Source organism: Cibotium barometz, chromosome 5, assembly GCF_041138505.1.
Source record: "Cibotium barometz isolate CiBa-2024 chromosome 5, ASM4113850v1, whole genome shotgun sequence".
Lineage (NCBI taxonomy): Eukaryota > Viridiplantae > Streptophyta > Polypodiopsida > Cyatheales > Cibotiaceae > Cibotium > Cibotium barometz.
In genome coordinates, this window is record NC_141050.1 from 22,992,696 (window position 1) to 23,064,784 (window position 72,089).

At 42.1% G+C, this 72,089-nt stretch overlaps 1 protein-coding gene and 1 pseudogene across 2 annotated transcripts; both read left to right on the forward strand.

Moving 5' to 3' along the window:
* Positions 1–6,176: 6,176 nt before the first annotated feature.
* LOC147638221 (tetraspanin-8-like) lies at positions 6,177–7,456 on the forward strand. Its single transcript, XM_086795207.1, has 2 exons — positions 6,177–6,886; positions 7,035–7,456. The coding sequence occupies exons 1-2, from the start codon at positions 6,389–6,391 to the stop codon at positions 7,335–7,337; spliced, it is 801 nt and encodes a 266-aa protein (XP_086651333.1). The 5' UTR covers positions 6,177–6,388; the 3' UTR covers positions 7,338–7,456.
* A 19,045-nt stretch (positions 7,457–26,501) lies between these two features.
* On the forward strand, positions 26,502–27,725 carry LOC147638222 (tetraspanin-8-like; annotated as a pseudogene). Its single transcript, XR_015265404.1, has 2 exons — positions 26,502–27,192; positions 27,341–27,725. The product of XR_015265404.1 is annotated as a tetraspanin-8-like (transcript).
* The last annotated feature ends 44,364 nt before the right edge of the window (positions 27,726–72,089 follow it).

Consider the following 72,089-nt stretch of genomic DNA (forward strand, 5'->3'; position numbering starts at 1 on the left):
ATACATGTATTCTGCCTTCCGTGGTCTGCAGCGAAGCCGCCATAGAAGGAATAGAGAAAAATCAATGAAAATCTCACCTTGCTCTACTTACAGTTAAGTGGGTTTTTTTTATTTTGAATATTAAAATCAACGATTTAGAAAATCGTATGTTTTATAAACCTTTAAAGGTTTTGGAGAATGGGAAGTTCTTGGGACTTGGAGAATTGTGGAAATAAAGCATCAAAAACACATTAAGGCTCCGGAAAGTTGGTTTTACTTTCTACTCGATCGGATTTTGGAATTCAAGCCATGGAGTTTTCTAAATCTCATGAGCATGTTATAGTTATGCCGTATGCCATCTTTTGTTTGTGAGATGTTAGAATTTAAAAGCAGGTTCTCAGGTGATAAAGAACATCTTGAAATGATGGAATTGATGACACTGGATGTATGGAATGTAAATGATCACATGTATGTGGGAAATATTTGAAGGTTATGTTATGCCTACATGTGATTGGTTTGAAGGATTTGGAAAAAGGAGCCAGTAAATCTATGCTTGGAAAGGGATAGTCACTTGATACACAATTTATGTGCAATCATCAGGCTGAATTCATGGATGTATTAAGGTGAATTTCTACATGTTTATGATATCAAAAATGGAGGTGCCTTGTGATCCATGAAGAGTTATGAGTTTGAGTTTCCTTGTGGGAATCAGAAGCTACTCTCACAGCTAGAAGTCTCGTACTTTCCCAGCGACATCGTCCACGTCACGACAACGTAATCTGCCTCCAGTTGATAATATTACACCTTACACTAACAATAATGTTTTGGATTCCATGACAGCTGCAGAATATGAAGAATTCATACAACAAGGCAATCCAATGTTAAAGCCAGAGCTTATGTTCAATGCCCTGATGCATATTACCCCGTTCAGTCCTACAAGCAAGATTCTCCCAGAGGCATGTTCTGCGGTCACCCCCACTTGGCAACATTATGTGCCGTAGCCTCTCCGAGCCACTCGTCCATAATTACAAGAATTACTGCCATTGACTGGAGAAGGAACATTATGGTCCAATGTGGCAAAACACACGAAGCTGGCAAACCCCCATCTCTCAAACTTGTTGGAAATTTGCTTGGTCACTTTTATGGTCAGTTATTACAAAAGATGGAGGAGGAAACATCGAGTGCACACCAGAGGTGGATACACTACCATACGCACAAATGAAGAGGCACCACAACTGTAGGATTTTGGAGTGTAACCTTCATGGAGAAAGGAATTTCTAACGGTCACTAAATACATTAGCATTTACATGAGTGTGCCGGCAACATTACGAGTGGATCCACTATACATGCCTATCAAGAGGAGGTGGACACCGCTGGAGTTTCAAGCAGCAAAAGAGAGGGATTCTCATATCTACTACAATTTTTCAATATTTAACCCAGCAACATTTGCCAATATTGAGGCACAAAGACAACAACTACTCAGTTCGATCAGAACTTGGCAAAATATACCAGATCTTGCAATTGTAGCCAGCGTCGTCTGGTTCATGAAGTTATTAGTGGTTCTTATAGACCAACCTAGAGAACCTTATGATGGCTACAAGGCTTAGCATCTACAGCTCGACATGAACTCAAGGCCAAGAGACAGAGGTATAATGATATATTACCATCGTCTAAGATGTCTTCCAGGTTATATGCACATAACATTTGAAGACATGATCGACACCGGGTTTTGGAAGTCCCATTCGGCATTCTGGCACACACTCAGGAAACTCTAGTCTCGCCACAAATTCTATCGCCCATGAATTTAGTGACCAGGTCTTCAGACCTCGGTAACAAGTTCTGAGGTCAGAACCTACTTCATGAAAGGGGGAATGCTAATGTTCACCATGATCCTCAATCGAGGACATTAATAAGTGTTATATAAAGGCACTATAGAGGTTGTACATTATGAGACATTGGCCACCCAAGGCCTAGTTAGTAAGTTTTGGTCGCCCAAATGTGAATAAGGGCTAAGAGTATATAAGGTATTTTCTCAAAATGAAAGGACACAATCCCCTTTGTGCTATTGACAGCTCTTCGTTTGTACTTGTGCGAGAGTGAGAAGTGAGAGCATTCTAGCATTGTGGCTCTCTCATGTTTGTGTGTTTATGCTTGTATGAGAGAGTGTGATTGGCCTATGTGATGGTGTGAGCAACTCCATGGTGACAATGAGGAGGTGGAGCTTGGATTTTGGAGCATATATGTGAGCTTGGAGGCTTCAAGAGACACGAGCTCGAAGCATTGGTAAGTACCCCATGACTGTTGTGTTTCATTGCTCATCCATTAGGTGAATGTGTAGAGTTCCCTCTTGGAGATGTGGTTTAGCATAACAAGGAGAAATTCCGTTGCCTCTAGTATATATATATATCACACTGTGATTCTAATGAGACCAGTAGTAGGCTGATGTAGGTGAAGACCAATAGGATTGCAATCAAAGGGGTCCTGGTGGTAGTTTGAAGAGCAATAGGAGAGTGACCAAACTGGTCCTCGTGGTAGTTTGAAGACCAATAGTAGAGCTGGTGTAGGTGCAAAGAATAAAAGAGAGAGCAAACAAGTCGGTGCGCTTTGTCTTTCCACATACGGGTAAAGGTTCTTTAATAATCCCCACCTATTTATAGAACTAGGAGAATAAGACATGTGGCATATGGAAAACCGAATTGTATGATGCCACGTGCATCCACACGTGGGAGCGTAAATGTACACGTGTATTCACACGTGCGACGGCCACACACATGTCACTCACACATGTGATCGCACATCAACATGTGGGTTCCCACGTGTGGGCTATTTCACACGTGCAAATCGCAGGGTGCAAGTACATGGCGTGGGAATGGTGTGTCCGTACCATTGCCATGCGGCCTCACAACAACGCTATAAATATCTGGTAAATTTGGGAGAAATAATTTCACCTCCACGCTGCCCATTGGCATTGACCTGCCCGTTGCCTTTGCCCCCATCCCCCTGACGTGCACTTTTCCCCCAGCCCCGTGAGCTGTGCCCAGCCCCCTCAGCTATATCCACGAGCAGCATTCTTGTGTCCCAGTATTTTTCTCAATCAATTACAAAAAAACCACGCAAATAGGTGGATCTTGGTGGTTTGGATTGTAATATTCGTGCCGTGTTTCCAACTCTCCTTGCCGCCACGGTGCCCTTTGCCCTTTGCCCTTTGCCCCCCCTAAGCTTCCCTTTGCCCCCAACAACCCACTGAGATTCCCCTAGCCCCCTGAGCTACATCCAACAACATTCTTGTGTCTGGTATTTTTCTCCATTAACTGTAGAAAAAAGGCGTGAATAAGTGGATCTTGGTCATTCAAATTGCAGTATTCACGCCGTGTTTCCAACTCTCCATAGCAACTGAAATCCTATCTTCTCTTGTGCTACACCCTGCGAGGATTATTGAGAGGTATTGTTGACAAACAATTTCTACTTGGTTGTCCCACCTACCCCCATAGTTGCACCCATGAGCATTTTTGTGCCCCCACAACTACTCCATCAAGGGTAGAAAAACAATGCGAATAGGGGGATCCTGATCAATTGAATTGTGGTAATCACACCATTTTTCCAACTCTCCTTAGCTATTGAAATCTTAGCTTCTATTGTGTGCTCGTAAGCTACAACCTTGTAGGGTTCTTTACAGGTGCTCTTGGCCAGATTTAAGGTTTACTACTACGTAGAGATAGGTCAAGTGATGAAGGTGTTCTTGTGATAGGGGAAACACCAATAGAGATACTTTTTGACTTCATACAGTTTGCAGATGCACAATTCTTCTTAGCACCCCCATGTGTGGCTAGGCATGTAACACTTTTAAATTATCTAGATCTCAATCCTAACCCAAAAGGAGTGTTTTTTAGTTGGGTTTTTTTGGAGTGCATGTTCCTCTAATTTTTGGTTAGTTTCTCTAAGCGTTGTTACCTCTTCTTGAGATGACTCAAGTAGCGTTTTTAACACACTTACATGTTGAATTTGTGAGATCACGATGTCTTCTAGTCCCTTAATGGATTGCTTGTACACAGCAAGCATAGTTTCAGCCATGTTTATGTGTTGATAATGGAAAATAGTAGCTTGATTATTCAATCTTGAGCAATATCTAAATAAGCCTTCTCTACCATCCCCAACAAATCAAACAAGATCATGCAAGGTGCTAAATGATGGAGGCTTACCAGTTGATGGTCAAGTGGGTATAGAACTCCTTGAACCCACAAATCTACATGCTTCTTTCCTTTTTCACATAGCCTTTGAGCTTCAGCCTCATCATGTAGATCTTTGTCATTGATGAATACTTCTCCTTGTGAAATATTCTTTGTCAAGTACCAAGTTGATATGGTGTCTTTTTTTTAAGTGTGGATAAACCCTTGGAGTCACCATAGCAACAACAAAAATGATCCAAAGAGAAAGCAAGAGATGGCGGGAAGATTAAAAAAACAGTAAAAAGAAAAGAGAGGAAAAAACTCACGTCATGCCCTATGAAAGAGAGAAGTATGTTATGTATTCAAATATTTGAAATTAGCTAATTTTGGAAAACGTATACTAAAGTAGGTAAGAGGGCTGCCAAAAGGATAGGTGATGGATGGCATATTAAAGTAGGTAAGAGGGCCGCCAAAAGGATAGGTGAATTAAAGACTATAGATATGTGATGGATGGCATATTAAAGACACTCTCCTCTAAATAATATAGGTAAAAGAGATGCATTTAATATAGCTATTTGTCTCTACTATTTTAAATAAATCACTTTGATTAAGAAATTTAATCCTTACACGGCCCTTTTTTTCATTTTTGTCCCTAATGGATGGAAAATTTGTAACATGCCATGTCATCAACCAATTTGAGAACTTCTTGCTCAGAGGGTTCACCTGAAAATATGTAAGTATACCACGTGAGTTGAAATAAAGGAGTTTTTTAGTTCAAACATTATAGAAGGGGTTTTTTAAATCTATTTTTAAAAAAAACTTGTAAGTCCATAAAGAAAAAGGGGTTATTTTATTCATAAAAAAATCATAGGAGGTAATGATACATAGGGTTTCTTAGTAGTACACCCCCTGAGACTTCTTGAATAAGGAAAATTATCTAGCATGCTATATATCATTGAAAAGATTGCGACAAACTGTAGATTCCTTTTTTGGTTTGATTTGCAAAAAATTAACCATTAGCCCATTTTTTAAAGAAAAAGCTAACATGGCATTTCTTAGAGGGTTATTTTTTAGTCCAAAATTTGCTTATAGCTAGTTGGGTTGATGATGAAGAAGGGACATATTATGCAATTCATTATGTCTACTCTCTACAAAAGGCTTGCTATATCATTGAGATACTAGTGAGTTACAAAAGAGCATCGATATCTCCGTCATAATAATCCTCTGAAATTTCAAGGGTCAATCACACAAGGCTCAACATTTGGCTCTGGTATAGCCAAGTGGTGTTTTCCCTCATAATACAAGGGAAGTGTTGTACAGTGTGAGAAGAGCTGAGAAAGTGCTTATTATAACTTTTGTAAGCAAGCAGTCATAGCATTGCTAAGGCAGCATTGCTAATGCATCACAAAAGAGTTGGGGGCTGATTCGTTACCTTGCGACTCTAGTGCCACAATATTTGAAGCCTAGCTAAAGTGTCGCTATTAGCAAAACTTCAACAAGAATCGAGGCTTTAGTGAGGTGGCCCATCAAATTTTCCTTCAAAGCACGCTACCTTTTGCAAAGTGTCTCATAAAAAGCCTTGGTATGCTGTGATAGTGATACTATTGTAGTGAGATTAATAGAGCACAAAGCTTTTCAAAAATTACTTAAGAAATTGGGTCAAGTATCATTTTCTACCTCAATGGCATAGACTACCCATTCCTTATTCTTGTTCTTAGTGCTTCACTATAGGAAAACCCATTTCCTTGGGGCAAGCGAGAGAATGCCTAACCTTCATCCGTTAAAAAATTGAGGCGTGTAGGAAAGCACAACTCGAATTTTGAAATTTTGAAAGTGTGAGAATTGGAATTGACATCGTCAACGATACAAGGTCCTACATTGTACAGACATTAGGCGCGTTGGCACACGCGGACGTTGGACTCCGTCTCGATAGGCTGATAGCCACGTGCTCATGAACGTAGGCCAAGATCTCTCTCTCTCTCTCTATATATATATCGCTGAAGGTTTCTCACATAAAACTCATCAGCCTTTTAAGTGTGGTTGTTTGACTAGCCCTCCACCCCCGCACCCACACCCACACACGCATCACATACAATCTCTGCTTGAACTCTACGTACGTTACAGCTCCTCTAGCTCTTGGAGATCACCTCTGCAAATTCAGCTCCATCTGTGATCGATCCGGCGCACTTAGCTAGCTTATAGCAGGTGGAGTGATCAGTTTGATTGAATCAAAGCAGATTAATATGGGCGTGAGCAACCATCTGATAGGGATCCTCAATTTCCTCACCGCCCTTCTCTCCATCCCCATATTAGGTGCCGGCATATGGCTTGCAACCAAGCACAGCACAGACTGCATGCGCTTCCTGCAATGGCCGGTCATCATCATCGGCCTGTTCTTACTGCTGGTATCTCTGGCGGGGCTGGTGGGCTCCTGCTGCCGCGTCACGTGGGTGATGTGGGTTTATTCCGCGGTGATGCTGCTCCTCATTGTGTTGTTGCTGTGCTTCACGGTGTTCGCCTTCGTGGTGACCAACGAGGGCGCCGGCGACGCCGTCTCCGGCAAAGGATTCAAAGAATTCCACCTGGGCAGCTACTCTAGCTGGCTGCAGAAGCAGGTGAACAAGGCCAGCAACTGGGACAAGATCAAGAGCTGCCTGGCCGACTCCAAGCTCTGCAGCCGCCTCGACGACGACTACACCACCAGCGCCGCCTTCTCTAGCGCCGACCTCTCCGCCATCCAGGTATGCAAGAAGGCCATCGGATTCATGGATATTGCTCTCAAATTAAGGGGCGCATTTGATCATAGTTCATAATATAGTTTTCTATTGACAGCTTGCTTTGCTCAGAATTAAAGCGTATACTTAATTTTCAATGTTGATGATCATGCAGTCCGGATGCTGCAAACCTCCCACCGCTTGCAATTTCACCTTCGTAACCTCTACCAACTGGACCATAATCGCAACCAATGAGGGCGCAGACGCAGATTGCCAAGCTTGGAGTGATGATGCCTCCCAGCTGTGCTACGCCTGCAACTCTTGCAAGGCGGGGGTTCTTCAAAACGTGAAGCAAGACTGGCGCAAGGTCGCCATCGTCAACGTCGTCGTGCTGGTGTTCCTCATCATCGTCTACAGTGTAGCTTGCTGCGCTCTCAGAAACGTGAGGAGAGACAAATCCTACGGTTATAATGCCTAAGCACGGAGTCTCTCAAGGTCATGTTCACAGTCCCACCATCTCTCGAGCCCATGCGTTAATTTTGTTTCTTAACATTTTTTCAGAAAACGATATACTTTTCCACATCCTCTTTCATAAAACGTGTGGTCATCATTAAGTCTCCATACTCCTGATTTAATTTTAATGATAAAATATGTGCTCCCATGATCGTTTATTATGTACCGATAGGTCTCCATGTTCCTGATTTGATCGATATAAAGTTGCGACCTACATCCAATTTTTGAATCATTTCATGATAGTACATGATAGTACATGGTGTGCCTCATGGATTGGTATGGCATCATCCAAAAATACGATAGTACATGGTGTGCCTCAGGGATTGGTACGGCATCATCCAAAAAAACGGCCCTGTGTTACAGAGATTCATAATTCCTCCTTATGGCTAGTTGGATTGATGAACAAGCGACATGCTATGCAATTTTTAACTCCTTGCAATGCCACTCCTTGGCATTGCAATAGGATTAAAAAGAGAATTGAATTTGGTTATATCACAGACATGCTGTGCAATATTTTACTCCTTGACATTGCAATAGGATTAAAAAAAGAATTGGATTTGCTTATATCACAGCCTCAGCCTACACAGACACACATAGTACATATAATTCTTAACTCCAAGTCCACATATAGCACATAAAAAGGATTCTAAACATGATTTCAAGTGTGATTTGGATGAAACTTGCAGGCTTAAGTGCTATTGTAGTTAGTTAGATATTCACAAGAATGGTCATGGCATATTTAAAAAGGAGATGCATGCATGCGTAAAAGATAAGACAAAGGAGCATATATAGTAGGCTAGTATCTATGGCAATATATGATAGAGGGAGAGGGTAGCAAACTACCTAGAGGGTGGAGGATCATCTTTATGTCAACAACTATAGAGTCATGTGTGCATGCATGTGTAATATGGAATTGAAGAAAGCTAGAGAGAGGCTGCTGAATAGGCTCTCTACCAAAAAAAATAGTCCCTAAGAAGAATTTCTATAAGCTTTTAATAAATGTGGACATGGGATTAGATATGAGGCTTTTATGAAGGTTCATTGCAAGGGGGAAAGAAGGGTGTCTCACAATGAATTGCTTAGAAGCCTCACAAATTCTTAATTTTTGTATTAGCCTTTTCACCCTTTGCAAATATTCAATCTACTCCTGAGCAACTGTTTTTAGCCCCATGCACATTTTAATTTGGTAGAAAGTTGTTGCCTTATGAAAGGAAAATTTCATAATATTTTGAGAGGATGGAGAGTGATGAGATCAAAATCGGCTTCTCTATTAAGCTCTAAGGCCCTCTTGTAGGCTCTAAAAGGTTTTATAAGGACTCCAAGTTGGGCTTTAAAGCTTAGTACCATGATGTAGCAAAATATCCAATGGCCACGAGACTTTTAAAAGATATGTATCTATGTCTTCTTCATGATATTAGAAAGTTTCATGGCCTCCATCACATCAAAATAAGACTCTCTTCTATGCTCCAAGACCCAACTTTAAGGCCTAATGCGTAGGAAGGCTCCTAGGATTCGATGGAGACATTATAGGTCCTTTCTTTTTCGATTGCTTCTTTGCCATTATAGGTGGGATTGATGGTTGTGTTGAATCAGGATCTGCGGGAAGATCCACACTATTGTTGAGCATTAATATGATTGCCTTTGCTCTCACCCACCAAATGTATGTTGCTAAATAACATGAAGTTGTGAACAACTCTTTTTGATGTGTCTATCGAAAATACTCATAGGCTACTCTTTTTAATATGTCTACTATAAATTTTGATTGCATGTATCTCCATGTGTTTTGCGACCACTCTCCATTCACATGAGCTTCCATTAGTTTGTAATGGAACCTATGGTAATGAGAGTCCTTGTTTAGACTTTTAGCTAAAGCTTTATTACAAACTTAAAAGTTATCATTAATTATGTTATTATAACTTACAGGCAAAATGAAAAAATGATGTGGAGTTTTATTGTTAAGGAGTGGAGGATGGAGTGTTTCTAATGTGCTTATTATGCATTTAGATGCCCTGCAAAATAACAAACCACATAAATTATTCAATCTAATACAAATTGAATCTTAAACAAAATCTCTATTAAAATTAAAAACTTACAATTTGGCTTCTCCATGCATACCGAGCATGGAATTCAAGACACATGTCTTTCTTTTCTTGATATCAATTATAATTACACTCAATGGCTCCTAGAAAATAGAGAAAAGAAAAAAACTATCGTTAGACACTACTACATGATAGCCTAATACCGGTGCTTATACCGCCGTTATTAAACGGGGACTAAAAATGCCCCGTCATCGATATAAATCTCGAGATCTGCGGCGGAACCACGACGTCGATATTTGCATCGGGCCCTCATACCGGCGCGTATACCGACGCCCATACCAGCAGTCATACCAGCGTGTATACCGGCACACATACCGGCATGCATACCGATGAATATACTGGCCCTTATACCGGCAAATATATCGACACATATACCGACATATATACCGGCAAATACACCGGCGGGTATACCGGCATTTATACTGGCGCATATACCGACGACAAAGCAGTAATTTTTTTTGGACAGAATGGTGTTGCCAGGCTGCCTGCAGTAAACAGGACTCACAGCAGTAAACAGACAGCATCATTCTGTCCAAAATAGAGCACAAAAGACAACCGCGCTCGTTTTTTTATTTTTCAGATAAACAAGAAAATAAACATTACTCATGAATATTTTGATCATATACCAATAGTTTAAAGGACTTACATTATGGTAATGCCTCCCAATTGATGGTCTCTCCTTCTACTTCAAGCATCTCAAATAAGGCCACAAGGCCATATTTTTTAGCGTACTTCTCTTCTCCCCTACTTGGTGGGCGATTCATGGCCAACTCCTACATAAACGATTAACAATTACAACTTTTAGAAATCAACATTTAGACCACATATATACATTTAGATAAAAAAAATTGCTACTAATACTTACGAATTCATGGCGCATGGTTTCGTAACCACCACTCCCAAGATGAGAAGCCCCTACTGTTTAGAGTCTCGTCCTTGCCGCCTCTCTTTGTTGTTGAAACCTCTCTGGTGTCTCTGTGAGCTCCTGAGCTATGGCTTCCCACTCCCTATCATCTAGCCAAACATGTTTCTCTTTCCCCTCTCTAAATGCATCCCTCGCCTCTGACCTACGATGACCCATCAAAATGCGAGCTGTATATTGTATCCACTCATTAGAGACGACATTCATAGGATCATATGGCTGAAATTCCATCCCTAATTGTGTATATCTTGCTGTTGTCATGGTCATGTGCACCCCAGGGAGTGGAAGGTGAACCTATGGGTGTGCTATCAACAGATGAGAGCGAAGGACGACGCTCAAGTGGTGGTGGTGTCACAGCATCTATGGCACTACCACCACAACAACCTCCCCCTGAAGACCTACTACGTGAGCAACGTATATGTGAAGAGGTGGTAGATCGAGCTGTAAGAGGAGTGGAAGGCTATGTGGTATGAGGTGTGGGAGCTGCTGTCGTACCTACGGGTGTGGGAACTGCCGTCATGAAGCCAGATGGTGAGGCAGATGTCCCTGCTCCAGAACCCCAATAAGTCTGAGCCATGGCTCTCTGCTTTGGAGTCATGGACGAGAAAAAACCATATAACTTCTCGGGACTCATGCCCTGAGGTGTAGGGTTAAATGAGAAATCACGACTGTAGTTGAGCGGTGGTGAGTCATCACACATGGCCTGTTGGACAAAAAACCATATGACAAACTTGTGCGAAATGAAAATTACATGGTAAACAATGAAAGAACCATATGACAAACATTAACAATGATAAACAACAATGGTAAACCATATCACTTTGCACCTGCACTAGTGATTATGACGGTAAACATTAACAATGGTAAACAATGAAAGGACCATATGACAAACATTAACTTCCCTAAACAACAATGGTAAACCATATCACTTTGCACCTTCAATGTCATAAAATCATTACAAATATGTCATAACTATTTGCATAATCATTAAGATACATCATTTTAAAAATCATTATCTATTCTATCATCCTCATTAAGATCAGTAGCCCTAAAGAGATCTATTTCTATGTACATCTCAGCATCCTCATCATTAAAAGCCCCTTGATGAAGGATGTCCTCATCAACTATGTCTTCTTCCTCAAAAGGTTTTCCAGCTTCATTGGTTTGCACCTCTTCATTTGGATCTTGCTCTAGTTACTCCTCTTCATTTACTTGCTCCTCTTCATTGTTGATATCGGCTTGTTCTTGTTGCTCCCCACCACCCTGTGAATCCACATCACCCTGCTGTAGCTCTAATTCTTCAAAAATTTGCTTACTGCGGCGGGGGGCGACTTGAACCACAAATAGCCAGCGTGGATCTTTTGGATCCGCTTTAAAGACAACCTGCTCACAATGCTCTGGGCGCACAAAAGTATCTTGCTGATCGGTCCATACCTTTGTGGAGTCCACTTGGATGAGGCCACTCTTGTCTCTACGTACAGTTGCATGTGGCCCATTTGTGATTACCTTGAACCACTTCAAATCAAAGATAAACAACTCAAAACTTCTAAAGCCAACCTTTAATATGTCTTGAATGGTTCCAAAGTAATCAAGCATTCCACTAATTGTGTTATCATCACTTGCACTTGCTCGACTTTCTTGAACAAATTGTGCTGTGACACCACAATCAAAGGTTGCTCTTCTTTGGTCTATTCGTTCTACTCGAAAATGACGTCCATGTGACCAAAACGCCCCATATTTGTGATACTACAAATAGCACATAAAGATTGTCGATGGACAAACAATAACTGAGACATGTAGAGAAAAAAAAGAGAGACATGTAGAACTTAAACGCTTACATGCCAATCGCATCCTTTTGTAAGCTCCTCCTCCTCCTCTGTTATAGTTAAACCAGCAAGTTTGGCTTCTAAAATTGAAGCTTCTAGCCATCTACCTATGGGAAAGTCCGGAAGAGCTTGCAAACCTTCTGGATATGGGAGATTTCTTGTAGTGCGATTCCTTCTCAAACTTAAACGATCTTGTACTCGCTGTCGCTTGAGAGCTTTATATGTCTCAATCCACTTCTCCATTACATGCGAGTTCAAGATGCAAAATTTGTTGATTTTTTCCCGCAAATTGTTATCCATCTTTCTCTTTATGCCTTGGCCTTGAGGTTCCTCACCAATGACTTGCCTGTTAGACTCTTGAGACCATATTCGAGGTATCTCTGGATCTGATGAACTTAAATATTCAGTGATGTAAACAAGGGACTCTTGTATCAGCCACCCTTCTGACATACTTCCCTCCGGGCGAGCCATTTGGCGAATAAATCCCTTTAATGTCTTCATAAACCTCTCCAAAAAGAACATCCATCTTGAATGGACTGTTCCAGCAACTGCAACCTCATCTACAACATGAACTAGCAGATGCATCTGGATTGTTAATAAACTTGTAGGGAAAAACTTCTCTACCATGCAGAGTGCCTCTATGGAGTTTAAACGCGCTGTCTCCAAAGTGTCTCTCTTTATCTCTTTTGAAGAAATCCAATGCACCAATGTGCTAATCTTATAGATAGTAGCTTTAATGCCTTTAGTGAGGCAATCCTTTATTGCTATGGGGAGCACAAATTGTAAAAACTTGTGCCAATCATGACTCTTGAGGCCACTAAGATCATCATCCTTTGTAAATGCACTTTTCAAGCAATGCATACAACCTATAGGAGTCCGAAACTCTGAAATTGTCCTCTTCACTTGTTGTTCCTCCATCTTACTAAAAACCCATGGGGCTCTTGGAAGTAGCACCTTTCCATTGGGTCTAGTGCGAGCCCACAACTCTTGAATGCAACCTATCTCTTCTAAGTCGTCCCTTTGGCCTTTAGGCTCCTTTTTTCCTGTCATGGTCTTCCACAGAATGTCAGCTACATTCTTGAAAATATGCATCGGGTCAAGCAAATGGTTTATTAAGAAGATCACCCCAATAGGGGAGTTGGTGAAAGATAGAGAGCCTCTTCATCCCAGGACATGCCAAGTTGCCACATTCCTTCCATTTGAGCTTCCAATCGCTTGCCTTCAGTGCACTTGGAGGAGGTCCTCCTAGATTACCATCCCGCAATTCATGATTTTCTGGAAGATACCTAACATGTCCTTGGTAGACATTCTTTCGTAATGCTTTTGAGTATCTTGAATCAAGTCGAGGACCACATAGAGGACATGCATTATAACCCGATATAGACAAACCTGAGCATTCTCCATAGCTAGGCCAATCATGCATTGTCCACATGAGAATACCTTGCACAATTGCAAGTCTTTGGCCACTCTGCTACTTTGACATGTCCTTCACTTCAATTCCGTTCCACAAGGTGTGTAACTCATCAATAAGTGGTGCCAAATATACATCCATGTTCTTCACCTTATACTTTCAAATGACCTTTCTTTATCGCTAACCATGGCGGAAGATTATAATTCACAAGGCAAATAGGCCATGTGCTCCATGAAGAGCTTCGTAAACCAAAAGGGTTTACACCATCCATTGCTAGGCCAAGACGGAGGTTACGAGGATCTTCCCTAAAAGCCGGCCATTTCTCTTCAATGTGTCTCCATGCGGGTGAATCTGCAGGCACACGCATCACTTCATCTGTGGATCGAGTTGTGGCATGCCATGTCATCAAGCTTGCTATAGATTTGCACCTGAACATGCTTTTTATTCTTGGGATGATTGGAAAGTGCCTAAGAACCTTTACTGGGACAGCTTCCCCTTGAACATCTTCTCTATATCTGTTAGAGCCACAATGGGGACATTCTTGCAAATGCTCGTATTCATGGCGGAAGAGAATATAATCATTGCAACAAACATGAATATTATTGTAATCCATGCCTATGGATTTCAATAACTTCTTGGCATCTGCACGAGATGGAGGCATCTCGTTGTCGTATGGCAATATCTGGTCTTTCAAAAGCCTGCAAGTATGGCAATATCTGATTGTTACTATTAAGATTTAGTCAAATACAAGTTGAAAATCTATCATTTTAACATTAGGTGTAATCTCCATAAATCTCTTACTTGAAGAGTTCAGTGACACTTGTATTAGACCATCCAAAAATTGACTGTAAATTTAGCATCAGAAAGAGATGCATGCAATACAGATATCTTGGCACCATTGTATAGTGGAAGGCGTGCAAGTTTATGCATGGCCTCTTCCTCTGGTTCATAATTTGACCCTTGAGAATGCCGTGGTTGATGATCTTCATGTTCATGCTCCTCGAGGACACCTTCTTGTTGCTCGAGAAAGGCATCCAACATTTGCTCAAGAAAGGCATCCAACATTTCCTCCATTGGACCTTCTTCCATTCCCTGACCTTCTTCCATTCCCTCGGGTGCTGATAATTGAGCTCCATCTGTCACTCCCTCCTTCGATATTCTCATCCTTTGTTGGGGACGAGAATTCATAGACGCAATGTTATCAAGATGTGGTTGCACACTTGCTTGGTTGTACGATTGAGACCGTAAATTTTGTAAGCGCTCCATTGGAAATATGCTAGCCTCATGAATATGCTGGTTGCAAATCCTTCTTTTGTGAAATATTTGGTACTTACATCGCATGTATGGACACGCTATTCTCTCTTCAAGATTGAGAGGCTCCATCTAGTAGGATAACATGTATATGTAGCTCATTAAATGCAAATCATTATGTATTACACAAAGCATTATGTAAACCATAAAACAGGGCTTCTTTTCCCCAGCCATGAGAGAGATTTTAAATATAACATTTAAAGCGTCAAACGGGCTTCTTTTCCCCAGCCGTTGAGGGAGATTTTAAAAATAACATTTAAAGCGTCAAACGAGCTTCTTTTCCCCAATCGTTGAGGGAGATTTTAACAATAACATATAAAGCGTCAAACGGGCTTCTTTTCCCCAGCCGTTGAGGGAGATCAAGTATACATTAGCGATGTTTAGGCATATACATTAGCTTATGGATATGTGCTTTAGGCAATTACATTAGAGTATATACATATAGACATAACGTTGACATGCATGTCTTAGACATTAGATTTCAAGTCGAAAAAGAGACCGAAACGCCTTGGGTATGCGCCAAAAAGAAAATCTCTCTCTCTCTCTCTCTCTCTCTCTCTCTCTCTCTCTCTTGCAAAGTGTGTGTGTGTGTGTAAAGACAAATAAGCACATACATTAATTTCTTATGCACTCACATATATGCTAATATTAGCTTATATGTGTATAAAACAACAAGCTCGCATACTCAATTTCAATTAATAATTACAAATTGAGAACAAATTAAAACATAACAAAAAAAGAAGTAATAAAACAACATAATTGGTAATGTGCTTACCTCTCAAATGTGGATTGGATAGTGTGTGTTCGAAGCAGATCTGCAATCTAGGACACACGTGGGAGAAACAAACCTACACACACATTGCATACATTAGTAATAGATGCACATACACAAGCTCTCTTACTCTCTACATCTCTCACAACACACACATACAAATCTTCTCTTCATACATAATTAAGAAGGTAAGAAGAAGGATGGAGAGAGGGGAATGAGATATACACACACATCACACATTTACCCTAATCTCTCCACACACACACATAAGAAGATGAGGAGAGAGGGAGAGGCAAAATGCCATAAGAAGATGAGGAGATGGGGAGAGGCAAAACACCCAAGGAGAGAGAGAGAGAGAGGGAGATCTACACACACACTTCACTAATTCTCTCCACACACACACACACACACACACACACACACTTCACTAATTCTCTCCACACACACACACACACAACAAACAAGAGGGTTGAATGGAAGAAGGCGAACACTTGAGGAAGATGCACGCATACCTTGTCTGGATATTCGACGCCGTGCAAAACAGAGAATAATAGGTTCTCGACTCGAAAAAAGTTACGGGCATCGGTATATGCGTCGGTATAGGCATCGGTATATCCGTCGATATCTGTGTCGGTATATCCGTCGGTATACGCGTCGGTATACACATCGGCATACAAACTTTTGAAAATTACCCGCCCGACTTTTCACCTCCACGTTTAGGACGTAAATACCGACGTTCGACATTTGCGTCGGTGTTCTAACGTCGGTATGCCCTAAACCTCTAGTAGTGAGAGATGTAGAAAAGGACATAAAACAAAGTAAAACATATTTAAAATAAAATACTTACATTTCATTATAAGGTACAATTACATATTGCATCTTTTCAAAGTCGCATCTCCTCAACCATTCTTCCAGTCTACTAAAATTGGTGCTTGTTTCTCTTACATAAAAAGAGAGACTATAATTTACCTAAGGAAGAGATTCTGTCCTCCCGGCTAAAAGGATAAATTAGGCATTTATCTTGAAAAAACAGTAGATAAATTTTTAAAAAAGATAGCTTACATACTTGGGAGATATCAAGATCACAACATCATTTATTTCTCGATTTCTCTTTGATAACATCTCTGTATTTGAAGGTGCTATATCAAAATACTCTGCACCATCAACAAAATATTTCACTTGAAGAACAACAAGTTATTTAGGTACATTCTTTAAATCTTGAAGATTCTTCTCTTCAAGGTCCATCAACTCATCTCCCATCAATATTTCTTCATCAATTGCCCTTTCTTCCTCAAAAGCCATATGTTATTTGCCCTTCTCAGTCTTTAATTGATATGCAGTCCTAGTATCCCTATCATGCGTAAAATCCTCAATCTTAATACTTGCATCCTTAGGTTTGCTAGTTGGTGGGACATTCAAGATATTGAATGCACTAGAGTCACTCAATGGTATAGGATGCAATAACTTCTCAAATCTATATCTTATAAGCCTGGTGGTGTGCATGTCCTTTTCCAGTCCTTGTCCATAAGAGTCACCCTATGCGCATGGGTAGAACAAATGTAGCTCTCACCATAAAAAAGTATATGATGAAGTCTTCTGCAGTCTCTTGAAGGGCACATATTGCATTGCCGACCCATCTCATCCCAAGCTTCCATTTATCACAAATATATCTCACAACTCTCATGAAGGTAAGCTTAGGTATGAGTAACTCAACATGTTTCTCACCTTTCCTTGTCTCTCTCAGGGCATTCACATGCTGGTTGTTTCTCTTTTTTAGCTTTTGTTTTAATAATGTGTTTTCACTCACTACTTTCTCTGCCAACCCTGGTCTTGGTCCCACTGGTCTTGGTCCAACCCTCCTTGCTATTTTCTTTGTTCTAGCCATCTATGGCCTGTCAATCAAACACGTAATGAAATATGACCAATAAGAGAGCAATCAAAGTGGGTCATGGTGGAATTTTCAAGACCAATAGGTGAAGAAAATTAGGAGAGCAATCAAAGTGGGTCCGAGTGGAATTTTAAATACCAATTGGGTCTGGTGTAGGTGAAGAACAACTGGTGTAGGTGCTGGTGTAGGTGAAGAACAAATAAAGGTCAGCCAGAGTGCCTAATGTTCTCTTCTAACAACATTTATCCATCAACATTTATTGCACACAACAAAAAAGTGCGTCCCGGTGGAATTTTGAATACCAATCGGGTTTGGTGTAGGTGAAGATTGACTGGTGTAGGTGAAGAACAAATAAAGGTCAGCCAGAGTGCTTAATGTTCTCTTCTGAAACAACATTTATCCATCAACATTTATTGCACACAACAAAAAATTTGAGACATAAGAATAACTTTGGCTTGATTGAAGAATGGTGCATAGGTGCAATTTCGATGACTCAGGTATGTTCATATCACACAATGATTGTAGTGACACGAACAGGAGCTCATGTAGGTGAAGACCAATAGGAGAGCACTCAAAGTGGGTCCTGGTGGTATTTTAAAGAATAAAAGGAGCTGGTGTAAAGATGAAGCACAATCGGGCGCAGGTGAAGAAAAAAAATAGGTCAAATAGTGTGCCTAATACTCTCTTCTAACAACATTTCTCCATCAACATTTTTTGTACACAACAAAAAATTTGAGACGTAAGCATAACTTTGGCCTGAAGGAAGAACGACACGTAGGTGAAATTCTGATGCCTTAGGTATGTTCATATCGTGTTGTGATTCTAATGACACGAATAGGAGTTGGTGCAGGTGAAGACGAATAGGAAAGCACTCAAAGTGGGCCCTGGTGGGATTTTGTAGAAGAAAAGGAGTACAAATTGTAATAAGAATTGTTCTCAATATAAGTAAGAAAAGACTTTTAAAAAGTCTTCTTCTTTTTTGCTTCAACTTTTTGTCTTCCTGAAAGAGACTCCCCTCCTTTTTGGGGTTTTCTTTGGGCAGTTGTTTGCCCTCATCTTTGGATAAGTGTTTAGCCTGATCTTCTTCGGGTAGTTTTTCTCTATACCTTAATAGCTTTTGGCATTGGTAACCTCCAAGAGCATGGGTGTTCAAATCAGGAACCACCTTTACATAGCCGCATAACACAAAAAATACCCTGCCCTCAATGCGTGCACAACCCTAGTGCATATCTAAAAATACGTAAAGCTTCTTGCTTTTCTATCACAATAATCTTTTTTGCATGTTGTTGTATCCTCCCATGTCCTAAGTAGACGGAACCTTTAAGGCCATCAATTGAATGTGTGGATCATTTGAATATTTTGATGGTAAATGATCAACACGCCTGTAGGTATCCTTGAAATCTAGTGGCTGAGGGCTGAGTCTCTGCCAAAAAAAGTTCATTTACCTCCACCTCATCTGAGGAATACATCTTTATCTACTATCTCAAGCTCTAAACAAAGAAAACATTTACTTTATAACAATACAAATATTAAAAAATGTTATGAATTTATTATTATATGTATTGTTTTTGTTCTCATCATCAACGTCGCCTATCCTCCCATAAGTCAATTGAACCTTGTAGAGGAATCTCTCCTGAGCATGGAATCCTTGGATGCTCCCTTCCCATTTGAGAGATTCCCATGCTTTTTTTAATATACAGCGCATTGGAGAGCAATAACTTGGTTTTGAGTCAAACCATTGTACAAAAAATAAAAGAGAATACTGACTTGAATGCAAGGCTGGAGCAAGCAAAGGAGCAGATACAAAAGGAGATAGCTCACACAAAGGGCCTAACAACTAGGCATGCCAAGGAAATGGAGGAGTACCAGGAGAGCACAAAGCATATTGCGGATATGCTTCGACAACAGATAGTGCTCCTTGCAAAGAAGAACAAGAAAGAGTACAAGGACTGCAAGAGGAACGAGAGTGGTTAACAAAGCACATGCAAAAAAACTAAAAGCTCTCAATGAAATAATCATCATCACGAACCAAACATCGGTGCAAAGAAGCCAAGAAACAATATCACAACTAGAAAACCAATTACAAGATGCACACAGATTGGCAACACAACAGGTAGTTCAAATTACTGACGCCAATCAAAGAGAAGCTACTGCTAGAAGAGCACAAGAAGTGGCAACAAGAAGATTCAAAGCGCTCGATGCTGAATGGATGATCAAAGAAACAACCATTTCTACAGAGCTCAACAATGCTGATATCTGCATGGAAGAACTGGCCTGCCAACTAACCATACAGGAAAGGAGTCGAAGACACGAGCCCACAAATGACTTACGTACCCTCCTTGAGCACGCATGGGAATCAGGACAATTGCCAGTAACTCCTCGGGCCGCTTCTCAAACTCTTACCAAAATTCAGAAATTTTGGACAACAGGGTCGACAAATTTGACTTGTTTGTTCTAGATGACATACCAACAACACCAGCTAACTACGAGGTTGTGGCTAATACTTATCAATGGGTAGTTAGTCACGGGTGGTTAGAAGTATATAATACCCACCAGCATTTAAATCTTTGTGGGTCTACCTTATATCACACCGAGTGGGCATCCTTAAGCTATATACTAATATCCATAAGCATATAGAAGCTATGCTTACCATCGTAAGCAATAATTTTGATGCAACTCACATAAATTACCCAGATGTGGATAACGAAGAAATTCTTGAAATTCAAACCTTTTTTCAAGCTCACAAACCTAGCCACCCACCCCCTAGTTCAGGTCATGGTGAGGATGAGGATCCATCTTCTTTTTTCAAAAACACCTACCCTGTGTATACTAATATCGCTAGTAGGCTTCTTGATCCCTATCCAAGCACACCTCCTACTACTTCTTCACAAGCTAGATGCATCTACTCTTCCTTCTCCCCACCAGAATTAGAATTTCCTAATAACACTCTCGCCCTCGAGGAGATATTGGCACCTGTTCCATCTCCACCAAGGCAACCTCAGGAGGTACATAATCTGCCTCCAGTTGTTGATAATATTACACCTTACACCAACAATAATGTTTTGGATTCCATGACAGCTGCAGAATATGAAGAATTCATACAACAAGGCAATCCAATGTTAAAGCCAGAGCTTATGTTCAATGCCCTAGTGCATATTACCCCGCTCAATCCTACAAGAAAGATTCTCCTAGAGGCATATTCTGCGGTCACCCCCACTTGGCAACATTATGTGTCGTAGCCTCTCCGGGCCACTAATAATTACAGGAATTACTCCTATTGACTGGAGAAGGAACATTATGGTCCAATGTGGCAAAACACATGAAGCTGGAAAACCCCCATCTCTCAGACTTGTTGGAAATTTGCATGGTCACTTTTATGGTTAGTTATTATAGAAGATGGAGGAGGAAACATCGAGTGCACACCACAGGTGGATACACTACCATACGCAGAAATGAAGAGGCACCACAACTGTAGGATTTTGGAGTGCAACCTTCATGGAGAAAGGAATTTCTAACAGTCCACTGAATACAGTAGCATTTACATGAGTGCACCGACAACATTACGAGTGGATCCACTATACATGCCTATCAAGAGAAGGTGAACACCGCTAGAGTTTCAAGTAGCAAAAGAGAGGGATTCTCATATCTGCTACAATTTTTCAATATTTAACCCATCAACATTTGCCAGTATTCAGGCACAAAGACAACAACTACTCAGTTCGATCCAAACTCGGTGAAATATACCAGATCCTGCAATTATAGCTAGTGTCTGGTTTATGAAGTTATTAGTGGTTCTTATAGACTAACCTAGAGAACCTTATGATGGCTTCTACAAGGCTCAACATCTACAGCTCGACATGAACCAAGGGCCAAGAGACAGAGGTATAATGATATATTACCATCGTCTAAGATGTCTTCTAGGTTATATGCACATAACATTTGAAGACATGATCGACACCGCGTTCTGGAAGTCTCATTCGGCATTCTGACACACACTCAGGAAACTCCAGTCTCGCTGCAAATTCTATCGCCCATGAATTTAGTGACCAAGTCTTCAGACCTCCTGGTTACAAGTTTTGAGGATAGAACCTAGTTCAAGAAAGGGGGAATGTTAATCCCACACCATGATCCTCAATTGAGGACATTAATAAGTGTTACATAAAGGCACTATAAAGGTTGTACATTATGAGACATTGGCCACCCAAGGCCTAGTTAGTAAGTTTTGGGCGCCCAAGTAGTGTGAATAAGGGCTAATTGTATATAAGGTATTTTCTCAAAATGAAAGGACACAATCCCCTTTGTGCTATTGAGAGCTCTTCGTTTGTACTTGTGCGAGAGTGAGAAGAGAGAGCATTCTAGCATTGTGGCTCTCTCATGTTTGTGTGTTTATGCTTGTATGAGAGAGTGTGATTGGCCTATGTGATGGTGTGAGCAACTCCATGGTGACAGTGAGGAGGTGGAGATTAGATTTTGGAGCATATATGCAAGCTTGGAGGCTTCAAGGGACATGAGCTCGAAGCATTGGTAAGTACCCCACAACTGTTGTGTTTCATTGCTCATCCATTAGGTGAATGTGTAGAGTTCCCTCTTGGAGATGTGGTTTAGCATAACAAGGAGAAATTCCGTTGCCTCTAGTATATATATATCACACCGTGATTCTAATGAGACCAGTAGTAGGCTGATGTAGGTGAAGACCAATAGGATAGCAATCAAAGTGGTCCTGGTGGTAGTTTGAAGAGCAATAGGAGAGTGACCAAACTGGTCCTGGTGGTAGTTTAAGGACCAATAGTAGTTGGTGTAGGTGCAAAGAATAAAAGAGAGAGCAAACAAGTCGGTGCGCTTGGTCTTTCCACATACGGGTAAATAATTTTTCTTCAATAATCCCCACCTATTTATAGAACTAGGAGAATAAGACATGTGGCATATGGAAAACCAAATTGTATGACACCACGTGCATCCACACGTGGGAGCGTAAATGTACACGTGTATTCACAAATGCGGCAGCCGCCACACACATGTCACTCACACATGTGACCGCACATCAACATGTGGTTTCCCACGTGTGGGCTATTTCACACGTGCGAATCGCAGGGTGAAAGTACATGGCGTGGGAATGTGGTGTCCGTACCATTGCCATGTGGCCTCACAACACTATAAATATCTGGTAAATCTCGGAGAAATAATTTCGCCTCCGAGCAACCCGTTTGGCATTGACCTGCCTGTTGCCATTGAGCTGCCCTTTGCCCCCATCCCCCTGACCTACCCTTTTCCCCTAGCCCCCTCAGCTATCAGCAGCATTCTTGTGTCCCAGTATTTTTCTCAATCAATTACAGAAAAAAGGCACAAATAGGTGGATCCTGGTGGTTTGGCTTGTAGTATTCACGCCGTGTTTCCAACTCTCCTTACCATTCTTGTGTTTGGTATTTTTCTCCATTAACTGTAGAAAAAAGGCGTGAATAAGTGGATCTTTGTCATTCAGATTGCAGTATTCACGCCGTGTTTCCAACTCTCCATAACCCTGCCAGGGTTATTGAGAGGTATTGTTGACAAACAATTTCTACTTGGTTGTCCCACCTACCCCCATAGTTGCACCCACGAGCATTTTTGTGCCCCCACAACTACTCCATCAATGGTAGAAAAACAATGCGAATGGGGGGATCCTGATGAATTGGATTGTGGTAATCACACCATTTTTCCAACACTCTCCTTAGCTATTGAAATCTTAGCTTGTATTGTGTGCTCATAAGCTACAACCTTGTAGGGTTATTTAGAGGTGCTCCTGGCCAGATTTAAGGTTTACTACATAAGAAAGTTAATCCTATCCTTACACGACCCTTTTTTTTCATTTTTGCCCCTAATGGATGGAAAATTGGTAACATGCCATGTCATCACCAATTTGGGAACTTCTTGCTCGGAGGGTTCACCTAAAAAGGGGTTTTTAGGTGAGTTGAAATAAAGGGGTTTTTTAATTCAAATATTTAAGGTAATTTTATAGCAATACATTTATAGAAGGGGTTTTTTAAATCGATTTTGAAAAAAAACTTGTAAGTCCATAAAGAAAAAGGGGTTATTTTATTCCTAAAAAATCATAGCAGGTAAGGGATTTTTTAATACCCCTTGAATGCACATGATACATAGGGTTTCTTAGTAGTACACCCCTTGAGACTTCTTGAATAAGGAAAATTATCCAACATGCTATATATCATTGAAAAGATCGCGACGAACTGTAGACTCCTTTTTTGGTTTGATTTGCAAAAAATTAACCATTAGCCCATTTTTTAAAGAAAAAGCTAATTATCCTATCTTCTCTTGTGCTACACCTTGCCAGGGTTATTGAGAGGTATTGTTGACAAACAATTTCTACTTGGTTGTCCCACCCACCCCCATAGTTGCACCCATGAGCATTTTTGTGCCCCCACTACTACTTCATCAACGATAGAAAAACGACGTGAATATGGGGATCCTGATCAATTGGATTGTGGTAATCACACCATTTTTCCAACACTCTCCTTAGCTATTGAAATCTTAGCTTCTATTGTGTGCTCATAAGCTACAACCTTGTAGGGTTCTTTAGAGGTGCTGTTGGCCAGATTCAAGGTTTACTAGATAGAGATGGGTCGTGCTGAAGGTGTTCCTGTGACAGGGGAAACACCAATAGAGAGAGGTTTTGACTTCCTACAGATTGCAGGTGCACAATTCTTCTTAGCACCCCCATGTGTGGCTAGGGATGTAACACTTTTAAATTATCTAGATCTCAATCCTAACCCAAAAGGAGTGCTTTTTAGTTGGGTTTTTTGGAGTGCATGTTCCTCTAATTTTTGGTTAGTTTCTCTAAGCTTTGTTACCTCTTCCTGAGATGATTGAAGTAGCCTTTTTAACACATTTACATGTTGAGTTTGTGAGATCACGATGTCTTCTAGTCCCTTAATGGATTGCTTATACACACCAAGCATAGTTTTAGCCATATTTATGTGTTGATAATGGAAAATAGTAGCTTGATTATTCAATCTTGAGCAATATCTAAATAAGCCCTCTCTACCATCCCCAACGAATCAAACAAGATCATGCAAGGTGTTAAATGATGGAGACTTACCAGTTGATGGATCAAGAGGGTATAGAACTCCTTGAACCCACAAATCTACATGCTTCTTTCCTTTTGTACATAGCCTTTGAGCTTCAACCTCATCATGTAGATCTTTGTGATGAATACTTCTCCTTGTGAAATATTCTTTGTTAAGTACGAAGTTGATATGGTGTCTTTTTTGAAAGTGTGGATCAACCCTTGGAGTCACCATAGCAACAAAAATGATCCAAAGAGAAAGCAAGAGATGGCGGGGAGATAAAAAAGACAGTAGAAAGAAAAGAGAGGAAAAAACTCACGTCATGCCCTATGAAAGAGAGAAGTATGTTATGTATTCAAATATTTAAGATTAGCTAATTTTGAAAAACGTGTACTGAAGTAGGTAAGAGGGTTGCCAAAAGGATATGTGAATTAAAGACTATAGATACGTGATGATGGATGGCATGATACAGACACTCTCCTCTAAATAATATAGGTAAAAGAGATGCATTTAATATAGCTATTTGTCTCTACTATTTTAGTTAAATCACTTTTATTAAGAAAGTTAATCCTATCCTTACACGACCCTTTTTTTCCATTTTTGCCCCTAATGGATGGAAAATTGGTAACATGCCATGTCATCACCAATTTGGGAACTTCTTGCTCGGAGGGTTCACCTAAAAAGGGGTTTTTAGGTGAGTTGAAATAAAGGGGTTTTTTAATTCAAATATTTAAGGTAATTTTACAGCAATACATTTATAGAAGGGGTTTTTTTAATCGATTTTGAAAAAGGGGTTATTTTATTCCTAAAAAATCATAGCAGGTACGGGATTTTTTAATACCCCTTGAACGCACATGATACATAGGGTTTCTTAGTAGTACACCCCCTGAGACTTCTTGAATAAGGAAAATTATCCAGCATGCTATATATCATTGAAAAGTTCGCGACGAACTGTAGATTCCTTTTTTGGTTTGATTTGCAAAAAATTAACCATTAGCCCATTTTTTAAAGAAAAAGCTAACATGGCATTTCTTAGAGGGTTATTTTTTAGTCCAAAATTTGCCTATAGCTAGTTGGCTTGATGATGAACAAGGGACATATTATGCAATTTATTATGTCTACTCTCTACAAAAGGCTTGCTATATCATTGAGATACTAGTGAGTTACAAAAGAGCATCGATGTCTCCGTCATAATAATCCTCTAAAATTTCGAGGGTCAATCACACAAGGCTCAACATTTGGTTCTGGTATAGCCAAGTGGTGTTTTCCCTCATAATACGAGGGAAGTGTTGTACAGTGTGAGAAGAGCAAAGAAAGTTCTTATTATAACTTTTGTAGCAAGCAGTCGTAGCATTGCTAAGGCAGCATTGCTAATGTGTCACAAAAGAGTTGGGGGCTGATTCGTTACCTTGCGACTCTAGTGCCACAATATTTGAAGCAGCCTAGCTAAAGTGTCACTATTAGCAAAACTTCAACAAGAATCGAGGCTTTAGTGAGGTGGTCCATCAAATTTTCCTTCAAAGCATGCTACCTTTTTCAAAGTGTCTCATGAAAAGCCTTGGTATGCTGTGATAGTGATACTATTGTAGTGACGCCATTCATGTCAAACTTAATTTACATCATCTTGATTAAAGTGTGTTATCAATGCCAATGCCTTCATTCCGGTGAGGACAACTTCCGTCAGCGATGTTTTGTTGAGATTAATAGAGCACAAAGCTTTTCAAAAAGTACTTAAGAAATTGGGTCAAGTATCATTTTCTACCTCAATGGCATAGACTACCCATTCCTTATTCTTGTTCTTAGTGCTTCACTATAGGAAAACCCATTTCCTTACTATGCATCCCTCCACCCCCGCACCCACACCCACACACGCATCACATACCATCTCTGCTTGAACTCTACGTACGTTACAGCTCCTCTAGCTCTTGGAGATCACCTCTGCAAATTCAGCTCCATCTGTGATCGATCCGGCACACTTCGCTAGCTTATAGCAGGTGCAGTGATCAGTTTGATTGAATCAAAGCAGATTAATATGGGCGTGAGCAACCATCTGATAGGGATCCTCAATTTGCTCACCGCCCTTCTCTCCATCCCCATATTAGGTGCCGGCATATGACTTGCAACCAAGCACAGCACAGACTGCATGCGCTTCCTGCAATGGCCGGTCATCATCATCGGCCTGTTCTTACTGCTGGTATCTCTGGCGGGGCTGGTGGGCTCCTGCTGCCGCGTCACGTGGGTGATGTGGGTTTATTCCGCGGTGATGCTGCTCCTCATTGTGTTGTTGCTGTGCTTCACGGTGTTCGCCTTCGTGGTGACCAACAAGGGCGCCCGCGACGCCGTCTCCGGCAAAGGATTCAAAGAATTCCACCTGGGCAGCTACTCTAGCTGGCTGCAGAAGCAGGTGAACAAGGCCAGCAACTGGGACAAGATCAAGAGCTGCCTGGCCGACTCCAAGCTCTGCAGCCGCCTCGACGACGACTACACCACCAGCGCCGCCTTCTCTAGCGCCGACCTCTCCGCCATCCAGGTATGCAAGAAGGCCATCGGATTCATGGATATTGCTCTCGAATTAAGGGGCGCATTTGATCATAGTTCATAATATAGTTTTCTATTGACAGCTTGCTTTGCTCAGAATTAAAGCGTATACTTAATTTTTAATGTTGATGATCATGCAGTCCGGATGCTGCAAACCTCCCACCGCTTGCAATTTCACCTTCCATAATCGCAACCAATGAGGGCGCAGACGCAGATTGCCAAGCTTGGAGTGATGATGCCTCCCAGCTGTGCTACGCCTGCAACTCTTGCAAGGCGGGGGTTCTTCAAAACGTGAAGCAAGACTGGCGCAAGGTCGCCATCGTCAACGTCGTCGTGCTGGTGTTCCTCATCATCGTCTACAGTGTAGCTTGCTGCGCTCTCGGAAACGTGAGGAGAGACAAATCCTACGGTTATAATGCCTAAGCACGGAGTCTCTCAAGGTCATGTTCACAGTCCCACCATCTCTCGAGCCCATGCGTTAATTTTGTTTCTTAACATTTTTTCAGAAAACGATATACTTTTCCACATCCTCTTTCATAAAACGTGTGGTAATCATTAAGTCTCCATACTCCTGATTTAATTTTAATGATAAAATATGTGCTCCCATGATCGTTTATTATGTACCGATAGGTCTCCATGTTCCTGATTTGATCGATATAAAGTTGCGACCTACATCCAATTTTTGAATCATTTCATGATAGTACATGATAGTACATGGTGTGCCTCAGGGATTGGTATGGCATCATCCAAAAATACGATAGTACATGGTGTGCCTCAGGGATTGGTACGGCATCATCCAAAAAAACGGCCCTGTGTTACAGAGATTCATAATTCCTCCTTATGGCTAGTTGGATTGATGAACAAGCGACATGCTATGCAATTTTTAACTCCTTGCAATGCCACTCCTTGGCATTGCAATAGGATTAAAAAGAGAATTGAATTTGGTTATATCACAGACATGCTGTGCAATATTTTACTCCTTGGCATTGCAATAGGATTAAAAAGAGAATTGGATTTGCTTATATCACAGCCTCAGCCTACACAGACAAACATAGTACATAGAATTCTTAACTCCAAGTCCACATATAGCACATAAAAAGGATTCTAAACATGATTTCAAGTGTGATTTGGATGAAACTTGCAGGCTTAAGTGCTATTGTAGTTAGTTAGATATTCACAAGAATGGTCGTGGCATATTTAAAAAGGAGATGCATGCATGCGTAAAAGATAAGACAAAGGAGCATATATAGTAGGCTAGTATCTATGGCAACATATGATACAGGGAGAGGGTAGCAAACTACCTAGAGTGTGGAGGATCATCTTTATGTCAACAACTGTAGAGTCATGTGTGCATGCATGTGTAATATGGAAATAAAGAAAGCTAGAGAGAGGCTGCTGAATAGGCTCTCTACCAAAAAAGATAGTCCCTAAGAAGAATTTCTATAAGCTTTTAATAAATGTGGATGACTTTTATCAAGGTTCATTGCAAGGGGGAAAGAAGGGTGTCTCACAATGAATTGCTTAGAAGCCTCACAAATTTTTAATTTTTGTATTAGCCTTTTCACCCTTTGCAAATATTCAATCTACTCCTGAGCAACTGTTTTTAGCCCCATGCACATTTTAATTTGGTAGAAAGTTGTTGCCTTATGAAAGGAAAATTTCATAATATTTTGAGAGGATGGAGAGTGATGAGATCAAAATCGGCTTCTCTATTAAGCTCTAAGGCCCTCTTGTAGGCTCTGAAAGGTTTTATAAGGACTCCAAGGCTTAAAAGTTGGCCTTTAAAGCTTAGTACCATGATGTAGCAAAATATCCAATGGCCATGAGACTTTTAAAAGATATGTATTTATGTCTTCTTCATGATATTAGAAAGTTTCATGGCCTCCATCACATCAGAATAAGACTCTCTTCTATGCTCCAAGTCCCAACTTCGAAGCAACCTAAGGCATAAGAAGATTCCTAGGATTCAAAATTGGACCTTTGAGACCACTGCCATGGTGAATTTGTATGTTATGGCTATGAAACTTTGGAAGAGCCATATCTTGATTCTCTACACACTCTTGTAATCTTTCATTGGACATCGGATCGAAATTTGCATGGTGCCTTGCTCCAAGGCCCAATTTTTTGTATGCATGTCCCATCTTGTTAAGCACTTTCGATTAACATTATTCTTCATCGATAACATCCACACACTTTGAAATAAGTAAGTGTGTCTACTTATATTGTATTCATGCACCAAATTGTTAAACCACTTTCGATTGACATTATTCTTCATCGATATCATCCACAAATTTTGAAATGAGTGTCTTTAGTTGTATTGTAATTCCCATCAATTGATGTTAGAAGGATTGTTTGCTCGTGAGTCACTTATGCCATGGTCAAAAGATGACGAAACTCAATAGAAAGCCCAAACACTTGGAAAAGCCATATATTTAGTAATTGGCACCTTATGAAACTTGGAAATTTCATGGTATTGCACTACAGCAGAATAAGGGTATAGCAACGAAAATAGCACTGTTTTTATAACTATAAGTATGGGAAATGTCGGGGCTATTTCATTGCCTCATGCTATAGATGCTACTATTTTTGCTGCAACAAGATCGTTGAGTAGCAAATATAGCAGTGAAATGCCAATGTATTTTGCTATTGGGAAACAATATTCAGCTAATAGAAATGCTGCTAGAGTAGCAAAAATAGACTTGTAAGAAAAAGCTGGGGCAGACGCGAGAGTCATCACACAGATGCACATGTCTGCCCGAGCTTTTTTTAAAAAAGAATACAGAAGAGATAGTAACACAGTAAAACTTGAAAATATAGAAGAAAGAAGTGAATATAAAATGGGTTTTATGCATTTGTAAATTAAAACATTTATACACAAGGCCAATGGTAAGGCCTTTGGCGATATGGCCATGTACAAAATAAAGCATAAAGCAAAAAGGATGACTAATCGTCATCCTCATTACAATCATTTTTGCACAATCTTTGTCTTCATCTTCACTTGGTTTGTCTTGCTCTTGTGCATAGTTTGTGCAAAAAATGGCCCTGTGTTATAGAGATTCATAATTCCTCCTTATGGCTAGTTGGATTGATGAACAAGCGACATGCTATGCAATTTTAATCTCCTTGGCATTGCCATAGGATGAAAAAACAAATTGGATTTGCTGATATCACAGACATGCTATGCAATTTTTTACTCCTTGGCATTGCAATAATATTAAAAAGAGAATTGGATTTGCTTATATAACAGCCTCAGCCTACACAGACACATAGAGCACATATAATTCTTAACTCCAAGTCCACATATAGCACATAAATGTTGAAATATACAAGTGAATAGGGTGTGTGTGGGAAAAAGCTCTTGGATAGAGGCTGTAAAAGAGATGTAATTGTGAAAGAACCTGTGAAAAGGTGAGAAGAATCTACTGGGAGAGAATAAAGGGTAGCATGAGAGAATGTAGGAGTGTGGAGATATTCTGGGAGATATTCAGGGAAAAGAGAAGAGGTGGAGAGAATCAGGCAAGAGGTGGAGATATTCTGGGAGTGAATCATGGAGAAATCAATGGGATTTGATGCTTGATGTAAACTCTATAAATTGAGGCATAGCCCTAATGAGAATTTGCTGGTTTTTGAGTATCCATGCCTACATTAATCTATTTGCTAATTATTCACTAATTACGTCTTAATCATTTACTAATCACTTTGTTAATGATGTTGATTCTAGTGTATGATCCACCATAGCTCATCATTATGCTCAAATTTCAACATGGTATCAGAGCCATGCCTAGAATCAATTAGGTTTATGAGCCCATTAGTTAATTAGTTAGGATTAGTAGGTAATTAGCAAAAAATCAAATTTTTAGTGAGTTTTCACTTCTCCCCTTCACCCCCAGCCAGTGGAGGACTCCATTCTCCTTGCACACATAACAGTAGGCTAAGCCCTTTTAGGTACTTATAGTAGACTCATAGGGCTACATACTCCTTAAATCTTGTGGGCCAATTCAGCGCAGAACTGTAGATTTTCGCAGAATGAAGGGCGCCGTTTTTCTGAGGAATTTTTACCATTGCTACTTGCTCAAATCAAATTGCTTCAATTCCTCCTAGCCCAAGGGGTAATCAAGCATGTTCTACAAGCTGGTGAAGACAGAATTGAGTTTCATCAAGTCTACAGTGAGATCCAAGCTCTTCATCAAATCTGCAGGTGACTTTGGTAAAATAGAGATTAAGCTTTCAATATTTGGTCAAATCTTGTGTTTCTTGGCTTAATCCTCTACTAGACTCATTGCTATTGATGCCTTTGAAAGCATTTGAGCTCATTTGAAGTGGAAGGCACCAGATCTGGGCTCCCCGCACACTCTGTTTTTTGCACACAAACCAGAGCATTAATTTGCTAATCAGTGATTAATCAATGCTAATCACTGTATTTTGGTGCAATTGAGGGTTCAAATTAACCATTAGGTATCTAATACAGATCCCTATAGCTTGAGATTGCAAATCGGAGTTGGTTTGATACTTCAACCATCCCGTACAAATTGGTTACCCTTAATTTAATGTAATTTCTGGCAAAATTGTGCTGGTAGATGTATGTGTGAGCACTTTAGTCAAGGTTGCGGGCACTTATAGTAGCCTTGGACACATAGAGAGAGAGTGTCAAGGACTATGGAGTTTAGGGACTTGAGGCACTGGTCGCGGACTGTCAAGTAAGAAAGAAACTTGATACAGGGTCCAGGTGTGCTGAGATAACTTGAGGGGAGGAGTAGACACTAGTCGCGGACTATCAAGTAAGGGGAGGCAAACTTGGTATAGGGTCTAGGTGTTCTAAGATTATTCACTTGAGGGGAGGTGTTGAAATATACAAGTGAATAGGGTGTGTGTGGGAACAAGCTCTTGGATAGAGGCTGTAAAAGAGATGTAATTGTGAAAGAACCTGTGAAAAGGTGAGAAGAATCTACTGGGAGAGAATAAAGGGTAGCATGAGAGAATGTAGGAGTGTGGAGATATTCTGGGAGATATTCAGGGAAAAGAGAAGAGGTGGAGAGAATCAGGCAAGAGGTGGAGATATTCTGGGAGTGAATCATGGAGAAATCAATGGGATTTGATGCTTGATGTAAACTCTATAAATTGAGGCATAGCCCTAATGAGAATTTGCTGGGTTTTGAGTATCCATGCCTACATTAATCTATTTGCTAATTATTCACTAATTATGTCTTAATCATTTGCTAATCACTTTGTTAATGATGTTGATTCTAGTGTATGATCCACCATAGCTCATCATTATGCTCAAATTTCAACAATAAAAAGGATTCTATATGTGATTTCACGTGTGATTTGGATGAAACTTGCAGGCTTAAGTGCTATTGTAGTTAGTAAAAATGGTCATGGCATTTTAAAAAAAGGAGATGCATGCATGCATAAAAGATAAGACAAAGGAGCATATACAGTAGGCTAGTATCTATAGCAATATATGATAGAGGGAGAGGGTAGCAAACTACCTAGAGGGTGGAGGTCCATCTTTCTGTCAACAATTGGAGAGTCATGTGTGCATGCATGTGCTACCATAAACATGTTTTGCAAAAATAATATGGAAATGAAGAAAGCTAGAGAGGCTCCTGAATAGGGTCTCTACCAGAAAAGATAGTCCCTAAAAGACAAATTTAGGAATTTTGGGAATTATTCGAGTCCCATTTCTTATAGGATTGGTTGGAAACTCGGTATTTTTGTGTAGTTTGAGCTAACATCTATTTGTTGATGCACTCTTTGTGCCATTAGATTATATCTTGACACAACTATTTGGCGTATTTGTTTGTAGTTGTATAGATACATACATCAATGCAACAATATTGGAAGGACAAGGGAAACATGACACTAAACTTAATTGAGATTATACAACACCTTTCATATGAAGAAGAGAATGTTAAATACTATCTCCACTTTGAGACATTGAAGTAAAAACATGGGCTTTATTTAATTTGCCAAAAGAATTCTAAATATCACTTAAAAAGAACCTTAGAAGTGAGAGATCTCTAAAGGGCGTGGTGTTAGAAACAACAAAACAAAAAGTAAATCTCAATGACAGTACAATGTGCTAAGTTTACGATTGATCCACAGATAAAAACCCATCTTAGACACTATATCAAGATTATAAATTATGATATATATACTCAAATTTGAGGGACATTGAAGTAAAAACATGGGATAATAATGCCAAAGAACACTTGGAAAAGGAACCTTAGAATTGAGGATCTCCAAAGAGTGTGGTGTTTAAAAACACTAGAAGCAATCAAATTTCAATGAGATTGTTACATTCAAGTTTACAATTCATCCGAAGACAAAAACCCTTCATAGACACTTTATCAAGATAATAATTGAGTACAAATTGTATCTCAAACATAGCGTTTTCTCATGTATTGCTCCAATATATACAAAGTTTCTCTATCATAAGCTGCTTCATTTACTAAAGTGTTGCAAGTATACTCCCATTTGTTCTTTGCATAAATCCAACCAAGTAACCATGCGCTGATTGTTGTCTCCAAAAAACTTTGAAGCTCCTCTATATTTTGATTCCACATCTTTGGAAAAATCAAGTAGGTTCCGAGCATATTCCACATTACATTGTAGAGGGTATCATCAAAAATTAGCGTGTTATTTCCATCCAGGTCATGAAAAATTCTCCATGCTACATCCAAGTTTTTGTGGTATACAAATCGATATCCAATTAGAAGATCCGTCTTTTGACATGCTGCGTGCCCTGCTACGACCTTAAACTTTTGATGGTGCCGAGAAAAGCACAACTCAAGAATGCGTTGAGTCCTTTGTAGTCTATTGGTACATGCTCTTCACTACAAAAGGCTATAATCTTTGTCATATCAAAACCCACCCCCCTAATTGTCCAAGGAATAGACTCTTGATGCTCTATATAGGTGATCCAGTAAAGTTACTACACTTTTTGGAAGTGAAGGATTTTTTTTTGAACGATTGAGAGAATCCCTAACAAAGGACTGGATGTAGCTCCTCAATTGAGTATACTCATACTCCCCTAGCTTATATGTCTCATCCCAAGTCATCTTTTCCCTTGTCAGATCAAAATAGAAGGCGGTTATTGCATCTTTGAGCACTCGATCTGTTTTTAGCTTCCAAGCCATCTCCTCCATATCCATTCTTTGATGGGTTTGCTTTCCCTTCTTAAGAAATATTCTATTGTCAAGAAGTGATGTTTGAATGTCCAAAACTTCACTCTTTTGAAGGCCTAAAATGCACCTAAACAACATTGGGCCTAGCGTGACTGTTCCTGGTGCCTGCTGAATTTGTCCACTCTTCAAAGTTGGAAGTTTGGGATTTTGATCAAGACCTTTAGTTTGGGTTTCATCCTTTGTATTTGGTAGAAAGCCTTTTGCATATAGCCTCATGATCTTAACCCAATTCTGCCATGCATCATCATCACATAGAAGCAAGTGTAAATCATTTTTGACAAAATTCTTATGTAGTGTGTGCTCCGTGGTCTCCACAAAGGCCTGCAAAGTTGCAAAGTAAGAAGTTATCCCCCTTACTATAGATATCACAAAATATTAGGAGGAATCATGCATCTATGGGTTTTCAATCATTTGGAGCTTATGCTCAAACTTGAGTTTGAGCCTCACTTGCCAGTGCTAAACTAGTATATAATGGTGATGCTCGATCTTAGGTTTGAGCGTCACCTCCATATGCAAATCTAGCACTTGTAAGTGAGGCTCCAACTTAAGTTTGAGCCACAATTAGATATGCAAGTGCTACACCATCAGAGAGAGGTGAGGATTGAAGTTCAATTTCAAACAAACTATTAAGTATATGCAGTTTGAGAAGAAGCCTCACATGCATCTTTCTTATGCTACTGCTACACTTGAAACTATAGATCCGTAAAAGATATTATGAAAAGTAAAGAAGAAGTAATGTATATATCTATGATGTACCAAGATATAGCAAAGAATCAAAAGAGTACCTTCCAAGACTCGTCCATCTTGGGTTGATTGACACCACGCAAAGGTTTACTAGGACGACCGTTTCCATGCCATCGTGCTCGAGCTTGTAGAAGTTGATCGAGGAATGGCTCCTTTTGCATTCACTTTGCAACAGATAAATTTGCATCCTTGGAAATGTCACGATAAATCTTGGGTGGGCAGTTTACAATCATCTTTGATCTCCTGAACCTAAATTGCCGACGCAGTTGAGGGGTCACTTTAGCCATATTTAGAGCTTGCGAGCTTTTTGCAGCACTAATGGAGTGTTAACCAGAGATAATCCAATATTCAAGTTTATGAATATCTTCTTTTGCCAGTTTATCAAGGGGTTGTTTCATAGCACGATTACAGGGCATCAAAATTGCAAGTAGCTCCTCTTGCTTTCGGTCCTCAATAAAGTCTTGGGTCAAAATACGAACCCAATCCTTATTTAACCTTCTATACACATAGTTTGAAGGAGCAGGATAACATTTCATCACATCAATGCTGAAGACCTCATTTAGACAAAAGGAATAATATCCCTTCTTTATTTCTAATGAGATCATTGCTTTGCTGCCCTTGTTTGGAGTCTCAACCTCCATTAGCTCATCATCATCGGACGCATCTATCTCCTTTGAACCACTTGCTGGTTTTGTCCTTTGCCTCTTTGAAGAGATTTCTTGAACCTTTGTAGAGTGCTTTGCCTTTCTCTTCTGTGCAAGTGCTTGCTCCTCTTCTTGCACCTGAGAGCCTGCCATGTCTTCAGTTGCTATTGTGCTTACATCAAGGACTTTTGTTTTGTCACCCTCCTTTTTATGTTTTGAAGAAGTTGCACCAGCATTTCTAGATGCTTCAAGTGCACTGTTCACTATGGCCCTGCCTTTTTTCTCCATAATTTTCCTAACTTGAGTGGTTGTTGTCTCCTTTTCAGGTATGGACTTTTTTCGTGAATCCAAAGCCTTCTTTGCATGCCTCACTGCTTTCACCAGGTCCTCCACATTATCCACCCCTGAGTTGTTGTTTCGAGAGCATCTAGAGTAAAGATTGGTGCACCATGTGGCGAGGTAGCGGGCGCTCTACTAGCTTCCATTCCTGTGAAGCACAAAAAAAGTTTCAAAACCTTAGAAAAAAATGGATTTAAATGCTACATATCAAATCAAAACCTATCAAACTTAAGAAACTTAATGTATGCTACAATTATTGATGCTTCACTTAGTTTTCTTGAATAGTGGGGGCCTCACTTGCATTTACTTAATCCATATAGAAGATCGACTTAAGTTGGAGCCTAGATCTAAGTTGTGAACTCATATGCTAGGGGTACGCTAGCATAGAGAGGCAAAGCTCAAACTCAAGTTTGAGCCTTAAGGCAAAGTTCCATGTATGGGAGGCTTGAACTTAAGCTGGAGTCTAGATACAAGTTGTGCACTCATATGCCAGGGGTACACTAGTATATTGGAGCCTTAAGGCCAAGTTTCATATAGGGGAAATCCGAACTTAAGCTAGAGCCTAGATCCAAGTTGTGCACTGATATGACAGGGGTACACCAGCATATAGAGACAAGGCTCAAGCTCAACTTTGAGCCTTTAGGCCAAGTTTTATGTAGGAGAGGCTCGAACTTAAGATGGAGCCTAGATCCAAGTTGTGCACTCATATGCTAGGGATACACTAGCATAGATAGGCAAGGCTCCAACTCAAGTTGGAGCCTTAAGGCCAAGTTCCATGTAGGGGAGATTCAATCTGAAGTTCGAGCCTTAAGGCTAGTGTACACTAGCATCGAGAGCAAAGGCTCCAACTCAAGTTCGAGCCTTAAGGCTGGGGTACACTAGCACGAAGAACAAAGGCTCAATCTGAAGTTCGAGCCTTAAGGTCGGGGTGCACTAGCATGGAGAGCAAAGGCTCAAACTCAATTTCGAGCCTTAAGACCGGGGTGCACTAGCATGGAGAGCAAAGGCTCAAACTCAAGTTCAAGCCTTAAGGCCGGGGTGCACTAGCATGGAGAGCTAAGGCTCAAACTCAAGTTCGAGCCTTAAGGCCAGGGTGCACTAGCATGGAGAACTTAAGGCCGGGGTGCACTAGCATGGAGAGCTAAGGCTCAAACTCAAGTTCGAGCCTTAAGGCCGGGGTGCACTAGCATGGAGAATGAAGGCTCAATCTGAAGTTCGAGCATTAAGGCCGGGGTGCACTAGCATGGAGAGCAAAGGAGCAAAGGCTCAAACTCAAGTTCGAGCCTTAAGGCCAGGGTGCACTAGCATGGAGAGCAAAGGCTCAAACTCAAGTTCGAGCCTTAAGGCCGGGGTGCACTAACATGGAGAACAAAGACTCAATCTAGGTAGAGCCTTAAGGCCACGGTACACTAGCATGGAGAACGAAGGCTCAATCTGAAGTTCGAGCCTTAAGGCCGGGGTGCACTAGCATGGAGAGCAAAGGCTCAAACTCAATTTCGAGCCTTAAGACCGGGGTGCACTAGCATGGAGAGCAAAGGCTCAAACTCAAGTTCGAGCCTTAAGGCCGGGGTGCACTAGCATGGAGAGCTAAGGCTCAAACTCAAGTGCGAGCCTTAAGGTCGAGGTGCACTAGCATGGAGAACGAAGGCTCAATCTCAAGTTCGAGCATTAAGGCCGGGGTGCACTAGCATGGAGAGCAAAGGAGCAAAGGCTCAAACTCAAGTTCGAGCCTTAAGGCCGGGGTGCACTAGCATGGAGAGCAAAGGCTCAAACTCAAGTTTGAGCCTTAAGGCCGGGGTGCACTAACATGGAGAACAAAGACTCAATCTAGGTCAAGCCTTAAGGCCGGGGTACACTAGCATGGAGAATGAAGGCTCAATCTGAAGCTCGGGCCTTAAGGCCGGGGTGCACTAGCATGGAGAGCAAAGGCTCAAACTCAATTTCGAGCCTTAAGACCCCGGGGTGCACTAGCATGGAGAGCAAAGGCTCAAACTCAAGTTCGAGCCTTAAGGCCGGGGTGCACTAGCATGGAGAGCTAACGCTCAAACTCAAGTTCGAGCCTTAAGGCCGGGGTGCACTAGCATGGAGAACGAAGGCTCAATCTGAAGTTCGAGCATTAAGGCCGGGGTGCACTAGTATGGAGAGCAAAGGATCAAAGGCTCAAACTCAAGTTCGAGCCTTAAGGCCAGGGTGCACTAGCATGGAGAGCAAAGGCTCAAACTCAAGTTTGAGCCTTAAGGCCGGGGTGCACTAACATGGAGAACAAAGACTCAATCTAGGTCGAGCCTTAAGGCCGGGGTACACTAGCATCATGGAGAACGAAGGCTCAATCTGAAGTTCGAGCCTTAAGGCCGGGGTGCACTAGCATGGAGAGCAAAGGCTCAAACTCAATTTCGAGCCTTAAGACCGGGGTGCACTAGCATGGAGAGCAAAGGCTCAAACTCAAGTTCGAGCCTTAAGGCCGGGGTGCACTAGCATGGAGAGCTAATGCTCAAACTCAAGTTCGAGCCTTAAGGCCGGGGTGCACTAGCATGGAGAACGAAGGCTCAATCTGAAGTTCGAGCATTAAGGCCGGGGTGCACTAGTATGGAGAGCAAAGGAGCAAAGGCTCAAACTCAAGTTCGAGCCTTAAGGCCAGGGTGCACTAGCATGGAGAGCAAAGGCTCAAACTCAAGTTTGAGCCTTAAGGCCAGGGTGCACTAACATGGAGAACAAAGACTCAATCTAGGTCAAGCCTTAAGGCCGGGGTACACTAGCATCATGGAGAACGAAGGCTCAATCTCAAGTTCGAGCCTTAAGGCCGGGGTGCACTAGCATGGAGAGCAAAGGCTCAAACTCAATTTCGAGCCTTAAGACCGGGGTGCACTAGCATGGAGAGCAAAGGCTCAAACTCAAGTTCGAGCCTTAAAGCCGGGGTGCACTAGCATGGAGAACGAAGGCTCAATCTGAAGTTCGAGCCTTAAGGCCGGGGTGCACTAGCATGGAGAGCAAAGGAGCAAAGGCTCAAACTCAAGTTCGATCCTTAAGGCCGGGGTGCACTAGCATGGAGAGCAAAGGCTCAAACTCAAGTTCGAGCCTTAAGGCCGGGGTGCACTAACATGGAGAACAAAGACTCAATCTAGGTCGACGAGCCTTAAGGCCAGGGTACACTAGCATGGAGAACAAAGGCTCAATCTGAAGTTCGAGCCTTAAGGCCGGGGTGCAGTAGCATGGAGAGCAAAAGCTCAAACTCAATTTCGAGCCTTAAGACCGGGGTGCACTAGCATGGAGAGCAAAGGCTCAAACTCAAGTTCGAGCCTTAAGGTTGGGGTACAGTAGCATGGAGAGCAAAGGCTCAAACTCAAGTTCGAGCGTTAAGGCTGGGGTGCACTAGCATGGAGAACGAAGGCTCAATCCGAAGTTCGAGCCTTAAGGCCGAGGTGCACTAGCATGGAGAGCAAAGGAGCAAAGGCTCAAACTCAAGTTCGAGCCTTAAGGCTGGGGTGCACTAACATGGAGAACAAAGACTCAATCTAGGTCGAGCGTTAACACATAAGTTCTATGTAGGGGGGCGAATGGGGGGAGGCTCGAACTTAAGGTGGAGTCTATATCCAAGGTTCTCGACATATGTGAAGATACAAAAGAGAGCAGCAAGAAGTGCAAACAATCTACGACGAGCAACGATTGACAAATGGCACACTTAGCGTGCAATCAAGTAAGCGTTTATATTGATATAGACAATCAATTAAAGAAGGACTTACTTGTTGCGTAAAGTATTCAATTAGATGAGGGAACACACGAAACTTAGATGGGCGCACGAAAGTCTCCGATGTCGCACAAATGTGATGGATGCTTGAAGTCTCCGATGGCGTGTGGGCATGATGGTTTTGTAGGAAACAGAGGTCAGAACCAACGCAGACGTGTCGATTGTTGCGGGAGAAGAACCTGTTTGAAACGTAGGAGGACATAGGGCTGAGCGAGTACTTCAGAGACAGGAAATAGAGATGATTATTGCATACAATGGTGATTACCAGCAGTGTAATGGAATTTCAAAGTCGAGCAGGCAGTTGGGGAGAAATTTGAAATTGGGACGCGAGCGCCGAGCGGAGAGGATTTTGAAATTCAAATTTGAATTTGGTGGAAATTTGAAATTCAAATTTCAAATGGAGAGGGGCAAAATTTGAAATTGGGGCACGAGCGCCAATTTCAAGGGAAATTTGAAATTCATATTTGAATTTGGTGGAACAAATGGAGAGGGGGGAAATTTGAAATTCAAATTTCAAATGGGGGGGGCGAGGCGCTGGTGGCGATGGCGAGAGGAAGGGGGGGCGGTTTGCGAGAGAGAGGAGAGAGGGGGCTGGCACTGCGAGAGGGGGGCTAGCGATGGCGTGGCGAGGCTGCGAGAGGGAGAGGGGGGGCTGGCGATGGTGGCGAGGCTGCGAGAGGGAGAGGGGGGGCTAGCGATGGCGAGGCTGCAAGAGGGAGAGGGGGGGATGGTTTCAAGCAAATTCTGTGTGTGCATAATGAAGTCTCCTACCCGAGCGTTCTCCAGGTCGTAGGACCTCAAAGAACATGGTGGAACCCTCGCTTGAAGATCAAACCCCCCCACCCAATGTTGAAGCAACCCCGAGCAAACCCCTGAGCAGTCCCTCGCAACGGGAGAGAAAAAGAATGCTTGTTGGTCTCGAACATTCTGCATCAAACTCGAAGGCAATAACAAAATCATTAAAAGGTATGTGTATTTTACATTGGGAGGGAGGCTGCAATGACAGTTGGTTTATGTTACTTGGTGCTTGGGTCTTTTGTTGTCTGCACCTTGAGATTGTAGATAGATTTGTGTTTGACCAAAGATTCTGTTGATAACGTACAAGTACCCATGCCTCTCCAAATTTTGCTACTCGACCTCAAACCTACACTCAGAGTACGGCCTCAATCTAGATCTCACTGAAGAAGATATCCTCGACGAGGAGTGGCTAACTGTTTTCAAGTGCCTACACAAGAAAAACACGAGGCTATGTCTTTTCAATCTGAGGGAGGAGTTTGTGGATGAGTCCAGGCTTTTATACCAGAAGGTATACGAGGTAGCCCCATCCCCAATGGTGAATTGCTGGCAAAATTTGCGTGGGGATTCGTGTATGAGAGGTGTCGTGCAACATCGAGTGGTGATCCAATGAAACATTGCATTGCATAGGCGAGGTTTGGGGGAGCTATCCTTGACAGTTGCAAATTGCATAAAGGGAGGCTGGAGAGAAAGTTCAACAACTTTCGTGTTGATTATGGCTTTCTAAGTACAAAAGCATCTATTTGACGACGTGTTATCATCAATACCGACATTGTTAGCAAGCAGTTGAGAAGCCCATGTACATTCAGCTGAAACAGATGTGGACCAAAATGTTGACCTGGCTAGAATACTAGTGCATAGACTCAGAACCAAAAAATTAAGAAACAAATAGGCTTGTGTGTGTGAATATATATATTTATATATGTGTGTATATATATCTGTAAATCATTCAATACACAGAATCCATTACTCTCAATCTAACAGAGGTGCACATAGGTCAGACTAATATCCATGACCCCCTTCACCAAAGGTGCAGTGAAGACATTCTAGTAAGGGATCTCTTCAAATTTTGCATTGAGTCTCTGCCAAATAGGGTCCCACCTTCTGAACATTTCCTCTGTTACAATTTTGGTCACACCATGTGAGCCTTTTAGGGACACAGTGACATATCACATTGTTATCACATAGGCGGCTCTATCAATGGAAAGATCTAAGAAGTTTCACTCATAGCCACTCTCACAACATCTGTAGCCACCAAGTAGCATAGGGAAACAAGAGGGAGCTTAGAACTACGGGAACATAGCATTGCCTCATGACATCATTCATGAGACCAAAGGACACATCTTATCCAAAATTGCAATTATGTTTTAAGTTTATGTCTACCCCATCTTGTTCATAATTCAACAAGCATCCACTTACATCCTCATATGTCAAACTCTGAATGGTGTTAGTTTCAGGGGTAATATGGTGTTAGAGTATGCATCTCATGTGGGAACATGGTCTTACAAGGTTTTATTAACTTAGGTTATTAAACATTGTAGAGTCAAAGTTTTCTCTCATTCAAGTACATAAAGCCTCCTAGCCCATCATTTCAATTTGCCCAATCATAGCTAACCAATTGTGATCAGGCATTCCATGCCAAAAGGCCATAGTGCCCATTGCAAGAGCACACAGACCGTCCGTGTGCTCATGCTATGGATATAGGCCAATGGCCAAGACATGCTATGGATATAGGCCTATGCCCAAGGCCATAGTGCCCATTGCAAGAGCACACAGACCGTTTGCACGAGCGCGGACGGTTTGTGTGCTCATGCAATGGTCTATATGGTTCTTTGCCGTTGACCTTGGGAAATGGCCCTCGAGTGATCACTAGAGCATAGCCCACTAGCTCGTACTGCCCATTGCAAGAGCACACAGACCATCCGCATGCGCGTGGATGGTCTCTGTGCACTTGCAATGGGCACTATGGCTATGGATATAGGCCTATGGCCAAGGCCATGGCCATTCCAAAGGGCCAGAGTGCCCATTGCAAGAGCACACACACCGTCCATGCACGTGCGGACGGTCTGTGTGCTCTTGCAATGGGTACTCTAGCCCTTTGGCATGGCCATGGCCTTGGCCATAGGCCTATAGCTACGCAATTCTTGATTATACCTTCATTAGGGCATGTGTGTATGGCGTATGGCCTACACACACACACACACACACACACACACAAACACATAGACACAATCATACACCTATACACAATACACATGTATACACACACACTATATTATACACACATGCACACACACACACACACACTTTAATATATATATCTTTATATAAACGGACTAATAAGCACACTCTAATAAACACATACTTATATACTTTCACATAATGTTAAGTTCTTAAAAAAAATTTATGTTAAAAGGCTTTCCTGCTGAGGGAAAAATGAAAACAAAACACTAGAATATTTTAAAAAAGCGTTTGGCACTAGAATATTTAAAACAAAATGATACTATGACCGAGTCTGCCTTTTTTATGTGGCAAGAGCACAGAGACCGCCGTCCGCGTGCATGCGGATGGTCTGTGTGCTCTTGCCATAGCTTTCATCTTTTTGTTTGGATTTTTTTTGTTCTTGTGGAGGCCCTTGGCGGATATGAGCTACGTGGGATGTTCCCATGGATTGCTCCCCATCGCCCACACCCACACCCACACACACAATCTCTCTCTCTCTCTCTCTCACTCATGGTGGAAGGTAAAGGATGATGGCTAGTACAATTTATCTACAGTAGCAGTTATCGAGTTTTGTGTACCCCTTAAAAGTTTATAACTCTTCCATTGAGGATCCTCCCAACAATAGTTTTGATCTTTGTCCTTAACTGATCAATTTAGGGGATAGTGATCTCCACGTAGTTCTTCATACTGTCAATAAAACCTTGACCTAGAAAAAATTGTAATTCTTGTAGGCTACTTGGCTCTAGGTTTTTGAGAATGGATTCCACCTTCTCAAAGCAAATCTAGATTCCCTTTGCAGATTGACCCCAATATTGAATTTTCTTAGAAAAACTAAGCCAATGAAGATATTAAAGTGATATTGTGAAGAGGACTGCATTGAGTTTGCTTGTCTCAAAAGTGACAAGTCATCCAAAGGGGAACATGAAAAAGCAATAAGCTTGAGCGTAGTTCTCTAGGTGCATATTTCAAGCAGAAATTCACACGTGATTTGGCTATCCAAGGTATCTACACGCACATAGGCACGTTTACGCATACCTAGGAACACATCTTGAAAGTGGCGATGTAGCTCGCCATAGTGTTAAATGAAAGATGATGGTTAGAGACCTAAAATATCATAATTATGAGTTGTGAGTGATGAAAACTCTAGATTATCAAGAGAGAAATGATCAGCTAAGATTCATAGTAGTTTTAGAATTGGATCCGTAGTGATCTAAGTTTGGGGTTTACCAATATACATAGATGCCCTGTATTGAAACAAAGTTTAAACCAAGTAATTGCGTGCATCAACTCACCTCAGTGCGATATACTTGGTCGTTCTTCTTATTGCTAGTTTGCAATCATAGTATTGTTTGTGTGGCCCATAGAGACTGATTGGAAAAACAAGTGCATGTTAGAAGTCATCTCCTGTCTAGATTTATACACCAGGGCCTTTGTTGTGGGTGTGCCCGCCCTTATCAAGTGTTTTATCATTTTTCCTCACTCCCTGCATTTTTCCCCTATTTTTTCCCATTTTTTCTGAGGCTTGGGAGGTAGCCCTGAGGCGGCTGGAGGATCAGTAGCTGGCCGACTGCCTGGACATCAGTCGTGGACCTCTGTGATGCTGGCCGACTGGATGTATGCAGTCGTGGGCTTGATCTGCTCTGCTTCTACTGGCCGACTGTTGATGCAGTCGTGGAGGCCTCTTCAGTAAGTTGACTGCCTATCTGGGGGCATATAAATAGGCCCCCAGCCCCCATACCTTATTTGTATCATATTCGAGATCTTCTTGTGTATATCAGAGTAGAGTTACATGCCTACATCTACCTCTCTCTTGTGCTATTTTTTTTCTGCCTGCATTTTTTGCTCTTGTGTTCCCAGATCTGGTCATCATCTCTGCTGCGTATTCTGACATGGTATCAGAGCCCTAGGGTCTAGATAGGTCTTGGGATTTGTGTGAGCAAGAGGGGGACTATTTTGTGGTTGATTGGTGACTGTTTTGGACTCTTCGGAAAGAGGAGAAGCAAGAGGAAGGCGGGCTGATTTGCTTGATAGCCATTTGCAGGTTTTAGTTCTTCTTTGTTACCACCCACCCACCCTTTTCAGAGTACATCCCCGGAATGGCAGATCTGTATGAGATGGCCGAGAGGCATGTGAAGATCCGGACACTCCCCACGTTCTTGGTGGACCGTCAGTTGGACGGGAGCAACTATGGCATATGGAAGGTTATGATGGAATCTGTTCTGGAGTCTTACAACCTCGCCGATTTCGTCATTGTTGGGGTTCCACGGCCGGAAGTTGAGGAAGGGGAGTTACCGTCGACCCGAAAGGACCGGGAGGCTTAGACACACATGTGGGATCGTGTCAACACCAGGGTCCGTTCGTTTATCTTCCTCAATTGCACACCACAGGTAATCAACCATGTAAAGCATATGACACTGGCCAAAGGTATATGGCAGCATTTGGCCTCACTTTACAACAGGGTATCGCCTATGAAGAGGATTTCCTTGGAAGTACAGATGCGGGTTATGAACCCTGCAAAGTCGTCGACGATGCGGGAGCATATTAACAAGCTGCAGGCTCTTCAGCAGGAAGTTCTTCAGGCTGGGAAGGAGATATCTTCAGAGGACATGGCCATCACGTTGCTGTCACACTTGCCCTCTTCGTACTCAGCATTTTACTCGTCTTTGATTACTAGTGGCAGGCTCAGCACCATCACGTGGGAGGAGCGTGTGCCCATGGTCCTGGACCAGGAGGAACAATTCACAAACCCTCCTCAGGGTGGAGGTTTGGAGGCCTTAACTGGCCAACGGTCGAAAGGCCGTAACACGGGCAAAGGGAAGGCTTCGTCGGAGAAGTCTTTTGAGAAGAAGTCCGATACTGACCACGAGAAACTAAAGGCAGAGAGGGCCTGTAATGATTGTGGCGAGAAAGGCCACTACTGGAGGCAGTGTCCCAAGCGGAAGACCGAGAACTATGAAGATTCCTCAGCAGCAATCATGAAGACTCCGGCTTTTGTGCACCTGGAGGTGATGGACACCGATGTTTCATTTTCTTCAGGCGGCAGAGAGGAGATTGGAGGACTCTCCGCAACGGATACTCAGGAGTGGATTCTCGATAGTGGTACTTCCAGGCACATGACTCCTTCCCGTTCCGGTTTACAGGATCTCTGTAGGATTTCTGGTTGCATTCTTACTGGTGATACATCCACTATCCCAGTTCACACAGTGAGGGCACAATGGAGATAATTCCCGATGGCAGAGGGGGGAAGCATTCCTCCCAAGTGCTGTATGTTCCGGCACTTGGTTTTCATCTGTTGTCAGTGCATCAGGTTTGCAAGACTGGCATACGGGTGGAGTTTGATGAGCATTCTGTTGCTCTCCGGGACAAAGCAACAGGCCAAGTGGTTTGGGAAGGCGGAGTGGAGAATGGAGTTTACAGGCTTTCAGCACTCTCTCTCCCAGGTCCTCAGGTTTGATGAGTGGCAATCTGGTAATGGCCACTCAAGTGTGGATACGCTGCAGGTGCGGGCTTTCCGGGACCAGATGGTGGATAGCTTGCCAGTAGATGGCAGCAGTTGGCAGGAACTTTCCAGTACTGATGTTGGTAGTTCTTGTGTTCGACAGTCAAAGAAAGCTGAACAGGTCACTTATGCTCTGATGTCTCGTAGTGTTCGGGACATAGAACCTCCAATAGTTGAGGATGTTCTTTCCACGAGGACCTTTCGGAAAGCCAAGCAGGTGGCAGGTGCTTACTTGCAGAAGGAGGTGGTTTCTCCAGGCTTTGTGGTTCCGGATTCAGAGGGGGTGGTTGACAGGTTTCATCAGGTTTCCAGGACTTGTTTGTGCACCGTAACAGGTGTTGATCCTTGTGAGCAGTGTGATGTGACTCTTTGGGAGGCAGGATTGCATTTCCTGTGGTTTCTGTGGCATGCGAAGGATCATGGACTCTTGTACACAGGAGGGGGATTGTTGGATGGAGTCCGACTCCACGGTTGGAGTGACTCGGTTTGGGGAGGAGATCGTGACACGAGGAGCTCTACTTCAGTCCCAGGAGCAGGTTGTTGGAGCAGTTGGAGACATTCATCTTTTGCCTTGTCGAGAACAGAGGCAGAGTACCGGGCTGTTTGTGATGCTGCTTGTGAGGTGGTGAGGTTGCAGAGGTTGCATGGCAGGTTTGGGCTTCCACTGGAGGAACCCATGGTCATCCAAAGGCACTTTGTTTGTGAACATATCGTTGCTGATGACATCCTCTTCGACGGAGGACAGTACGGTGGACCTCTTCACGAGATCGCTCTCTCAGGTTTTGCTCAGGCGGCACCCCAGCTCCCAGTGGTTGGTTTCACAGCCAGGAGCTAAGAGGGGGTGTTAGAAGTCATCTCCTGTCTAGATTTATACACCAGGGCCTTTGTTGTGGGTGTGCCCGCCCTTATCAGGTGTTTTATAATTTTTCCTCACTTCCCACATTTTTCCCCTATTTTTTTCCATTTTTTCTGAGGCTTGGGAGGCAGCCCTGAGGCAGCTGGAGGATCAGTACCTGGCGGACTGCCTGGACATCAGTCGTGGACCTCTGTGATGCTGGCCGACTGGATGTATGCAGTCGTGGGCTTGATCTACTGCTGCTGTTGGCCGACTGTTGATGCAGTCGTGGAGGCCTCTTCAACAGGCCGACTGCCTATCTGGGGGCATATAAATAGGCCCCCAGCCCCCATACCTTATTTGTATCATATTCGGGATCTTCTTGTGTATATCAGAGCAGAGTTACACGCCTACATCTACCTCTCTCTTATGCTGTTTTTTTTCTGCCTGCGTTTTTTGCTCTTGTGTTCCCAGATTTGGTCATCATCTCCGCTGCGTATTCTGACAGTGCAGTCCACAGAGACATCTTTTACAAGCGTAGTCTTGCCATGGTTACAACTTGTGTCTAAACAAGTAGCATATTGTCTGTAGTGACAAGAGGACTTTGATTCGTAGAGATGATAAAAATTTTGTTCGTGGGGCAACAAAATAGTGTCGCTACATGAGACTAGTTCGTAGTGACTAGGTGCCGATCCAGAGTGATTAGAGGGTATCCCATGCGATATAGCGAATCTAATTTGAAATAGTTAGCCATATAGACACTTCACACACCTTTGTGATAATTGATGTCTTATATGATGCTAATCTTTTAAACTGAGCTCGATACTAGCCATCAAAGCCACATAGTTTGAGTTGTAGCCGTAAAACTTGAGGTGTATTTTACTTAGGCCAAGGGGACCGACAATGCACGAATTGGATGGCTTATCTAAAAGGATTGCTACTCAAGAGGATTGGTCTATGTCTAGATGATGATATCGGATTTAGGACTGATTTGGAGGTTTCAGAGGTGAATCTGGATGGGTTTAGTCACGAGACGCAGTGCTCAGAAACCCTTCATAGTCTTTTCGTAGCTTACGGAAGACAATGATAAATTTTATCGAGGAGAAGAGTAACTGTCAGAATTTTCTTCCTCTTCATTTTAATTTGCTATGCATAGACATCTCGCTTCTCGAGAGTTGGTGGTCATCTTTCGAGGGGGGAAAGAGCCTCTTTATGCGTCACATCAATTGGTTTGGTGGTAATTTGATGGTATGGAACATCGAATTCCCACGAAATTGATTGTAGTCATGGTGGAATGGGACGCCAAGGCTTGTGCATGTAGCTTGACTCTTTGGCAGGTTTGTACACTTGTCTGCAGTGATTAAGTGTGCAAGGTAAAAACTGAACTTTAAGAATTACTAGAATTAGTTGTAAGTTGGGATAAAACCCAATGACAGAGTTCGAAGAAGCTCTTGGTAGCATAACCATGATGACGTACTAGTGCTAATAGGGCGGTTTAGTTCTGTAGTATTCTAAATCTAGAGGTTAGCAGTTAGACTATTTTGTTGGACAGTTGCATGCATGGGGGATGCCCTATGGCATTTTGGAAGCATAGTCTTACCTTTGTCCAACACAAGTATTCAATTTACCGTAGATCATAAAATATGAAATTACTTTCCTAAATAAGCAATTGTAATATTGCATGATAGGCTATTCTATTTGAAAAGTTCATGAGCGTGTAAAACCTGTGAGTCATACGACACTGGGGAATGAGTGGAGCATTACCATTTTAATGGGGTCTTACATGATTGTAGTGAGTAGTAGCTCACTCTAGACAAGCCAGGTTGTTATTATCAGATTCGACATAGTTTATGAACCATGGCTGAGTTAGGAAAGCGGGCTAAGCCGAAGAGCTTAATGGGATATCCTAATATGTCTGGTGAGTTTACGACGAAAACGAAGCGTTGGCGAGTAAACTCAAAGTCTGGGACTGAACCGAAGAGTTCAGAGGCAGACATGTCTTTTGCTAAATCAGAGAATTTAACAATAGATGAGCTTGGGGTGAAACCATGGTACCCGGGAGAAAGGCTCTTTACACTAAAATAGCGCACAATAATTTTAGGGTGATAAAATCCATTGCAGGAATATGTTACAACTTTTCACAGATCAAGGCCATATTCTTTACAGAGTTATAGTATATAGGCAGTGACTTTGGGGCCCACATTTTATGTATAAAGTCACTAGTAGTGTGGTTAGGTCAGTCGAGACTCCACTAGACCTATACTCTAGTTTTCAATTTGACCTCTATTATATGGACGTCCAAAATTTTGTTTTGTAATATCAAAGATTATGTTGTAAAGTACATTGGAGGTGTCAATTTGTGTGGTCACTTCTTAGCGAGTGGCTTAAGCATCTTGTTATAGATGGCTGTATATAGTATTCCCTCTCGAGGGAGGTATGCCATTGCGTACATAGTTTACTCACAAGCTAGTACGTCGTTACTAGGGCCTTGATGTTAGTGGGTACATAGTTATTCACGAACTAGTACCTAGTTACTAGATCATTGAGTATGGAATTTCTCTAAAATCAAAATTTCAAATTACTTAACTGCAATCCATGAGTACCAAAGTACTCATAGATACATTGATGTTGCTCAAATCTAGGGACTGATTTGTTTGATGGTATTGAATTTTTGCAAGGAGAGGCGAGCATTTGCTTATCATTCATCTACTGTCTCCCATGCACGTCTTCAAGAAGGTAGTAGTTGCTATATGGAAGCACATTAGTGGCCATATGGATAACAAAAAGTCAAGGGATGACTTGGTGAAGTCCAATGTTATGCAACACTGTTGGCCTTGTGTAGATGAAGAGCTTCCTCAAAGCCCTCGAAATTTGAGAAAAGCAAAGTGAGACCTTGTGAAGGAGTTAATTAAGTCCATATGCACTCTAACAAGCAGTACGCACAACATGAGAGGTGCATTTACAAGCAAGGTTTTTGAAGGTACATAGCCAAATGACGTAGCTTAGATTGCTCCGTTAAGTGCTCACCTTCAAAAATGGAATAAATTGTTGAATAAAGTTCAAGACTTTATCCATATAACCATAAGTGCCATCATAGGAAAGAAAGGTAACGTTTTTCCCTCCGTCCTTGAACTTCTCGAGCTTAGGACCCCTCTTCCAAACATGATAGGTCCTCTTTCGCCAATGCCTCTTAGGAGGGGAGCTAATTGGAGTAGATTCCTCGGACTCATACAAAGGAGGACTTGATGGAGGAGAAGGAGGTATTCTTCTTCTTCGACGAAATCATCCTCTCTCACTTCTTCCACTCTTGGAGGATGAACAATCATTGCTTACATCAAGACGATCACAATCTCACGTGGAAAGTCCAAATGCAATAGATCTTTGCTCGTGTGAACTGTCACAATCCTCTCCATATAGGAATTTTATTCAGTGCACTACGACACGAATGTGCGCCTACGGCACAGACGCGAGTGTCCAATCGCATTATACCAGTGAGTATTCAAGCATGAGTGTAATTATCGAAAATAAGAAGTTCTCTATTTTGTGTAATCATGGTGTCTTGTCTAATCTTTGTATTATTGTTTTTTAAATTTTGTTATAACTATTTATTGGTTTTTGTATTTAAAAAAAATAGAGATGACCATTTGGATGGTCATCTCTATTTGGATGGTCCCACCACGGGACCATCCAAATGGTCATCTCTATTTTTTAAATTAGCCGATTGTGGTAATAATTGCGGTAATATTTGCAGTAACTTTGCCCGCGATAATGGGCGTGGGTATATACCCACGCCCATTACCCCGCGATTATTGCTTCTGGTCCATTACCGCAGGCTTTGCCACGGTCATTACCGCAGGCGGGCATTTTTCTCTCTCCTTTTCCCTTTGATGTTTTGCTGCTATATCCGCAGTAAAACATAGCCTTATGTAGAAAACATGCAGGGGGGAAGAGAGCTTGAGCTCTTGCAAGCACACACACACACACACAAAACCCTAATAGAGAACACACAAGGTGAGAGGCTGAAAATCTTCTTCTACTTCACTCAACACTCAACACACCATATACAAAGATAAGAGTACACCTAATATGAAAGGTACTCAACCAATACATACACGGGTTCTCTATAGTGTGAACCCAACTAAATGAGCTGGCGCTATAACTATGCCAGTCTCTAGAATGGCTGTCACACAGCTTGTCATCCCACTGGCCGCATATCACCCACGATCTCACCAACCATGCCAGTGGTGTAAGTGTGGGGCCTATCCCCCAGGCGGGTCATCAGTGTCCACCGCCTCACTGGATGAGCTTGATATCTCAACATGTTTACATCAAAGATCTCTGCATCATGGTCCCCCGTAATGATCAAGTCATCTACATAGATGACAACAAGCACAACCCCTCTATCACCATGTCTCACATACAGCGAGAAATCTGCATTGGCTACATGAAAGCCAATAGTGACAAGATATTCTGAAATCTTGTTAGACCATGCTCTTGGTGCTTGTTTTAAGCCATAGAAGGCTTTCTTCAACCTGCAAACATGCTCCGGGTGACCCACATCCTCATAACCAGGTGGCTGCAACATATACATCTCTTCTTGCAAATCCCCATGCAAGAATGCATTCTTTACATCCATCTGATGTAAAGACCATTACTTGGACGGAGCCATTGCTATCACAACTCTCACTTTTGCCATCTTGGCAACTGGGCTGAAAGTTTCCTCATAATCAATGCCATATGTCTGCGCATATCCTTTGGCTACCAACCTAGCCTTATACCTGTTTATGCTTCCATCACTATTATGTTTTACTTTGTACACCCACTTGCATCCAATGGCTTTCTTGGCTTCAGGCAATTGCACTAAATCCCAAGTCTCATTTCCATATAGTGCATTCATCTCCTCATCCATAGCTTTCTCCCAACACACATTTCCAACAGCCTCATCAATGCATGTGGGCTCAACAACCTGCACAACTTTTGCCATATATGCATAGTGGTGTGCCACATAACCATCATATGTAAATCTCTGCACATGATTTTTCACTCTCCCAGATCTTCGCAGCTTCTCATTCATGGCTTCCATAGCCTTCTTTATACCAGGTGTTCTCATAGCTGGGATCCCAAGCTCCTCATCAAGGCTCATATCAGAGCCACTAGACTCTCCATCAACATGAGAATGCCCTGCAGAAATGTCAGGCATACCAAGGGGCTCAACCACTTTCTCTTTTCCTTTTCGTGATGTACTAATCACATTTGTAGGACTGGTATTATGACGCAGCCTGCCACTCCATGGTCTATTAACAGACCCACTAGATGAGGACTCTCCTGGTCCACTCAAAGACTGTGATTGCTGACCTGCATTCTGTGCAACCACACTTACACTCACATCAGCCCCAATAGCTTCTTTTTCAGTAGCATACCAGCTGCTCATCTCATAAAAGACAACATCCCTGCTTACCCTCAACTCATGTGTAGCAGGGTTATAACACCTGTATCCCTTTTGCTCAAGGGAATATCCAATAAACACACATTTTTCAGCCTTCGGATCCAGCTTAGTTCTCAGCTCATCTGGCACATGCACATATGCAATGCATCCAAAAACTTTCAGATGAGACAAATCAGGTTTTCTGCCAGTAAACCTCTCCTCTGGAGTTACCTCATGTATGGCTGCAGTTGGTGTCCTGTTCATGATGTAAACTACTATAGAAACAGCCTCAGCCCAAAAGCTATGCGGCATATTTTTCTCTTCCATCAATGCTTGTGCAATCTCAGCAATGTGCCTATTTTTCCGCTCCAGCAACTCCATTTTGTTGCGGAGTGTATCTGCATGTAAATTGTCTCCGAATACCATTCTTCTTCAAAAATTTAGAGAACTCATTGGAGAAGTACTCTCCCCCTCCATCTGACCTTAGGCACTTTACATATTTCCCTGTTTGCTTTTCAACCAAAACTCTGAAATTCTGAAAGTGAGTGAACACCTCACTCTTCTCCTTCATGAAATATACCCACACTTTCCTTGTGTGGTCATCAATGAAAGTCACATAATACCTACAGCCTCCCATAGATATGGTCTTCTCGTAGGACCCCATACATCTGAATGCACAACATCTAGTGCGTTTCTGCTCACATATCTGTTACGTGGAAACACATGCTTTGTTTGCTTCCCAAATTGGCATGCTTCACATATTTTCTACATACCTTCCACTTTAAATTTTGGCATCCCTGTCACAATTCCTTTAGTCTGCATAGACTTCAATATCTGCACATTCACATGTCCAATTCTTTTATGCCAAATGTCTGTGTCTGGAACAATTCCTGAACCATTTGCAAACATCGCAGCACTCACTTCAGGCATGTCTACATTCAATGTAAACATTCTGCCCACTCTGTTGCCTTTTGCAACCAATCTGCACTTGTCTTTAAAGTCTTCGACATAACAACCATCAGGGTTAAACCTAACCTGCAAACCCTGCTCAATCATCTGGCCAACTGAAACCAGATTCTTTGTTATGTTTGGAACGTGAAGTACATCTGCAAGGTACTTCACTTTGCCATCCTGCATAGACAATGGCACATCTCCAACATGGGCAATCGGATGAGCAGTGTCATCCCCTGTTTCCACAAAACCTGGTCTTTTCGGGTTTTTCATCTCCTTGAACCACTCCCCATGACTTGTCATGTGGTTCGAAGCACCTGAATCCACATACCACACATCATCTTTTTGTGCTGCTTCAACATTTTCAGACATGGCATTCACGACATGCTGCATAACAAACAACCTTTCATTGTCCTCATTATTTCTGCTTGAGGATGCATAGTTGTTTTGCTGCACTTTCCCATTTTGCATGTCAGCTTGCTTCTTATAACATTCTGCCTGCACATGTCCAGGCTTACCACAATAATAGCATTCACATGCATCATTATATTGCCTTTACCAATTTCCACAGCCTCTTTGACTCAGGGACTGTTGTTGTTGTGTATTCTGGGACTGTTGTTATTGCTGCTGTGCTGGCCATAATTCTGATTACCTGTTCGGCCACCTCCTTGACGGCATCCACGGCCTCCTCTACATCGTCCTCTTCCTGAACTTGTGTAGAAGGCCTGTTGCTCTGAACTGTTTTTGGTTTGTGAAGACTGTTGGTCTTCACCCAAGCTCTTCTCTTCTATAATCAGCATAGACACCAAATCTGTAAAGTTGGGAATATTTTTCCGAGTCTGAATAGACGTCTTGAACGCCTTGTATTGTGGCCTGAGACCACGTAGACAGACTTCCACCTTGTCATCATCATCTACTGACACGCCAATAGATGCAAGGGATTCCACAATACCCTTTATCTTCAATGCATATTCATTCACAAACATGCTCTTTTTCTCCACAGTATGAAGTTCATTCTTCAACTGTATCTTACGTGCCTTGGTATTTGTTTCATAGAGCTTTACCAAGGTATCCCACGCCTCCTTGGGGGACTTGGCATCCTGAATGTGCCCAATCATGGTGTCCTGTATACTAATGGAGAGCCAATACATAACCTTTCTGGCTCCTTGGTTCCAATCTTTAAACTCCTTCACATCAGCAGTCAGATTTATGTCCGGTATCTGTGGTGCCTCTTCATGCTCACCTTCTATGTAGTCCCAATAGCCCTTTTCCATCAGGAAATTCATCAACCTGAACCTCCAAGCATGGAAGTTATTCTTATCAAGCTTCTCAGCCACAATCTGAGTTATCCCATCATTTGACATCTTACCAAACACACAATTTTACCAAAAAACAACACTCTGGTTTGTCTTGCACAAACTGCTGTATTTCTGCACTGTATTTCTATAGCTGTACTGTAGTACTCTCAAATGTCACAACCAGTGACTTCAATATGCATACATACACCCAATGGTAACTGTTGACCTCTTTGCAGCACCCACAGTGTCTGCACAGTCAATCTGTCTTCCTGCAGTTCTTAAAACAGAGTTCTGCAGAGAATCAATGACTTACCCGCAGTGCTCGAAATCGCCTGGTTTCTGAAAAACGGAGGTCCAGACGCGCCTGAAACGCGTTTTCGGCCCCAAAATTCAGTCCGATAGGACTACATAGTTGCCCAATAGCTTTACGACCACGAGGAAAGCTCCTCCTCAATCAGAGATTGTTTGCCGGTGCCTCCCGTGGAGCTCCCGACAAGGGTGTAGTCACCAACACAAATAGGGAAGAGTAGTTGAAGCTCTTACCCTCGTATCGCTTCCTGTGGTTCTCTTGCTTATAGCTCAGCCCTTAGCACGAACCAGGCTCTGATACCAAGAAAACATGCAGGGGGGAAGAGAGCTTGAGCTCTTGCAAGCACACACACACACACAAAACCCTAATAGAGAACACACAAGGTGAGAGGCTGAAAATCTTCTTCTACTTCACTCAACACTCAACCATATACAAAGATAAGAGTACACCTAATATGAAAGGTACTCAACCAATACATACACGGGTTCTCTATAGTGTGAACCCAACTAAATGAGCTGGCGCTATAACTATGCCAGTCTCTAGAATGGCTATCACACAGCCTGTCATCCCACTGGCCGCATATCACCCACGATCTCACCAACCATGCCAGTGGTGTAAGTGTGGGGCCTATCCCCTAGGCAGGTCATCAGTGTCCACCGCCTCACTGGATGAGCTCGATATCTCAACATATGTTATAGTGCTCCCTAAACACACACAAGAAGTTATGGGGACTTTCCCATGTTGGGATTTACCAACAGTGTGTAGACCAATTGGTAAAGTGTCTGGGGTGTGTGCGAGGAGGTCCTGAGTTCAAGCCCTAGGAGTATCTCAGGGCTATTGTCTGTTGTCTACCTGTTGTCTACCCTTATGGGGCGTTGGATTGTACCTCACAAAAAATGCTGTTAAGAAAAAAAAGGCCAGAATCACTTCCCCTCTCTCTCTCTCTCTCTCTCTCTCTCTCTCTCTCTCTCTCTCTCTCTCCTGCCCTCTGCTCCCATTCTTGTGTCTCTTAGATGCAAGTCCAAACCTTGGACAGCAACTCTATACGGCAAGTGGTGGGAATATAGCTAGTGTGCGTGTCTTGAATGCCAAATTGATATGTGATATGTGGTTGGCTTGTACAACACCTTTTGCCTACCAAGTGCTACCTCCTAGCTCCACCATGGCTCCTCCCCCTCCCTCCAGAGCCCTACCCAACTCCTCCTTCCATAAACATGTGAGAGCTCAACCTCAACCAGAGAGAGAGAGAGAGAGAGAGGGGGGGGGGGGAGAGGGGGAGAGAAAGAGAGAGAGTGTTATATTGCAGACCACCTACCTACCGTGACAAGTGTAGGGAAGATTGAGAGACAAAGAGCCAATACAACTTCTTCTATTTCTTATCTCCCTCTCTTTCTGCTCTCTTTGCCCCCCCCTCTCTCTCTCTCTCTCTCACCCTACCATTTTAAACATGCAAAACAATTGAGCTCTCTCTCTCTCTCTCTCTCTCTCTTCTTTATTTTTGAGCAAAAATAGTGCTGTATTAATTCATATTGTATCCCTTAGGTTGCAAAATGAGAGAGAGAGAGAGAGATAGAGAGTTTTCTGTATTTACCCCTAAAAGTGTGTTGAGAGAGTAAAAGAAAGTAATCTAAACAAGTCCGTCATAGGGAGACGGTGGCACTGCCTTCTTTTTTGCAGGGATGTGTCATCCCCCTTCCTCTTGTCTGCAGGTTCTCATCCAAGATGCTATGCACACAGCTATATTACAATTGAAAGAGGCTCTCCAAGTGGTCATAGCGTTTACGACTAAGGGCCATGTGGCATGCCTTAAGCGCTACGCATAAGCGCTAAGGATGTGCATGTGTAGCCACATGCGTAGCTTATGTGCAAACGCTACGCATGTGGGCCACTTGGAGAGCCAAAGAGGCTCTCCAAGTGGCCCACATGCGTAGCGTTTGCAAATAAGGGCCATGTGGCATGCCTTCAGCGCTACGCATAAGGGCTAAAGATGCGCATGTGTAGCCACATGCGTAGCTTATGCGCAAATGCTATGCATGTGGGCCACTTGGAGAGCCAAAGAGACTCTCCAAGGCCCACATGCATAGCGTTTGCGAATAAGGGCCATGTGGCACGCCTTAAGCGCTACGCATAAGCGCTAAGGATGCACATGTGTAGCCACATGCGTAGCTTATGGCACGCCTTAAGCACTACGCATAAGCGCTAAGGATGCGCATGTGTAGCCACATGCGTAGCTTATGCGTAAACGCTACGCATGTGGGCCATGTGGCACATGCATAAGCGCTAAGGATGCGCATGTGTAGCCACATGCATAGCTTATGCGCAAACGCTACGTATGTGGGCCACTTGGAGAGCCAAAGAGGCTCTCCAAGTGGCCCACATGCATAGCGTTTAAGGGCCATGTGGCACGCCTTAAGCGCTACGCATAAGCGCTAAGGATGCGCATGTGTAGCCACATGCGTAGCTTGGAGAGCCAAAGAGTGAAAAGAGATAGAGGAGAAGAGAGCTTGAGCTCTTGCAAGCACACACACACTCACACCAAGAAAGTACATAAGGAAGGAAGGCTGAAATCTTCTTCTTCTTCTTCACCAAACTAAAGTGAGTATATAAATAAGAAGCCCTAGTCATATGTAGTACAAACTGAAAGAGATGCGGTCCATAGTGTGAACCCTCTAAGTAGCTATGCTGACTAGATAGGTATGCCAGCTGTAGAATCCATGACAAGATCTCCGATGTCGGTCACCAACCGTGTCGGTGATATGAATGTCCGCAATAGAAACCAAGGCCTATCATGAGTGCCAGCTCATGGGAGAGCTCGACATCTCAACACTCCCCCTCGAGCTCAACTGCATCTCGAGAACTCCAAGCATAGTACGAAAATGATGGAGCTTCTCAGCTCCCAGGGCCTTGGTGAAAATGTCTGCAACCTGCTCCTCTATGCTGACATAAACCAAGTCGATGTCTCCAGCCTAGTACTTGCTCTCAAACAAAATGGTAGTGAACCTCAATGTGCTTTGTCCGCGCATGAAACACTGGGTTCCTAGCCAACTGTATGCTACTAAGGTTGTCACAATATATGATAACCGGTACCTGTACCTGTATCCCCAAATCTCCAAGTAGCTGCAACCATGCTACCTCTCATGCTGCCACACTACAACACCCCTGTACTCTGCCTCTGTACTTGATAAAGAAATGGTGGGTTGCTTCTTACTGCTCCAAGTGATAGCAGCACTCCCAAGTGAAAACATAAACCCGCTCGTAGATCGTCAATCACATACACTACCAGCCCAATCTGCATCTGTGTATCCATAGAGGTGTAACTCAGCGCCAGCCTCATAAAAGAGTGCATAATCCAAAGTAGCACTCACATAGCGCAATGTGCGCCTCACTGCATCCAAGTGTGGCTTCCTGGGAAGCTGCATAAACTGACTCTCCAAGCCAACTGTATAACTCAAATCTGGCTGTGAGATATTTAAGTAGATCAAGCTACTCACAATCTTTCGATACATGGTAACGTCCTCAAGCACTTGACCCTCATCAGCCCTCAACTTCAAATTCTGATCTAAGGGCATAGCAATAGGCTTACAATCAGCCATACCATATTTGGATAATATATCCAAAGCATACTGTCTCTATGATAGCCATATGCCCTCTTCCGTGCGTACTATCTCAATGCCCAAAAAGTACCGCAGATCCCCTTGATCCTTCATGTCAAACTCCTGCTTCAAGAGAGTCTTTACATGCTCTACCTCAGCCTCATTATCACCTCCATCAATCAAATCATCTATGTAAATGCAAATGATGACAGTGCCATTCTCATTCTCTCGCACATCCAACGAGTGATCTGCATCAGCCATACGAAAACCAATGGAGACCAAGTATTGCACAATTCTTGCATGCCATGCTCTTGGCGCTTGCTTCAGCCCATACAAAGCTTTCTTAAGCTTACATACATATTCGGGATGCCTCGCATCCTCATAACCCTGTGGCTCCTCCATGTACACCTTTTCTTGCAAGTCACCATGCAAGAACGCATTCTTCACATCCATCTGATGCAACACCCAACCTTTTGACACAGCCACTGCAATAATAGCACGAGCTGTAGCCATCTTAGCTATGGGGCTGAAAGTCTCCTCATAATCTATCCCATAGGTCTGTGCATAACCTTTTGCCACCAATCTAGCTTTGTACCTGCTTACACTGCCATCTTCACTTTGTACACCCACTTGCAGCCAATCACATTTTTGTCTTCTGGCAAAGGAACTAAGTCCCGTGTTTCATTTGCATCATGTGCAGCCATCTCCTCATGCATGGCTTTTTCCCATTTTACATCTCCAACAGCATCATCAAAACAAGTGGGTTCTACATCCTGCACAATCTTTGCCATATATGCACAATATATGCACAATGGCGAGCCACATAGCTATCATACATCAGTCTCGCTGCATGGGCTTCTTCACTCTGGAAGACCTTCTTAGCTTTGTATGCATTCCTTCCATAGCCTTTTTAACACCAGGTGTCTTCACAGAGGGTATCCCAAACTCCTCATCAAGACTATGCTCAGAACCACTAGAACCTCCATCTACATCATCATGGCCTGCACTCAAATTTGGCAACTTTTGGGGCATCATCAACCTTTTCCTTACCCTTTCGTGATACATTTGTTGATCCAGTAGGACTTTCTCTTTCACGTAACCTGCCACTCCAAGGCTTCTCAACATCACTTGTACTAGATGACCCTTGCGGTCCACTCAAAACCTGTGAGGATGGACCTGCATTTTCTGCCATCACGTTGTCCTTTACATCATCCCCAATATCATGTTTTACATCAGCGTACCAGCTTGCCATCTCATCAAAAACCACATCCCTGCTCACCCTCAGTTGACGCGTGATAGGGTTGTAACATTTGTACCCTTTTTCCTCAAGAGGGTACCCAATGAAAACGCATTTTTCTACCTTTGGATCGAGCTTAGTTCTTAGCTCATCTGGCACATGCACATAAGCAATACATCCAAACACCTTTAAGTGTGCCAAATCAGGTTTTCTTCTCCTCAGGCGTCATATCATGTACTACAGCAGTAGGAGTCCTGTTCATAATATACACAGCTGTAGACACAGCTTCAGCCCAATAACAATGGGGCATGTTTTTCTTAGCCATCAATGCTCTAGCAACTTCTGCAATGTGCCTGTTCTTTCGCTCAGCAACACCGTTTTGCTACGGAGTATACCTGCATGAAAATTGCCTCTGAATTCCAGGCTTTTTCAAAAAACTGCTAAACTCATTGGAGAAGTATTCTCCCCCTCCATCTGACCTCAGGCACTGTACATACTTCCCTGCCTGTTTCTCAACCATAGCTTTGAAATTCTGAAAGTGAGTAAACACCTCACTCTTCTCCTTCATGAAATACACCCACACTTTACGAGTGTGATCACCAATGAACGTAACATAAAACCTACAGCGCATCTGTAATAAATTAGTAGCTAAATCTTTGAGACACACATTGGCTACCTGTCAGTAATATTTTGGCAGTTAGTGCTATTGAAATGGGCTGCTGACCACGGTAGAGCACACACACAATGACTAGATTGCCGCAGACCAAAGACGAGCAGAGCAACAATATTGGAGTAAATAAGCAGCAGGAGCAACACAATTTTTTTTTGGTGTAGGCCTTCACAGTGATCAGAGTTGGTGCAACAGACCTAATATTTTTTAAAGGTTTAACCCTTTGCTTTTGGAGTTGGTTCGGTTGCAGGAGGAGACTCTCTTTCTTTCTCTCTCTCTCTCTCTCTCTCTCTCTCTCTCTCTCTCTGGCGTTTCTCTTCCGTGCTATAGGCCAGGCTTTCCATGAGAGCTCTGACCTTCTTCTGTGCACTCATAAAGAGCGAGAGAGAGAGAGAGAGAGAGAGAAAGCACTATCTCGTTGTTGCGCACTGCACAAGAGAAAGCCAGCAGAGAAGAGAAACGCCAAATCGCACTACTCGAGCTCCTTTCGTGTGGCTGATTCGAGGCATGCGTAGCACGTCTGCTCAAAGCGTCAGAGACTTGGGGGGTTATTCAGACTGTGGTGGCATCCTCTGCTCAGCAACGCTCTCTCTCTCTCTCTCTCTCTCTCTCTCTCTCTCTCTCTCTCTCTCTCTCCAAGCGCATACTGAACTGAATCAAGCAAACCATGCAAGTGCCCTCTCTCTCACCGCACACACACACACACACACACAAAACGCCCTCTGATCTCTCTCTCTCTCTCTCTCTCTCTCTCTCTCTCTCTCTCTCGTGTTATCTTTACCTCGAAGGGGTAAATCTCTCTCTTTCTCTGATTCGTGCAGAGCTCTCTCTCTCTCTCTCTCTCTCTCTCTCTCTCTCTCTCTCTCTCTCTTTCTCTGTTTTGCAACCTGAGGTGTCCAATGCCGATTCAAGCTAAGAAGAGCTGGCGTCCAATGCCTAGAAGACTAATGAAGATTCAAATGAGCTAAACAGAGGATAGACGACAACGGGCGGGCGTGCTCGGCAATTACTTTTGTTATATATGAGCGGCCTATGGTGGCGTGGCGAGAGGGAGAGGGGGGGCTGGCGATGGCGATCTGCAAGGGAGGGGGACTAGCGATGGCATGGCGAGAGGGAGAGGGGGGGCTGGCGATGGCGGCTCTGCGGGGGCTGGCGATGGCGTGGCGAGGCTGCGAGAGGGAAAGGGAGGGGCTGCGCGATGGCAAGAGGAAGGGGGGGGCAATGGCAAGGGGGGGCTGGCAATGGCGGTCTGTAAGGGAGGAGGGGGGCTGGCGATGGCGTGGCGAGAGGGAGAGGGGGGGCTGGCAATGGCGTGGCGAGGCTACGATGAGAGGGAGAGGAGGGGGCTGGCGATGGCGGTCTGCAAGGGAGGGGCTGTGCGATGGCGAGAGGAAGGGGGTGGTGATGGCGAGGGGGGGCTGGGAAGGGAGGAGAGGGGGCTGGCTGCTGTGAGAGGGGCTGCGATGGCGAGAGGAAGAGGGGAGGGCTAGCGATGGAACTTCTTATCCTATGATATGGCGACGATCAATTGATATAGACAATCAACGGCTCTGATATGGGGACGATCAATTGATATAAACAATCAACGGGGGAACTTCTTGTCAATTGATATAGAATATAGACAATCAACGGGGGCGGGTGCAGGCTTTGTCATGCAGAAAGGAATTTCGATTTCAATTTTGACAATCAACGGGGGCGGGCGCAGGCTTTGTCATGCAGAAAGGAATTTCGATTTCAATTTCATTGGCCCAAGCCCAAGCCCAAGCCCTAGGCCCCAGGTCTTTTGATTATAGTTAGTTTTACTTTTGTTTATATACCCTTTTTCACCCACACCCCACTTGTTCTCTGGGATTATTCTAGCTTCCCTCTCTATTCCTACTTGCTTGTGTAATAGACAAGGCTAAAACTCAAGTTTGAGCCTTGAGCTTGAGCTTGAGATTTCTTCTTTTCTTCCCTCTTTCCCCATACACCCAAATATACTTTCCATCTTCCAGGCTCTCTATTCCTACTTATTGCTTGTGTAATAGACAAGGCTCAAACTCAAGTTTGAGCCTTGAGCTTGAGCTTGAGATTTCTTCTTTTCTTCCCTCTTTCCCTATACACCCAAATATACTTTCAGCTTCCTACTACAACTTTACTTTCAACTTCCTAGAAGCGAACTAGCATCCGCGGGTGAGGCTCAAACTTTTGTTGGAGGAGCCTACCCTTCTAGCTAACATATGCAAACTAATATATTATGCAAGTGAGGATGATAACTTTAACTGGAGCCTCCTAATAACAAACTAACCTATGATGGTGAGGCTCATGAAGCCTCCTACTAACAAGCCAGCATTAGATGGAGCCTAGCCTCCTAGCAAACTAGCATTGATAGGTGAGATTCAAACTCTGGTTGGAGCCTAAACTCATGTTGAGATTGAATTACATTTATAGTTTTGTGTACTACCGTAAAAAAATCGATTTAATCTTTCTTATTGAGATCTTGATTTTCTCAGGGATTGGAGGGTTTAAAACAAGGTGCTTCAGTGTTTCTCATTGATGGTTATGCAAGGAAGGCACGTGGGGTTATTCATTCCATTGATGCATCTCAAACATGTGGTTTTCAATTCATTGGTGAGACATGTGCGGCAATACATGTTCAACAAAGCTTTGATGACACATTTCTCATTCCATTTGCCACAATGGATACAAGAACAATGTCTCAAGCAGTTGGAAGCATCATCAAATGGCCATTGGTCAACCTTGTTATGGACAAAGACATTACTAATACCAAAGAGGTTAATTTGCGGAACTTCTTGTTGATCAATAAGATCACTTTATAGATAGGGAGAGCTGGAAAGAGAAAAGTGTCATCCTCTGGGATGACAATAGATCTACAAAGCTTGGCAATGGAGTAGTATTGCTGGTCCACCCATACGAGGCTATAAATTGTAGAGAACTAGGGGAGAGTAGCTTGGGTGTCATTATAGAAGGATCTTTGCATCCAAGTTCAACTTGTGTTTCAGGTTTGAATTTGGTTAGTTCACCGATCAGGCAACTCACATTTGAGAATGGTGAACCATTAGTGAAGGACATAGAATCTTCTTCTATTGATGAGGGTATTCAAGATCACTTCATGCAAAAAAATATTGACAGCCTAAACAATTCAAGTGATGAAAAAGAGGAGGATGATGTAGAGGGCAATGATGATGATAGTTCTGATGACAAACACCATGATGCCATGATCATTGACTATGATATCATTGAAGGGACAAATAAGAAAAGGAGCTATGTCCATAGGGTAAGGGTAATGAAAAATTACGATAAAACCCATGGAGCTAGCAAAAAATGTGATGTTGCAAATATTCACAATGTCGTAAACCATTGATTGTTGCGAGAAGCGATGTTGTCAATTTGGAGATAGATCCAAAATCATGCAAGCTAGGGTACACTTTTGGGGACCAGAGCTATAGTACACGATACACATTTGTACTGGATTGCATGGGCATGGCCTATAGACAAGGTCAAGATGACGAGTGCTTTGAGTTCACATTTGATGGGAAGAAGGTTTGTAGTAAAGCATGGTATGTAATGCATGGCATTGGTAAGTCAACGTTCTATAGGCTCAGAAAGAAGTTCTTGAATGGTGCATGTAATGTCAGTCATGGCAACAGTGGGATAATACGAAAGAGCATAACACATGTTGAGATGGCAAAATCAATCATACAGGGCTTCATAGATAATAATGCCGATCAAATGCCACATAGGTCAAGGACAACTATGCATGGAGCCCGCAAGACCCAACGTGTTCTACCAGCAATGTACAAACAGGTGGACATATTGCGTGAAGTGAATGACACACTTGTCTCATTCGAATACCGGCCACTATCACAACCATCATTCTCTCAAGATTGAACAAAAAATCAAGAGGAGTGTGCTAGATACATGGCACAAAGAAGGGAACACATGTTGCAACAGCAAATGAGTTGTAGAAATCTATACTATGCTTGGAGGAGCTCTTTTGAAATGAACCCAAATAGGTATTTGTGTATTATACATGATAAGATGGACCAGAGCAAGACTGCCATACCACAAATTAAACCAGTTCCTAAATCTCTAAATGGGGTTGAGAGGCTTCCAGTATCCTTAAGAAGAGGAATGCTCACTCATGGCATGGACAAACAGCTTATGGTCACTTTGCCTTGGGGTTATGGCCAAGTGATCCCAACTTCACAATTTCATCTCTCTCAAAATGTTTAAGAAACTTAGAAAGAGGAGAGCAACACATGTATGGTGACTTGAGCTCACAAAACTCAGATGCAGAACCACGAACAGAACTTTTTGATTGTGTTTTGTCTACTATGGCCCTGTATCAGCATATGGAAGTGCTAAAGGAGAGAAACACATACTGTAAGCAGAGCATTGAGGATGCACATGCAGAGACACACCTGTATCAGCATATGGAAGTGCTAAAGGAGAGAAACACATACTGTAAGCAGAGCATTGAGGATGCACATGCAGAGACACATGTAGAAACAAATGTGGATACAGAGGGAAATTGTTCCTCACATATGCAGTCAGTCTTTCATATGGAAGTGCTAAAGGAGAGAAACGCATATTGCAAGCAGAGCATTGAGGATGCAGATGCAGGGACACAAGTAGAAACAAATGTGGATATAGAGAGAAATTGTTCTTCACATATGCAGTCCGTCTTTCATATGGAAGTGCTAAAGGAGAGAAACGCATATTGCAAGCAGAGCATTGAGGATGCAGATGCAAAGACACATGTAGAAACAAATGTGGATACAGAGGAAAATTGTTCTTCACATATGCAGTCAGTCTTTCATACTAACACACATGTGCAGGATAGGGGCAATGTCAATGCCTCAAGTTTAATGCCATCAAATTCAAGGACATTTTTCAAGAGATTGCCAAGGACGTTGTTGTTGCAACTTGACAATTGTGGTTCTGAAAATAAGAATCGTTATGTATTTGCCAACCTATCCCTATTGGTTGCACGAGGAGTGTTTGACATGGTGCAGCTTGGTTTTCTTATGGTTGGTCATACAAATGAAGATATCGATGCATTGTTTAGTCGCTTCTCTGAGAAGTTGAGGAAACAAACCATTTTCACATTTCCACGAGTGGGGGACCTCACAACCATCAGACGCCAGATGGGCAGAACGATGTGTTGCCACCCAATTATTTTTCACATAGTGCCCAAAGGGTCCCCTATGCAATAAATACCAGGTTTAGGTGGGGCATCATTATCATAGAGCATCGGATGGTGGTGAAACTTTGCAAGTGGGTCCACGGGTCTACTCCCCCTCCACACGCAAAGTTTCACCAGCATCAGATGCCTGATGGATGGGACGGTGTGTAGTTTATACAAGGGTCTAGCTATCTCCATATAAAATATGATGAAGCGTCGATAATAACCCACATGGCAGGAGTCGGGTAGTCTTTAAGCTGGTGACCGAAACCCTGACACCCAAAACACCTATTCTCACTTTCTATGGCAACTCTCTAACTCTCTCTATTGTACTCTAATGAGCATCACCCTTTCTCCTACAAAAGGTGGCAGACTTCAATGGCTTTGTCAAGGGATGCTTACATGATGGAGCCGATAGCTTGATTGGACATTCAAAGCCATTGCAATTCAGGTAAACATTGTATTGGATCTAACAAAGAATTGTCCCAAAATTGTGCATATTTCCCAAAATTCCTAAATTTGAGTTCTAAGAAGAAGTTCTATAAGCTATTAGTAAATGTGGACATGGGACTACATATGAGGCTTTAGAGAGGCTTTTATCAAGGCTCATTTTGCAAGGGGAAAAGAAGGCTGTCTCACAATGAACTTGCATAGAAGCCTCACAATTTTTTAATTTTTGTATTAGCCTTTTCACCCTTTGCAAATATTCAATCTACTCGCATGTTTTTAGCCTATTTTTGCATAGAAGCCTCACAAATTTTTTAAATTTTGTATTAGCGTGTTTTTAGCCCCATGCACATTTTAAGTTGGTAGAAAGTTGTTGCCTTATAAAAGGAAAATTTCATGATATTTTGAGAGGATGGAGAGTGATGAGATCATAATCGGCTTCTCTATTAAACTCTAAGGCCCTCTTGTAGCCTCTAAAAGGTTTTATAAGGACTCCAAGGCTTAAAAGTTGGGCTTTAAAGCTTAGTACCATGATGTAGCAAAATATCCAATGGCCATGAGACTTTTAAAAGATATGTATCTATATCTTCTATGATATTAGAAAGTTTCATGGCCTCCATCACATCAAAATAAGACTCTCTTCTATGCTCTAAGACCCAACTTTAGGGCCTAATGCATAGGAAGACTCCTAAGATTCGATGGAGACATGATAGGTCCTTTCTTTTTTGATTGCTTCTTTGCCATTATAGGTGGGATTTATGGTTGTGGTGAATCTGGATGTGCAGGAAGATCCACACTATTGTTGAGCATTAATATGATTGCCTTTGCTCTCACCTACCAAATGTATGTGTCTGAATAACATGAAGTTGTGAACTACAAAACATTATGACGAAAATCTTAGTATATATTAGTAGGATATGAAAGTTCAAGGAAAATATTTAATTTTTTCACAACTCTTTTTGATGTGTCTATCGAAAATACTCACAGGCTACTCTTTTTAATATGTCTACTAGAAATTTTGATTGCATGTATCTCCATGTGTTTTGCGACCACTCTCCATCCAGATGAGCTTCCATTAGTTTGTAATGGAACCTATGGTAATGATAGTCCTTGTTTAGACTTTTAGCTAAAGCTTTATTACAAACTTTAAAGTTATCATTTATGTTATTATAACTTATAGGCAAAATGAAAAAATGATGTGGAGTTTTATTGTCAAGGAGTGTAGGAGGATGGAGTGTTTCTAATGTGCTTATTACGCATTTAGATGCCCTGCAAAATAACAAACCACATCAATTATTCAATCTAATACAAATTGAACCTTAAATAAAATCTTTATTAAAATTAAAAACTTACAATTTGGCTTCTCCATGCATACCAAGCATGGAATTCAAGACACACGTCTTTCTTTTCTTGATATCAATTATAATTACACTCAATGGCTCCTACAAAATAGAGAAAAGAAAAAAACAATTGTTAGAGATGTATAAAAGGACATAAAACAAAGTAAAACATATTTAAAATAAAATACTTACATTTCATTATAAGGTACAATTACATATTGCATCTTTTCAAAGTCGCATCTCCTCAACCATTCTTCAAGCCTACTAAAATTGGTGCTTGTTTCTCTTACATAAAGAGAGACTATGGGGTCTAATAAAAAATAGGATAATAGGCCTTTGGGGGTAGAGTGGCCAAAAGAAGCCTACAAAAAACAAATAAAAGGATAAATTAGGCATTTATCTTGAAAAAGCAGTAGATAAATTTTTTAAAAAGATAGCTTACATACTTGGGAGATATCAAGATCACATCATTTATTTCTCGATTTCTCTTTGTTGATAACATCTCTGTATTTGAAGGTGCTATATCAAAATACTCTGCACAATCAGTAAAAAATTTCACCTTCTGAACACACACACACACACGCACGCACGCATGCACTCACACACACACACACAACCTTACAACCTTACAGAAAGAAACAAAATCTGCTCCATCTCCAACAACCTTACAGAAAGAAAAACATTATATGGTGTTTTAATGAACCATAGCCTTGTAAACTGTGATGAATGCTCATTTTTGAAGGCATGGGACAAAACTTTTAATTGAAGGATTAATTCTATTATGCTCTTTTTTTCCTATATGTAACAAGGGGATTTTAAAAAATTCACCCTTCAATTTTTCGGTGGCCTTATATGAAGGGTAAAATGGCTTATAAATGCGTGAGACCTTATAATGCCACTTATGATCAAGACACACCACACCCATGGTGCTAAGACCACCGTGTGGGTCTAAAATGGCATGAATCTCCTTGGGGACATCAAGCTTTTTGCCCATCCTAACCCCTTAACATCGAGCTCTCTTCCCTTCGTGTCATCCCTCTGCATCGCCATCACCATCTCCATCACCATCGTCTAACCCCTTCATTGCCATTGCCATTGCCATCACCATCTCCATCACCATCATCTAACCCCTTCATTGCCATTGCCATTGCCATCACCATCTCCATCGCCATCGTCATCGCTATTGTTGCCAAGTAGGTATCCTTGTAGTGTCTTATATCTTGTTCTTACTAAACCCCTTTCCTTTCATTTTGTTATCTCGATCAGTATGAAGCAGTAAGGGGCTCCAAGACATCGCGTAAGCCCCCTACCGCTTGGTACTGACCCCATGATCTATATGGCCTCATATTTACCCCCATGTCTCTCCTTTCATACACCATTAGGTAGCCTTTAGACATCTTTTGGGCCTTGTAAGGATTCCTAAGGTTTAGGGATTAAGGCTAATTTTGAGCATTTAAGGAGACAAGGGCAATAAAGAGGCTTACTTAGAGCCTATAGTTTGCTCTTTCTAGCCTATAATTTTAGGGTCTAAAGTAGTCATTTTCTCTCTCTTGTAGCAAGCACTTTTCACATCACCAAGCTCGTAACTAAGGGAGGGGGCAAAATAGTGATTTTGTTTTCATTTTGCAAGGTTTTTAGCTTTGAAACGTATGCTAGACCCTTGTATATATCAAAAATATAAATTTCAACCTCCATTTCCCCCCAAAATCTCCTCTATACCCTTAAATGTGTCATTTTTTTCTCCCTCATTTATTGCCTCCAGTTCCCCCACCAAATCACCCTCATGAAATGCCTCTAAATTATCCTATCACTTTCCACACATCATTCTCGCAAACTAGTCTTTCTTGAATTCTCACGCTTTAAAACCTACCCCAAACCCAAACCCATATACATATATATAAATTCATTTTTTTAACTCAATTTCAACCTAAAACCGTCTCTACCCTACCTTTTTCACTCCAAATTAGCCTACCCTCTCTCTCTCTCTCTCTCTCTCTCTCTCTCCCCTTTCCCTAGCCTTTCCCTCCCCCCCTCTCTCTCTCTCTCTCTCCCCCCATTCCCTAGCTTTTCCCTCCTCTCTCTCTCTCTCTCTCTCTCTCTCTCTCTCTCTCTCTCTCTCTCTCTCTCTCTCTCTCTATCTATCTATCTATCTATCTATATATATATATTATGAGTTATGGCCCACATACTCACTTTCCCTCTCTCCCTCGCTACTATACCTTCATGCCATTGTCACTCTCTCTCTACTGTGCTTTCATGGCATAACATCAACATACATCTGTTAAACCAACATTACTTAACTTATTAATTCTTTTTGTGTGCACGTTTTTGTAAAGAGCATAACATTGTGTTTGTTTTATGGATTTCATAGGTCAAACAGTCTCATTCGTTTTGAAGTTGGATGAAAGTTAGATAGTGAATGGAAGAAGGCTAGAGAGAGTGAGTATTACACTCATGAACTGTGCTATGGTAGAAGCCTTTAAAGCTGGTGTCCCTTGGTCATAACAACCCCCTTACTTGATGCCATAAATGCTATAAATGCCTTATGTGCTAAATATGGGGCTGAACCAATTCCATACATGCTGAGAATGCGTGGATAGTACTTGGATACTGACTGCTAAATGTATGAATAGTACCTGATTAAATGTTTATAATGCCTAGATGATGCCATGTCACTTGTACATGCCTGAGTGTGAACGTGACATGAGACCTGTGGCTTCCGTGGTGGATAAAGCATCTGCCCAATGACATTCTTTTTGCCTTTCACATACACAACTTGAAAGTGGAACATAGATAAAAAGTTGGCCCATCTCATATGCTTCTCAGAAAGCTTAATCTCCCCTCCCTCACATTCATTGCTTTGTGCCTCTTGCATGCCTTAGTGCCTCTACATTTTGGCGATATTAAGAGCAGATCCATACTAGCATTTCTCTCCATCTGCCTCTCTCTCTCTCTCTCTCTCTCTCTCTCTCTCTCTCTCTCTCTCTCTCTCTCTCTCTCTCTCTCTCTTTGTGAAAAAATAAGAAATTTCTCTATCTGTGCAAAGAAAAGGTAGTAGTTTCTTCATAAGTAGTCTCTGCCTGTGCATGGAAGAGTATGAATGCTTTGGTAGGAAGCTAAACTAGAAGTTCTCTAACATGAAGAAAGAGCGGCCATGGACTATAAGAAGATAAGCCTCTACAGAGGAGAGGGAACATGATACATTTAAACAAAAAAATATAGCCAAATTGAGGAAGATGATTAGGAAATTATTTCTCAACTACCAAATGGTTGTAAGCCCAGTGGCTAGCTTATTAAAAAAAGTTCGATTAAAAAGCCTAAACATAATATTTTTAGAAGTGTGAAAAGAGCATGTCAATGTTTAATAGTATTTCAAAGTACCATTAGTACTCAACCTTTCTTTGCCAAAATAGTACTATTTTTTGACACCCTTTCATTCATCCACCTAGTAGTGGCATAGATCTTTTTTTTTAATCTTTCAATGGGTGGATGTATGGATCTTAAGATAGACCAATTAGCATGTATGGATTTAATTGAAGATGCGATCAATGTTAGGCCAAGCTCGCGCTAATACAATATTCATTATCTCAATTAAAAATAATTAAAGTTTATATTTTTCATATGAGTTCTTTTTAAATATGCCATGTCGATCTCGAAGCTTCTAAAAAATGAAGATGCACCATGATTGGTCTCTCTTGGACACCTATATTGCCTCCCAGCATAAACCAACATACATTAGCACGATAGTTGGTCTCTCTTGGGAACCTTTATTACATCCCAAAATAAAGCAACACATATTTGCTCTTAGTGTCAGTGGAAATTCTCGGGTATGCCTCTAGAATTTTGAAACAGTACGTAACTATACGCATGACTATACACATGGCTATACACGATGCAACTATACACATGAATATACAGTCCCATATACAGCTACATGTATAGTCGTGTATTGTAATGCGACACTCCTGTAACATTCACTCACTGCAGCCTGCTACCACTCTCTCACTACATTCTCTCACTAGTGGTGTGGGCGTGGCTACATCAAATGGCTAGGCCCTCATCCTCTTATAATAGATTCCATTGTTCTTTTACATGATTTCGAATCCCACAAAGGCTTTGATCTTATTGCATTAAGCCAAGGAATAGCTTTTTCAAGGTTGTCAAGTTGTATATAGAAAATTATTTCTTTTGCTTGTACTTAAAAGTAGTCATCTACCTAATTTTAGTAGTGGATAAGTATTTGTAGACTCTATTATATCACTTCTTTAGTGGATTTATTTTAATAATGATTTCATATAAGAATGCTCTTTTACACTACAAGGGAATGGTCGGTTACCGATGACTATTACGGGCGCCAGTATAAACGATGGTAAATCAAAGGGAAAATGTCGTTTTATGGGCGCCAGTATATGCATCGGT

Bases quoted from the DNA above. Each gene is read 5' to 3' on its own strand.
- LOC147638221 (XM_086795207.1), top strand. From the start codon at position 6,389: ATGGGCGTGAGCAACCATCTGATAGGGATCCTCAATTTCCTCACCGCC. The intron at 6,887-7,034 runs GTATGCAAGAAG...ATGATCATGCAG, and splicing joins CCGACCTCTCCGCCATCCAG to TCCGGATGCTGCAAACCTCC.